Below are 72,089 nucleotides of genomic sequence, written 5' to 3' on the forward strand. Positions count from 1 at the left end.
CTTTTATTAAAAGGGAAAGGGAACCAAGGATTAGTTTGGGAAAACACCAAAAAATATGGTATCATAAGCCAACTTGACTACATGGAATGCATGCATCTGAAGAAGTGGGTTTTTTTACCCACGGCAGCTTATGCCCAAATAAATCTGTTAGTCTTTAAGATGCCACCGGACTCCTCATTATTTTTGTGGATACAGACCAACACGGCTACCCCTCTCATACATCTGGGTTTTCCACAACATTGCATCTTTTTTGATCCCCTGCCTTCTGTCCGGATTGATTTTTGAAATAACAGGCAATGACCCAGATTTTTGCAGAGCAGTTGTTGCAGGTCAGAAAGAGCCCTGATTGGCCTGCTTCCTGATTTGTCCCTCCCTGCATCTGCAGCTGATTGGTCTATTGCCCTGAAGCCATAGCTGATGGATCCTGCCCATCTAGGCCCCAGCTCCTAGCCCGGAGGAGGGGGTCCCATAGGGAGGCACTGACTGATGGCTGGCACTGAATCCTGGGCTTGCACCAGCTGCCCTGCCACCGTGACAGGGAGCGACACTGCCCCCCACTGCAGTGTGTACCCCCAAGTCTCCCCCAAATACCCCTCCCAGTGCACACATCCCTCCTGCACCCCCCCAGGTATCCCATCCAGCACCCCCCAAATGCCCTTCCCAGCAGACAGCCACCCCTCCACCATCCCCAAATACCCACTCCAGGACCCCCAGCTATACCCCCCTCAGCTCTCCCTCCCCTCTCCACCTACCCGCCTTGGAAGTGTCCCCTTTTTGGCAACCTGAAATATGGTAACCCTAGGGTGACCCCCTCAATCAGGGAATGCTAAGCACAGTTCTGCTGCCCTTTACTCATATAATAAGGATAACAATATTTCACCAGCCCTGCATTCAAAACTAAAGTGATTTGTGACCCAACACAAGCCAAAATTGATCCTATTTGGCAACACAGCTCTGTCTGCCGAATACCTAGGCAGAGTAGGTGCATTTCTGCAAATATAATCTGGTCCTGAAGTCTTTTTCCACCAGCTCATCACTAGCTGTCAGGGGCGAGCTCATTCAGACCCTGCTTACAAATTTAAGCAATAGTTTGGTTTGTGTCAAACTGAAAATGGAGCATTTCAGCAGATCAAAAAGTCAACAAAAATTTAATGTCAAAATTTAATATTTATCGTGTCAGCATAAGTGAGAATGACTCTGTAGCCTGGTGATGAGGGAAATCCCCTGAGAGATGGGAGATTCAAGCTCAAATGCTTGCTCCACTGGCTATTTAATTATTTATGCAAAGTGGAACAACTTTAGCAGAAGAAATAGAGAGTGCACTGCTCCGGGATACCCCAGTGGCTAGGGTATGCTCCTGTTACGAGAGAGAGCTAAGTTCAAATCCTTCTTCTACATCAGGGGGATAGAGACTGAATTCAGGTCTTCCACTCCAAGGTGACTGTCCTAATCCTGGGTTAAAAGTCTCCTCCTCCAGCCATAGTGTGAATGGTGCCTCAATCCCCTGGTGATTTCAGCTCCACCCCTCCAAAAAATATTATTTTTGGCCAAAACTGGTTGGCAAATTTGTGTCAAATCCATGCAGGTTGATCAAAACTGCATTTGTCAGCAAATAAACTATTCATCTGGCAAACTTTACCCAGCTCTAGTTGTAAGGTCAATTAAATAATGTTTATACAGTATTTTGAAAATGCAAAGTTTCATATTGTATTATAAGTAATATTGCTAATAAGACAATAATTTATATTGGGAGATTAATTTTTTTCCATAATTGAAATATAAAGTGTAACATATTGTCCTATTTTTCACAGTAATCCTTTTTTTTTTTTTTGCCACTAATCCCAATCTCTACCAGCATAAAAAAATTCCTGATGAGGACACAAGCTGGTTACTGTAATAGATGTTAAGTTCATAGTCCATACGAAAAGAATGCCTATTAAAGAAATCTCAGAAGAGAGTGCTGAACAATTCTGTTTTGTACAAACAAAATATATTCAAACAGACCAGTGTAACGTAAACGATGGTCAGAAAGGCGTCTTCATTTTCAGTATTTTTGATAAGTTATCATGTGTCTTTACCCACAATGCTTAAATACATAGAGGAAAAATACATCTGTAAATCTTGTAAACACTGCTATACATGTATTCATACAATGTACAGTGCCTTTGAAGCTGCATGTAGTACAGCCACAGTGCATATCAGAACCAAAGCATTTCTCCAAAATGTCAAGACGATTGGAATGAAAACTCCTTCTCTACTCCCAAACCTTTGCCTTTACTGATATCAGAGTCTTCTGCTAAACCTATTCTACACTATTTTACCTCCAGGTTCCTGGGTATTATCCACTTCACTTGTCCATCACAGGCCTCAGATTTTTGATGCCTTGCTTTTCATTTAAAAGCTAAAAGTTTGACTCAGTTGCAGCTACTGAGTTGTGCAAAAGCCCTTCTCTGGGATGGATGCTATGGGAACACTCAGTGACATATAAAGTGGCATAAGTTACACATTGAGCGTGAGTTAGGTTTGTCAACCCTCCAGGATTGTCCTGGAATGTCCAGGAATTAAAGATCAATCTTTAATTAAAGATTATGTCATGTGATGAAATCTCCAGGAATACATCCAACCAAAATTGGCGACCCTAGTGTGAGTATAAAGTAGTGTGGGTGTATGTAGAAGGAGACGTGACTAATGGGACAGCAAGCTGGGATTGTCTTCTTTATCTTGAATTTTTCTCTGAGATGCTTTTCTTTCTCTACCCCTTCGACATTTAACTGATACTCATGTTGTACACCCATTAAGTCCAAATTGGTGCAAGTTACATTACTTTATAATTTATTTTGTGTCCAATTTATTCTCAACATGTAACTTATCCCATAATGTATGCTTTAATATGACACTTTCATGGGAGTTGTACTTGCATAAATTATGTCTCTGTTTGGGCCAAATATCTTAATTAACATTGGAGCATAGCTGGAAATTTAAATCAGACAAATGTGTCGGTCTGAGCTGTGTGGTCACAGGAAGTATAAGTAAATCATGTGAAAGACGCTGACATATTTGGCAGCAGAATATTTTTGAAGTGATTACAGCTTAAGAAAATCTAGAGTGAGAGTCCTCATACTGGTGGGAGGACAATGAGGGGAATAGGTAAGTGCCAGACTGGGACTATCTTTTTCTTAAATCTTCTAGTGATTTATGTGGGTGGTTTTACTGTAAGAAAGCAATTGATTTGAGCTTCACCTTACAAAGGTGAAAGGAACAGCAGGGCAGGGTTCTACCTATGAATTCGTATAACTGTGCCTGTGAGAGACAATCAAATGTTGTAGGGTTTTTTTCTCATTTTGCAAAGAATGTTCAGTCTTTAAACTTTTATGTCACAACTTTTTAAAAATATCTGTTTTTGAAAGATGAGCCTTTTGCCAAACTTTATGGTCAACAGCAAAATCATAACATTGACTTCCTCAGGTTAATCCAAAGATCCTTATGTCATAAGCAGTCCAGCTCACTCCATGGCTGGTCTATTGCTAGTTACCATGACATAAATTAATATTAAATTAAAATGTTACTTCTGAGGTAAGTCCCTAAAATGAAAGGAAACTATGTGCATTGCAATTTTAATAATTAGGTGTTATACAGTCTTCTGAGTTTCTCACTTGAATCTCAATTAGATCGTTTGAATCCACACTATCAGTTACTCTTCCTGTCATTTATTGCCCTAATGAGTGGATACCAGCTTTCTTATCCAGTGCTTTCTATCAGGTGTGCTAAAGTTTCTTTAATGGCTTCTTATTCTTTTAATGATGACAAGGCTTAATAGTTAAGCCCTAGGAAATTGACCATAGGAGTGTAATTCATGCCTATAAAATGCAAGAAGAGAATAAAAAAAGATCTCTGAAGGGAGTTTGAGTCCTGCCATTCAATACAAACTCAGTTCAGTACCTTTGTGGGATGGGGCTATGTACAGTCTAATGCATGGTAAGCAAAAGTGGCCCTGCAGCACAGTAGGGCAAGCCGGAGAGCAACAGGAAAGTAAATAAACCTTAGAGAAAAACCCAACAGCAGTAAGAAAGAAATTGCCCAGCAACCTGAAGCAAAAACAGACAGATGAGACCAGCAACTGCATCTCACTGATGATCCTTTTTTGGCTACATAAGTTGTTCCCGTGAATACTAAAGAGTAGTAACTCTGCAATGCAGTAGTGGTTAGCAAGACAGCTACTTCCAGAGGAGAGAAAGCCCAGGCCGTGTGTGGAAGCTTTGTGGCTTGCTCTATTCTGAATGGTCTTCGTGGAAGCCACTTATTAATAGTTAGCATCCTACTCTTGAACTTCAACTTTGCTTCTTATTGTAAAAACTATGGTCACTTAGTGATGAGATGGGGGACAGGAGAGTCCAGTGCTATTAATGAAATTGCTTTATGTGTTTGTAAAGCGGGTGTACAAATGTTTTTTTCTTTGTGTACCTTACAGTTCCCCAAATTTCTTGTAGTCAGTTCCCCATGTAGATAACTCAGGCTGATCCTTAGTTGTAACTATGCACCCTAATTATGGATTGGATTAAAATAATGTCTTAGCCCTATCATACTATTTACAATCCTACTAAAACCTCAGAGACTCTTCTCTACTTTCTGTGTTTGTCTTGAAATTCTTCCAATATTGTCCTGGTCTAAGGATTATCTACCTAGAGATTCTAACATCTGAGCTCTGGCAAGTCCCTGCTATCACCTTACCAATTTTAATTTATTTGATGGTCAGTTAGAAACTTATCTGCATGTTTAAAGAAGCCTATTGTACCAAAAAGTTATACAAAATCTGGAATTAAGGATTCCAGTCATCAAAATATTATGTATGTGAATGTATCTCAGGTTCCATGTGAATCTCAGCAGTAGGGGAACAAGTAAGACTTAGTTACCTGCATAGGAGTTCACTGGGATCAGTTCCAAAGTGTTCTCACTAACTTTATTATACTGCAGTAATCTTCTGCGCTCTGCTAGTCATGGCTGAACTTTGTTGCAGCCCCAGAACTACTACTTTCTTTCTAACATCTGTGCTACCATTAAAGATATCATGGTATAGCCAAGCTCATACCAGTATGGGACAATGGAGCAGGATCTTCTAAGCAGAGCTGGGCTTAGTGAAGGACTGGAGTCAAGGGAAAGGTGGCTTTATGCTACCTTTGAAGCCTGGGGCTGGCTGGGGTCTTGTTCAGCCCTTGTGCATCCAAGAGTGGCCTCAGGGATGCTCTAAGTTTTTACCTGTATGCCTATGTCCCCCAGCCAGACCCCTTCCTTAAACTGGGGATTATGCTGGAATCCCATGGTAGCCATCTAAGTACCATTTAAGAAGGACCAAGTTCTAACTCATTCTGTTCATTATAAAAATGAGACATAAGGAGTATCCAATTAAAATGAGCTGACTCCAGCTATCTCCTGCACTTTGACACTGCCATCAGTTATTGGAAGAGGGTGTTGGGGACCCAAACATAAGCAGCACTGTAGGGATACTAGTGGCCCAGTGGACTAAATGTATGAAGCTCTTCACATATATGTCAGAGTTTTAAATCTGTCCCAGATCAGTAGTGACCAAAACTGTTGGTCTGCTAGCTACAAAGTGCTGGATGTGAAGTGATGTGGTGGCCTCAGTCCAATTTCTAGTGGCCAGAATATCACAGAATCTACCTTAACACTTGGCCCCCTTGTTTGCCATCAGTTGGCACCTTGTAAGCAGAGAGGCCAAGTATTTCAATGAATATGAACTATGAATAAAATGAAAACTAAGAATCTTTTGGTCCTTAGAGGTGGCCCTTTTCTTAAAGTGGGATTGAAACTTACTTGCAGGACAGTAAAAATACCCATGAACTCCTCCCCATGAACAGATGGAGCCAATGAATATATCCAGCTGAATGAAAAGGCAAAGTTAGGAATATGAAATTCACCCATAAACGCAGGGCTAACTATATCACGATGTTTTTAGAGGTGAGAGGCCTCTATAATTGTACATTTCCCTAACGGTTAAAATTCCCATGCCAGTTCTCGAAGGATGGCATGAGGAATATTGAGAACAAACAAACCCCCACCTTATATGGTATTGTATAAACTAATATGCTGAGAAAACTCTCATAAGAAAAGCTCCCAGAGGAACAACAAATTTTAAGATGGTTATGTAGACCTCAAGAAATTGTTTTTAGAAGCATTGTAAACTGGAGAAAAAATGCAAGGAAGATGATGTTCACAGCTAGTAAAAAGACAAAAGATTTGAGAGTTTGCATTACGAGTCCTCAGGGAAATAAGAGTAATAATCAAAAGTGCATACACAGAACAGAATTCAGAATGGCATCCAAGTTCCTGGTCACATTAAAGTCTGAAGTAACTGCTAGACAGGAGAGCTTTAGAGTTTCAGTACAACTATTTTCTGTAGTCAAGAGTTAACCTCTGGGAAAACTAATCATGATACAGACCCAAAGGGGACATTTTCAGAGCTGTTCATGGTAATTTAGCTGCATGGGCCTCATGGAGAGCCATAATAAGTATGTGACTAAATTGTTATACAGTGAAAGTGTAGCCCATATAATATGTTCATGACATTGAAGAAAGAAAATTAAGAAATAGCAAAAATTCCAGAGAGATCTCTGAATGGCCTAAGAACAAAGCCACAAAAACAACTCTCACCCAAAAGGACCGCCTAGAATAGTTGTGCTGCTATTTAAGTTTCTTGTTTCAGCTTCCTTATAGTGAAAAGGAAATGCCAGATTGAATTATGCACTAAGATAAAATCAGCCATAATTAAAACCATTTGAGTTCTATTTATGTTAAAAAAAACCCACAAAACTTATGGGACTAAAAATTCCCAAGAAGTCTGGCACTGCTGCAACCCTTTGGAAGTCCATTAATGTGTTTTATGAGTGTCACTCTGACAAGGTTCCTCCCCCATTCTGAACTCTAGGGTACAGATGTGGGGACCTGCATGAAAACCTCCTAAGCTTACTTTTACCAGCTTAGGTTAAAACTTCCCCAAGGTACAAATTAATTTTATCTTTTGCCCTTAGAATATCCACTGCCACCACCAAACTCTAACTGGGTTTACTGGGAAATGTAGTTTGAACACATCTTTTCCCCCCAAATCCTCCCAACCCTTGCACCCCACTTCCTGGGAAAGGTTTGGTAAAAATCCTCACCAATTTGCATAGGTGACCACAGACCCAAACCCTTGGATCTGAGAACAATGAAAAAGCATTCAGTTTTCTTACAAGAAGACTTTTAATATAAATAGAAGTAAATAGAAGTAAAGGAATCACCTCTGTAAAATCAGGATGGTAGATACCTTACAGGGTAATTAGATTCAAAACATAGAGAACCCCTCTAGGCAAAACCTTAAGTTACAAAAAAGACACACAGACAGGAATAGTCATTCTATTCAGCACAGTTCTTTTCTCAGCCATTTAAAGAAATCATAATCTAACACATACCTAGCTAGATTACTTACTAAAAGTTCTAAGACTCCATTCCTGTTCTATCCCCGGCAAAAACAGCATACCGACAGACACAGACCCTTTGTTTCTCTCCCTCCTCCCAGCTTTTGAAAGTATCTTGTCTCCTCATTGGTCATTTTGGGCAGGTGCCAGCGAGGTTACCTTTAGCTTCTTAACCCTTTACAGGTGAGAGGATTTTTCCTCTGGCCAGGAGGGATTTTTAAGGGGTTTACCCTTCCCTTTATATTTATGACACTCTCATAGCAAATTATTCATCTATATAGCAATGTTAGCTCTTACAGCATTAAGACCCCAATCCTATCAAGACATAAATGAATGTGCTTAACTTCAAAGTTATGAAAAGTCCCATTAAAACTATTGCAGCATTCTGGTCCATGTTCTGAGTGCTCTTTACTATGGGACTGGAGCTGAGCAAACTTGATTCTAGCTATAGCTGTAGACAGAAGACAGAAATTCTGTTTTGCAAAGAACTTAAAGATTTTGAAATTTGGTTTTGCTCTGATTCTAAACAAAATCCAAAAATATGTAAATTCTCAAAGAAAATTCTGGAGAAGATATTGATTGATCAAAATATTCCATTTTGACTTTTTATCGTTTTATATTATATCTAATATCATACAAAAATAAAAATGAAAACGAGAAATCATTTCAAACCAAAAGATCAAAACATTTCATTTTGAAAATGTCAAATGGGACAAAATTGTGTCATTGGCTAAGTTTATGTGGAGGCCTAGTATGAATCGCTTGTTTGAATGTCTGGATAAAGCTTTCCACTAATCCATTTGTGGCTGGATTGTAAGGAGAGGTATCTGTTGGGTAGTATAGTAACTATCAAAAATAATACAGTGAGGCTTCTAAAACAGAACTGTGTGAGTGCCATTAGGAGGGCTCACAAACTCTTTATAGGGATACTACTCTGTTTCTATACACTACAGAATTGCTAAAATATCTCCCCCTCCTCATGCTCCCTTCACATCTCTGTTGAGAAACATAGGACTTGCCAGATTAAATCAGGTGAATACTCATCTACTGCAGGAGCCTGTCTCAAGCACTGGCTGCTTGAGAGGGAGATGCAGGAAACCTGACATAAGAAAAATCTGGACTAACCTGTCCATAGGGAAAGTTTTTTGCTAACTCCTAGTAATTGAAGGTTGGCTTGTGCCCTTGAGGATATATATCCCTTCCTATTTTTTTAATTCCTTACTATTATAATTGTAGATTATCTTGTTATCCATGCCAATTACAATGTATTTTTGAATTTTGACTTGTGCTCTTGCCTTCAATGAAATATTGTGGCAATGAGTTCAACAGGCAAATTGTGCATTGTGTAAAAAAGTATTTCCTTTTAACAGTTTTAAGTTTTGCTTCCTTTGAATTTCTTTGAATTCCCCTTATTCTTGAATTATGAAAGAGGATGAACAGCAGTGCCCAATCTATATATCTTTCCTATATCATTCATAATTTAGTATATCTTTCTTTTACAGGGTTACTGGCTAAGTGGATAGAGGGAAGCAGTAGATGTGATATATCTTGATTTTAGTAAGACTTTTGACAAAGTTCCACACGATAGTGTCATAAGCAAAGTAGGGAAATATAGTCTAGATTAAATTATTATAAAGTAGCTGCAAAACTAGTTAAGAATGGTTCACTGTCAAACTGGAAGGATGCTTCTAATGGGATGCCGCAGATGTCTGTCCTGCATCTGGTACTATTCCGTATTTTCATTAATGACTTGAGTAATGGAATGGAGAATATACTTTAAAAAATTTGCAGATGATACCTAACTGGGAGGGGTTGCAAGCACTTTGGAGGATGGGATAGGACTTCAAAATGACCTTGATAAATTGGAGAGTTGGTCTAAAATCAGCAAGATGAAATTCAGTAAAGACAAGCATAAAGTACTACACTTAGGAAGGAAATATCAAACGGACAGATACACAGTGAAGAATAACTGGAAAGGATGGAAGGTTTATCGTGAATCACAAATTTTATGACCCAATAATGTTATGCAGTTGTGAAAAAAGATGAATATAATTATAGGATGTATTAACAGGAGTATTGTATGTAAGAGATGGGGGGGTAATTGTTATGCTTTGCTTGGCACTGGTAAAGCCTCACATGGGGTATCGTGTTCAGTTCTGGGTGCCATACTTTAGGAAAGATATGGACAAATTTGAGAGACTCCAGAGGAAAGCACCAAAAATGACAGAAAGTTTGAAAAACATGACATATGAGGAAAAGTTTAAAAAAGTGGGCATGTTTAGTGTTGAGAAAAGATAACCATCTTCGAATATGTTAAGACTTGTTATAAAGAGGATGGTGATCAATTCTTCCCCATGTCCAGTGAAGATAAAACAAGACATAATGGGCTTAACCTACAGCAAGAGAGATTTTGGTTAGATATTATGAAAAGCTTTCTAATGGTAAGGGTAATTAAACTGTGGAATAGGCTTCCAGGAGAAGTTGTGGAATCGACGTTTCTGGGGGTTTTTAAGAACAAGTTAGACACACACCTGCCAGGTATGGTCTAGATATACTTGATCTAACCTCAGTGGAGGGGGGTGGACTTGATGACCTCTCGAGGTTCCTTCCAGCCCTACATGTCTAGGATTCTATCGCTTTATCATGTCTGCTCTTCTTTTGCTCCTCCCTAAGAGTTGGACTGTACACACAACTTGCACATTCATAGCAATGGGCCAGCATAGTACAGTCCTAGGAGATGGCGTATAAGAATTCATACAAGACTCTTCACCCCTGAACATTTCTCTCTCTTTTTAACAGGATTAATCCTACAAAGTCCCAACCATCAAGGTTCCATCCTGGAGAGTGATGCTGTAAAAATAGCAGCTATGGTCCTTTTGCGTAGGTCTACGCAACCCCCTTCCTAAGATTCAGAGCATGAGCTCCAGCCTGAGCCACGACTTCAAAGTGGTGGCTACACAGCTATTTTTAGAGCACAAGTGTAACCCACACACTTCCTGGGTGTGGTGTTCTGTCCCATCTAGTGGCACTGAGACCACTTAGAGAGAAAGATAAAATTAGTCTGCTCTACAGCCTTAGTTAACAGGCAGTTGGCTTTCAGTCATGCAGTAGAGGCTCATGCACTAAGCTCCAGAGGTCTCAGGTTCGATCCCACCGACGACTGGGGTCTGTCGACATTACACAAGCATGAGCCCCACTAGCCTGAATCTGTCAACCTGGGTTGGGAGGCTTGCTGCTACAGACTGCGTATACATACCTCTGTGTATTGAGAGTCCTATCTGTTGCCACAAACCCTTTACTTCTGTTAGCACTGCAGTGCAATCACAGCATTGCTAAGAGAGAGGGCAACGGCTTCTATTGCTGCTTCTGCATTGGCAGCAGAATTGTTGCTAAGTGCCCATCAGCTATGTCTGTGCAACTTCGTTAATACCAGTAAAACAAAGGTGCCAATCGTGGCCTTGTTTGTTCTGCATGTGTTGCATAGGTGTCAATGTGAGCCTCATTTGGCCTTCCAAACTTTCTTTCTACCCTTGTGGTGATGTATATAATGACCCAGATTGATCCTTGCAAGCAATGCTGACTTTGCAGCGTTGGCAGTCAGGGAGGAAAAGTCCCCTGTGTTTTTAATTGTAAGGTAAGCATGTTACATATAGAGTCATTGAGAGGATGAATGGAAATGGAACTCTTGCAGTATTTATCCAGTCACCTCTCAGAGCACAACCACACTTCAAGGTAATTTTCACCTGGAACGGAATTGTCATTCTGGTGCCACACAAATGTTTTCTTGTATAAAGTAAAAATATTTTCATACTCACAATGGATGACATTCACCCACAACTGGAGAGCCAACACAAAACCTTTACTCCACATCAATCTTGAAAATAGGGCTTAAGGGTTTCATGGCCTTCTGTTGGCCCTCTGCATAGGGGGAGCATTTCACTCTAGTTTACCAAAAAGTATGCTTTGTGTGGAAAATTTTCTGCCCAGGTTATCTACCAGTTTCTGTTCATATAAATAAATCATCCTGCAACAGCATTAGCAGTTCTAATACCCTATTGATTTCTGTTTCCTGTTTGTGGTGCTGACATATGACTCATTGGTTTTGTACTTATGGTCTTTCAGTACATCTTGGTGTAAATTAGAAATTTTTACTTCAGTTTGGTGACTCACAGCTCACTTTATGAAATGCTTTTGCAAAATCAAATTTTTGAATGTGGAGTGGGAAAAATAAATACCAGGTTGACATCTATAAAATACTTTAAGAACAGAGTCTGACATTTAAAAAAAAAGATTTGTCCACTTTTAAACGAATCCAGTGAATCAAAACAAATATTAAAAGGTTCAGTTTAGTAAGTACTAAAAAGTCAAGAAAGTAATGTTCTTGCTTTCGCAATGGGGAAATTTTAATAGTAGACCTTTATTGGGCACTAAACTGGAATTTTTTTGTTTTTTCTTGCTCTCTCTCTCACTCACTCTCACACACACACATGCACAAAATGATTTGAGTCAAATGAAACATTTCAAACCTTGTTTCAAAATGACATTTAGAAATGAAATGGTTAGTTTCTAAGCAAAAGGTCAATTTGAAATGATATTTCAAGATTGTTCATTTATACTTTTTCAAACATATTTTTTCTCATTTTCTATTTGGCCAAAACTCACCAAATTGCATCCTAGTTAATGAATAGCTTCAATTACCCCAACCAATTTAGTATTCAACTGAAAATATTTCATCAGATTCTAGTTAAAAATCAACAGACGTTTGGGTAAAAAAGTATAAGGCTTGTATGTCACTGATGGCCATATATGTAAATAGTTAGCTATGTGTTCTGAATGTTACTTATTGACAAGGCTTTATAAGTAATTTTTGAAAGTTTTCCAGCTTTAACATCCATACGGTTATTGACTGTCAACAAGCAATCTTCTCCAAAGAGAGAATAGGGGGACGGAACCCGAAAGAATAAGCAGTTGAATCAACTGGTTGTATAGAATGTTATTGTGTATGAAAATATGTCAAGTAAGGTCTTTGATGAAAGCTTGTAATGTTCTGAACTTGATGGTCATCAGGAGATATGTACACAGGTTATGGTTATGAATGTATGTATGTGTATATAGACGTAGAAAATTGTAATTGGAATGGTGGTGCAATGTCAGCATCACCTCACAACAAGATGTGAAGCAATCAGACAGGTAGGGGTACGTCCCAACCCAGTTGTTTATATGACATCAGCTTCAAGTACCCATCCATTCTCTAGCCAGGAAAATACAGTGGTGGACCTTTAGACTTAATGGAAGGGCATAGAGACAACTGGAAATTCCCTCCACACTGAATAACCATGACTCACCATGTCAGGAAAGAAAGAAAAAAAATGTAGAAAGCCTTTTAAAAGCAGGCTTCTGTTTTAGGTTTTTTATCAGAACTGAGTGATGGTTTTGAAGGCAGGGGGCTGACTGTGAATGCTGGATCCCCTCTGAGACAGGGGGCATGCAGGGAAACTATTCAAAGGCAATAGGTAGCTGGTATTAGAAAGGGGAAATGATATAATATAGAACTGTAAAGCCTGAAGTTGCAGCTTTATGTTTAATTTCTGTGTAATTTGCATGTTTGCTTTTCCTTACTATTTCATCATTGAATCTGTGATTTTTCTATTAAATAAACTTGTTCATTTTTAGCCAAGCAAGTCTCTATTGTGCAAACTGTGTTGAGTGTGTATGCCAAAGTGAACTGATAATTGAAAGCAGGCTTAATTCCTCCAGGGGTGAAAAACCAGAGGGGAAAAGTCTGAGTGTCTGGTCGTTAAGAACTCAGGATAGACTATTTCTGGAAACTAGGGACGGGAAGGGCTATTGGTGTCACCCTGCAAGGAGTAACTAGGGTAGGTAGAAGCAAAGGTGAGAGCTGTGCCTTGTGGGCAGGCTACCTGTATCAGGACTCTGAGCCATAGCAGCACAGCATTAAGGCACCAAAGATTATGAGGCAGGGAGTGACAGAACTAGGGAGGCCATTTGTCTGATTTAAAGTCCTATTTTGGGGGACGGGGGGGGAGAGGAGGGACACATGCAGGTGCAGGCCCATGCAGGCTGGCTGACACATGTCAGAGTTGGGCCATGCAGGTGTGGGCAGGGATGTCCGGTATTCTGGGGATGCATCAGTGGCCACCCTAAACAGAACCCCTTACTAGTCTAAGTGATCCCTAGAACATCATAAATAAACCGGGCCAAATCTTGGCCACTGATCACGTGCATAGTTCTCTTAGATATCAGTGCATAGCTGAGGGCAAAATTTGGACCTCCATGGAAGCATTGCCATGTATACACAAACTCTTTGATTCACAAATAAACACAACTTTGGCCATTAGCCCATACAGTAGTGTGAACTATGCTAGGCAGAGAATAATATTTTTTGTAGCTGTGTAATTTTAAGGCTGTTCTCTTTGTACTGCACCTTCTAGAGCAGCATTGGCCCCTAGCCGGACTGCAGAGCACTCCCTGTGAGATATTTCAAGATGGCTGTTGTTTCTAGTGAGTCTTGCACACCACCCTCTCATACATTATATTTGATCTTTTCCTTCTTTTAAATAACACCTTGAAACTGAAAATAAATGTTTGTTCATTGTCTATGAAAATATATTATTTGGAGCTGGTTGAAATATTTGAGGTTGAACAGTTTTCCCATAAAAATTGCAGTTTCTTCGAAATTGACAGCATTTCCCAGGAATGTGTCCATTTTAACAAGAAAAAGTAAATATGAATAGCTTAAACTTTCTCATTTTGATATTTTTGAAACATTTCATTTTGATAAGGTAAAATGTTTCTTTAGGCTTTTATATTATATTAAATATTTTAATATTGTATTGTATTATATTCTTTTCAACATTATTGAAACACTATATTTTTGCTTTATGAAACAAAATATTTTAATGGTTCCAAATAAAAATGTGCTGGATTTTTTTCATTCCGTAGGGAAGTTCCAATTCAGAATGAAAACTGACTTCAGAATGTCAGAATTTCTCACAGAATGGAAAATGTTTTTCACCCAGGTCTAATGTTAGTGATATAAGTTTGTCAGGACCAAGAACTTAACCTAAAACCAGTTGTGAACTAATTAGGGCTGTTGATTAATCCCAGTTAACTCATGCGATTAACACAAAAAAATGAATCTTGATTAAAAAAATTAATCGTGTTTAATCGCACTGTTAGGCAATAGAATACCAATTGAAATTTATTAAATATTTTTGATGTTTTTCTACATTTTGAATTGAACACAGAATACAAAGTGTACAGTGCTTACTTTATATTTTTTATTACAAATATTTGCACTCTAAAAATGATAAAGAGAAGAAATAGTATTTTTCAAGTCACCTCATACAAGTACTGTAGTGCAATCTCTTTATCATGAAAGTGCAGCTTACAAATGTAGATTTTTTTGTTACATAACTGCACTTAAAAACAAAACAAGGTAAAATTTTAGAGCCCGCAAGTCTGCTCAGTCCACCTTCTTGTTCAGCCAATCGTGAAGTCAAACAACTTTGTTCAGATTTACGGGACACAATGCTACCCTCTTCTTATTGACAGTGTCACCTGAAAGTGAGAACAGGTGTTCACATGGCACTTCTGTTGCCAGCGTTGCAAGATATTTACATGCCAGATATGCTAAACATTCATATGAACCTTCATGCTCCAGCTGCCGTTCCAGAAGACATGCTTTTGAGCTGATGATGCTTGTAAAAAAAAATGTGTTAATTACATTTATATCTGAACTCCTTGGGGGAGAATTGTATGTCTTCTGCTCTGTTTTACCCGCATTCTGCCATATATTTCATGTTATAGTAGTCTAAGATGATGATCCAGCACATGGTGCTTGTTTTAAGAACACTTTCATTGCAGATTTGACAAAATGCAAAGAAGGTACTAATGTGAGATTTCTAAAGATAGCTACAGCAATCGACCCAAGGTTTAAGAGTCTGAAGTACCTTCCAAAATCTGAGAGGGAGTAGGTGTGGAGCATGCTTTCAGAAGTCTTAAAAGAGCAACGCTCTGATGCGGAAACTACAGACCCCGAACCACCAAAAACCACCCACTTTCTGCTGGTGGCATCTGACTCAGATGATGAAAATAAATATGTGTCGGACCGCACTGCTTTAGATTGTTATTGAGCAGAACCCTTCATCAGCATGGACGCATGTCCTCTGGAATGGTGGTTGAAGCATGAAGGGACATATGAATCTTTAGGGCATTTGGCACATAAGTATCTTGTGACACCGGCTACAACAGTGCCATGCGAATGCCTGTTCTCACTTTTGGTTGACATTATAAACAAGAAGTGGGCAGCATTACCTCCTGCAAATGTAAACAGACTTGTTTTTCTGAGCAATTGTCTGAACGAGAAGTAGGACTGAGTGGACTTTTAGGCTCTAAAGTTTTACATTGGTTTATTTTTGAATGCAGGGTTGTTGTATTTTACATAATTCTACATTTGTAAATTCAACTTTCATGATAAAGAGATTATACTACAGTACTTGCAATGGGGAAATTGAAAAATATTATTTCTTTGGTTTTTTTACAGTACAAATATTTATAATAAAAATAAATGTAAACTGAGCACTGTGCACTTTTTATTCTGTGTTGTATTGAACTCAATATATTTCAAAATGTAGAAAACATCCAAAATATTTAAACAAACGGTATTCTATTATTGGTTAACAGCATGATTAATCACAATTTTTTTAGTTATGTGATGAATCACAATTACTTTTTTTAATCGCTTGACAGCCCTAGAAATAATATTATCAGTTGGCCAAGTCTATTGAATTGTCCAGCAGCATAACCGAAAACAGTCTAGGAGAATCACAATTATATTTTGGGGGTTGGCTACTGATTATTACCTTTTTATTTCAAAACCTATGAATTCGAGCCTGGTGTGTTATGTGTTTCCCATCTGTTTGGAGCATTTGCTTAAAGTCTAAGTCTTCATTGCACATACAAGCTGATGATAAAGACTGATTAAGTCAATCTGGCAAATAGCACAAAGTTCCTGATCTTTTGGGGGTTTTGTTTTCCTCAGTAGAATTAATTCCATATTTGAGAAGCCATAACATTTTTAGAGGATTTATGGAGATCAGAAGCAGACAACTCTATTTTTTTTAAAAGTACGCATGTCCTGACATCAGAAGAGTTAGCTAATATAAAACATTAAATAATTTACATTGTTCTTAGCTTGAACAGAATCTTAACATTCAGGGGAAATGTTTTGTAATCACATAATGTACCTGTGTGCATTGTAAAGTAAGATATAAGGATACCAAGCTAGTATAGCTGTGTGCCATGTATTTAGCTGTGACACTCTGGTTACCTTTTCCAGACCTAAAGAATAGGTCTGTGAAGCTCAAAAGCTTTGTCTTTTCTGCCAAGAGAAGTTGGTCCAATAAAAATACATTATCTTATCCACCTTGTCTCTCTCATTTGCGTATCTCTCGGCACTTATGCTGTCCCCTTTGCCATGGTATGTGAGTTCCTCTAAAATTAGAAAAGTAAACATGGCAAAGAACATCTGTACTTTTATTTTCATGCACAAAACAATCAGCACCTGGCTTTTGGTTTCATGACTGGAACTAGTTCAAATAAGTGGTTTTAACCTGGAACTAGCAAGAGATGTTTGCAGCTAGCAAGAGATGTTAAGAGTAACAAGAATGGTTTCTTCAGGTATGTTAGCAACAAGAAGAAAGTCAAGGAAAGTGTGGGCCCCTTACTGAATGAGGGAGGCAACCTAGTGACAAAGGATGTGGAAAAAGCTAATGTACTCAATGCTTTTTTTGCCTCTGTCTTCATGAACAAAGTCAGCTTCCAGACTACTGCACTGGGCAGCACAGCATGGGGAGGAGGCAACCAGCCCTCTGTGGAGAAAGAAGTGGTTCGAGACTATTTAGAAAAGCTGGATGTGCACAAGTCCATGGGGCCGGATGCGCTGCATCCGAGAGTGCTAAAGGAGTTGGCGGATGTGATCGTAGAGCCCATTGGCCTATCTTTGAAAACTCATGGATCGGGGGAGGTCCCGGACGACTGGAGAAAGGCTAATGTAGTGCCCATCTTTAAAAAAGGGAAGGAGGAGGATCTGGGGAACTACAGGCCAATCAGCCTCACCTCAATCCCTGGAAAAATCATGGAGCAGTTCCTCAAGGGATCAATTCTGAAGCACTTAGAGGAGAGGAAAGTGATCAGGAACAGTCAGCAGGATTCACCAAGGGCAAGTCATGTCTCACTAATCTAATTGCCTTCTATGACGAGATAACTGGCTCTTTGGATGAGGGGAAAGCAGTGGACGTGTTGTTCCTTGACTTTAGCAAAGTGTTTGACACTGTCTCCCACAGTATTCTTGCCAGCAAGTTAAAGAAGTATGGGCTGGGTGAATGGACTATAAGGTGGATAGAAAGCTGGCTAGATCATTGGGCTCAACGGGTAGCGATCAATGGCTCCATGTCTAGTTGGCTGCCGGTATTAAGCGGAGTGACCCAAGGTTTGGTCCTGGGGCTGGTTTTGTTCAATATCTTTATTAATGATCTGGAGGATGGTGTGGATTTCACCCTCAGCAAGTTTGCAGATGACACTAAACAGGGAGGAGTGGTAGATACGCTGGAGGGTAGGGATAGGATACAGAGGGACCTTGACAAATTAGAGGATTGGTCCAAAAGAAATCTGATGAGGTTCAACAAGGACAAGTGCAGAGTCCTGCACTTAGGACAGAAGAATCCCATGCACCGCTACAGACTAGGGACTGAGCAGCTAGGCAGCAGTTCTGCAGAAAAGGACCTAGGGGTTACAGTGGACAAGAAGCTGGATATGAATCAACAGTGTGCTTTTGTTGCCAAGAAGGCTAACAGCATTTTGGGCTGTATAAGTAGAGGCATTTCCAGCAGATCGAGGGATGTGATCGTTCCCCTCTATTCCACATTGGTGAGGCCTCATCTGGAGTACTGTGTCCAGTTTTGGGCCCTACACTACAAGAAGGATGTGGAAAAATTGGAAAGTGTCCAGCGAAGGGCAACAAAAATGGTTAGGGGACTGGAACACATGACTTATGAGGAGAGGCTGAGGGAACTGGGATTGTTTAATCTGCAGAAGAGAAGAATGAGCAGGGATTTGATAGCTGCTTTCAACTACCTGAAAGGGGGTTCCAAAGAGGATGGATTAAGAATGTTCTCAGTGGTAGCAGATGACAGAACAAGGAGTAATGGTCTCAAGTTGCAGTGGGGGAGGTTTAGGTTGGATATTCAGAAAAACTTTTTCACTAGGAGGGTGGTGAAACACTGGAATGTGTTACCTAGGGAGGTCTCCTTCCTTAGAAGTTTTTAAGGTCAGGCTTGACGAAGCCCTGGCTGGGATGATTTGGTTGAGGACTGGTCCTGCTTTGAGCAGGGGTTTGGACTAGATGACCTCCTGAGGTCCCTTCCAACCCTAATATTCTATGATTCTAAACACAAACATCTGATATATCTTATCTCTACCAGGAGCAAGCTTTGTAATTGTTGGCCAGTTGCTGAGTCACCCATACAAACAAGTCACATGCATGAAATTGATAGTTCCATTGGTACAGTGGAAAGTAGTTGTCCTGTGTTAGCATCCAGTTTAATAAACTGGGCAGTTTAGTGTCTTTGATTCAGGATGTCTGTTTATAGAGTCAGACAGACATTACTGCATCAGTCTGCATTTGGTTTACTTTTGGAAGGTATTTCAACCATAAAGGCTGAAGGTTTTTTTAAAAAAAGAAAGCTTAGATTTTGGAGTATGGTTTTGCAAAAAGGGCAGATCCTACTGCTAATTCTGGATCCACTGAATTGCAGACTGTGTGGCCCCCCAATGATGTTTATTTCTTTAAAGTAATTGCATTAGATACTGGATGCTCATGAAGCTGAAAAGATGTTGTTTCAGCCATACATAGTTCCCTTTTACAGATGGGTAAATTGAAGTCCAGAGAGTTAAAATTACTTGGCAAACTTATTAAGGAATGTCTGTAGCTGAACCAGATTTTGTGGTACAGTGTTTCAACTACAGGTCTATCCTTCCTCCTATAAGAACGGACTCCCAGCTCGAGTAGATATAGTTGCACTAGCTCTCACTGAATGAGCATGCTAAACATAGAATGTAGCTGTGGCAATGCCAGGTGTAGAATGGGTTAGGTTCCATGACTACCTACCTATTTGAGACCCTAAGCATGTACTTGAGGCTGCCAGCCCATCCCATGGCTTACACTGCTGTGGCTGCATTCTGTTTTTAGCATGCCAGCTCCGTGAGCACTAAATTGTGTGTGCTTTCTCAAGCTGATAATCACATCCCTAGCTTGAAGTTTATACATACCATCTGGGAGGTAAAAAAGCTTCAAAAAATCACAAGGGAAAATCTATTATCTTTGTTCACAGGGATGCTGGAGCTAGGAGTGTTGGGTTTATGGCAGCACCCCTTGGCTTGACGTGGTTTCTATTATAGACAGGGTTTACAATTTTGTTCAGTGACTTTCAGCACTCCCTTTATAAAAATTGTTCCAACACCATTGCTTGTTCACACTGGGGAAAATGGATCCTGATAGAAAATGTGAACCACAGCCAGGTAATATGTTTTTAAACATGATTTGTCCTTGTCCACACTAAGTGCTAATTCATGTTTAATATCATATTAGTTAAAATGTTTTAGTTAACACATTCTGATGCATTTCCAGTGCCAGTGCCAAGATAGCCAGTGTGCCTGAAAGGGACAGAGAGGGATCTGAATTAATGACCAAAAATTGTTTGCTGGGGTAATCCTGTAAAAGTGAATGCTAACTTTACAGATTTCATTTTTGTAGACAAGAATCTAATTCACCATTAAAAGTCTAATCACATTAGTTTCCATACAATATATTTGTCAGCCTGCTAACAGAATACTTGAGCCTTACTGACTGTTCTTTCCTCCAAATAGTAAATAACTCAAAGGAAGTTTGACTGCAGCAATAATGTAATCTTACTCTATGAAAATGAGCAAAACAAAACAAAAAACACCTCATCGAAAGTCATCTAATTTAGACAACTTATGCTTCATCTGTTAAGGTGGACTGAAGAGGCAAAACAGAGCACGGTGCATCTCTGAACTTGCTTTGACTCTGTAAAAATGATCTGTTTCATTTTTACTATGAACATTAATAGTTTCAACTGATACTGTATAAATGACACCCGATTCTGCTTTTTGATTATTTTTCCCCTTGCACAAGTGCCATAAGAGCAAATGATGTCCTACTACAGTTTTTATGTGGCCATTTAACACAGTCATAATTTCCTATGATTAAAGTCAGTGAATTGATTTAAAAATAAATAGATTTTTATTATGTGACATCTTTATCTGATAGTAACTGGAAATACCACTATATGTTTTCAAAATGATATAGAAGATGTGTGTGTAAAACCCAGGGCCTGAACTAACTAATGGCACTGGTGATTTATTTAATAGCTACTTTTTCATTGAGAAGATTATTTAATTTTATTCCTTTTAGCCATGTGTCATGGAAAAAAGTTTCATTTTTAATGCAGATGCATTGAGACAAGTTTAAACCTTATGTAAACAATATAGTTCCCGTGGAAGTCTCTGGGCCGAATTCAGCTGGAACTCAAACAGTCGTATAAATTATACCGCAAGCTTAAACTGGTGCACAGTTAAGCCATGAAAAATTCAATATATGTCAGCTGTTACCACACAGTTACACAGATGTGGCCAGTAAATTCTAAGTGGAGAAGAAAAATCTATTGTCATTTTAAATATCAGTACGTGGAACCTATTGGCAAATGCTGACTCTTTAATGATGACCACAGACAGTGGTAGAAAAATGTAACCTGCAGTTATTTGGAATTCATTTGTGAGGATAAACAAGTATACCTTACTCTCTCCCCCTTCTACAATTTCATCTGCTTGGTATGTTAGCAGGACAAGAAACTAATTGGGGGGAGGTCTCAGAGAAAGCAGCGCTCTCCACACATTTCACTTTACACTCTTGTATTAGCCACATTTCTGGCTAATTCCCCTTTCACCCTAAATGCCAAATAAGTGCAAATTATATCTTTTTACCAGTGTTAGGCTTGACACTTCATTTACACTGTCATTAATGTCTCCAGTGACTTTAAATGCATTCCATATGTAAGACAGTGTTCAATGCATGTACTTGCTTAGATAGTTATCGTTTTAAATGCATAACCCTAAATGATGATGTCTGATCTATTAGTACAAAACCCAAAATGAGCTGAGGTGCTGAAAATAATGGTCAGAATAAAGAAGTTGGCACAAGAGAAAACATATATCTATCATAATTAACAGATTAACATATACAATAAATTCTAAGTATAATTAAAGTTAGATTAGAAAGTACAATTCTGCTGCCATCCCATGTTGCAACTTCTAGCGAATATCTTTTGTAGTTAAAGAAGGGGAGTAGGAGCAAGTCAACCTTAGTTCTGTCCACTGACTTGTTGTGTGACTTGAGTAATGAAAGTCATTTAACATAAGAGTCTCAGTTAAATTATCAGTACAATTGGAATGTCTAGCATTACTCTGGATTGGTGAGATTTAACTATCTTTTTTTTCAAATGAACATTTGTGTAGCTCATGTAAACCCCCAATCATGAGTTATTGATACAACAAAAGGCTAAAAACAACTAATAAGACTTTGATTTGTATTTTATTTCATTTATGAAATTTGTATCCATGCACAGAGAGTACTCTATACATATGTCGACACTGCAATTAGACACCCACAGCTGGCCCATGCCAGCTGACTTGGGCTAAGAGGCTGTTTAATTACTGTGTAGACGCCGGGCTTGGGCTGGAGCCCAGGCTCTAGGACCCTGCGAGACAGGAGGGTCCGAGAACCTGGGCTCCAGCCCAAGCCCAAATGTCTACACCACAATTAAACAGCCCCTTAGCTGGAGTCCTGACAGCCTGAGTCAGCAGGCACAGGCCAGCCACGGATGTCTAACTGAGGTGTACACATACTCTGTGTGTGTGTGTGTGTGTGTGTGTGAGAGAGAGAGAGAGAGAGAGAATGTACAGGATTATGGTTATCAAAGTACATCTGGCACATTTACATTCCACTCCAAAACCTGGGCTTGTGCTCAGAAGTGGCACTATACAAAAGTATTAAGTTGGGTGTGATCCATCAGCTAACACATGCAGTCTTAATGGAGCATGTATCCAAAGGTCATTGGAATGTGCAAGGAACTGCACTTCACTAGGTACAATCCTTGCATATTCTTTGTTTTAAACTTGAATACTTGAGTGTTGCATCATCCATGTGTGAACCTTGCATTTGTTGATATGGAGTGAAACTCAAAGATCCCATGACACTCTTTAAAAAGAATAGGATGTAATCTTAGTTTTGTTCTCATGTGTCCTTTCTGTCTTGCAGTAAAACATGTTATAATGCTTTTAGGGATTGTTCACAAAAGTTGATAGTTGTGTATAATAGTTGATTTCTGTGCCTGCAGAGGCACTATGCTACCTCTTCAACTCATTCTTGTTAGCAGTTTGGGAGAACTTCAATACAAATAACACTATTTGAAACAAAATGCCATTCTACTTAAATTATATATGCATGTAACTTATATGTGGTGTAAATGTACAGTATATAGGCTCTGCATTTATTGTAATATCTATTTAACCTTCCTGATAAAACCATTTGTAGGTAAAAGCTTGTGCTATGTAATATATAAGCTAACTGAAATTGTCTTTTTTCCACTAAAATGTAATAAAAATTGGTTTATGAATAGATTAGTGTTATCCTTGTACCAAAATTCTACACTGTAAAATCACTCTGTTTGGATTCACATTTTTTGTTGATTAAATATGTTGCTTTTGAGTGGCTGAAAGGCTGCTATTATGTGTGATGAATGATGTTCCTTTGCAAGTGCGGAAAAAGTTATTGGAAAGCTACACTGTCTTTGATAGACTTAAACAAATGATCTATGTAGAGATGCATAGAAAGCCAAGAAAGAATACACTAGCTTTAAAAAATAGACCATGTCAGCAGAAGGATGTAAAAACAATTGGGCAATAACCAACAAGTACATTAGGGTAATGCAACCATAGACTTATCAAGAAGCCTTGGCAAGCCATTTAGAAAATTTTAACAATGGATTGGAATTCCATGGTAGAATATGCTAACAAGTAAAAGTGGAAAACTACGGTGAAAAAATGAAATCACTCAAGAAGAAGCTTGAAGCCAGTTTAATGGGAGCATGCAAAATGCCTCATTAAACAGATATAAGGATAAATTAAATACCTACTTGAGTATTCAAGTTGATGTGATCACTAATCAACGAAAGGTTTGTCAGCATAGAGTATGCATGAGAAAAGTTTACTGCCAAGAAATCTGAGGAACCTGATAAGGACTAATGAGAACTTCAGAGACAGCACCAGCATTAGCAGAAAGTGGAAAAACACAAGAATGGCTGTTGACGGAACCCAGCATGAAAGGAGGAAATGTATCCCAGCTAAAATATATAAGACGAAACAGCATCTATATAATCAAACACTAAGGTATGTCAATCATGGAAGTTCTATCTTTTAGGGGTACTGAAAATGCACAAATGAATGAGCAGCCGAATCTAAGGAGTAAAAAGTAAAGTACTGCTAGTATTTGTTTCTTGTATAGTGTTAGGAGTGGATTTCAACCTATATGTTGTTTGGCACAGGGCATAGTACTGCTGCTGTTCTGGATGGAGGTAAAAAGTCACATTATTGTACAAAATACAATGAGGATAAAAAATAAAATATGATAAAAAATGCAATGAAAAACTTCAGTAATGAGAAATTTAAGATTAGTGAAGACAAAAGGTCACCTCATGGAGCCAAGACCCATGGCAGTATGCAGGAGAGAGATTCCAGATCCTCTGAATGAGTTGCAATGGATTTGAGAAATAGACATTTAATTTTTTTGAAGTTTATTATCTGATACAGGCTCTCAAATCCCTGAGTCAGATGGACAGTCCTGATGGTTTTTTGCTATTGATTTGCAATGAACAACACATGAAGAATATCTTGAGAAACACACCTACTCCCACTTTATTGATTGATGCAGCAGTTTGCAGAAGCAATCTGTCATGAATAAACATACTCAGAAAATGACCATAACTTAGGGGTAGGGTAATAATCATAGAATCATAGGACTGGAAGGGACCTCAAGAGGTCATGTAGTCCAATCCCCTACACTCATGCCAAGACTAAGGATTATCTAGACCATCCCTGAGATGTGTTTGTCTAACCCACTTGTCTGATCTCGCCCTGTTTCCAGCAATCCATGTCCCCTCTTAGACTGGGCTTGAAGGCAGGGGCTTAGCATGGCACTGACTCAGTGAGGAGGCAGTGGGGCCAGTGGCTGGAGCACGGGTAGCTCCACAGGAAATGACAGTGCATACCATGTCAAAAATTTCTGGGGGTGTTCCCAGCTGTGGTCAGAAGCAAATACTATAAGCACTAGTTCAGCATGGGTCTCAAGCACATGCTATCCATCCAAGAGAAATTACATTTGAAAAAGAGCAAGACAAAAAATGCACTTGAAATTAGAGGTTAGCTTACAGCATTCTCAAGGAATGAGTTTTTCAGTCTTTTTCTTTCTGTTTTTGTCCTCCCTCATCAAAAAAGGAAAGAAAGTTTTCATTCCCTAAATGTACAGTGCACATTAAATGCAGCCCTCGGTGACCAGATTGAAGGATAATTTTAAAAATAGAGATACAAGGTGTATGCAATAAGGAAGCCTAGGTTCCCAACAGACTGAACCCCCACCCCCCAAGATAGGCAATAGGAGACATAACAAATTTGCAGGAGGGGTGAGTCCTACTTCACAACATTCATCAAACACATCCTCAATGTCACAAGATGCTGCTCCTCGTGGGAGTGAATGATACCCAGTGTGATGTTGGCCAATGGCATTAAAACACAGAAGGGCAAGGTCGTAAAAGGTCTTCTTAGAGTCAGTCTGCTGCTTTAAAATTATTGTTATTTACTATTTAAATATGAGCAGTGTCCAGAGACCCTATTGTGCCAAAAAGGAACAATCTGATCTATTTAGCCGACAATAATTAATAATAAATAATGAATACATAATTTGATAATTATTTCTATCCATTTTCAGCCAAAGAATAGAGTCCAACATATGACAAGAGCATCACCTCACCCAAAGGAATTAGAAAGAAAACTAAATAAAATGATTTTTCTTTCTGTCTTGTACCAGGTACCTAGTGCAGATGTGCACATTCCAGAAGGGGATCACAAAGCAGCATTCGGAGGACTTCACTGAAAAGCCCTGGCAGCTGCCAAAGAGCAGTGGAAGGCGAGTGAAGGACTAAGGCAAGTTATAACATCCTAGCTAAAATCTGGCCACTGTGAGGTAGCTGTCTACTTAACCAAGATCTTGTGTGCTGTGAGTTGTGTTTCTTTTTTTTTTTTGTTTCGCATTGATATAGCTGCACTAGTGCAAATTCCAAGTGTAGATATGCTGCACTATTGTAAAAAGTGACTTGCATTGGTGGGCTTATGCCAGGGTAAACCAGACTAGCCAAACTCAAAATGGAGCGTGGGCAAGAGATACAAAATGGAGTAGGAGTTCAAAAGCAATAGCACTGTTCCCTTATTAAAGTACATAATCACTTGTCTCATGCCACCCACTGCTTTCTTTACAATGTTGATAACAAACAAGTCATTTTCATTCATACTGAATTATATCTGTGAAATAGGTATAGTGAAATGTTAAGAACATGGGTTGCTGTAGGAATTCAAGGTGAAAATAAAGGAGCATATGTGAGCCAAAGTGGTGCAATAAGACTGGAAAGACCACAATAGGTATCTCTCCTCCATTTGCTCATGTTCCACATTACACTTTTGCAACTCAGCTAACAAATTCTTTGACTTTCTCTTAATAATGGTACAATGTCCAGGCTACAGCCTCACCAAATATCTTTTGGTGAGCACTGAAATGTAGGTGGCTTTCCAGAGAGTTGGTGAAAATTACAAGACTATTTGACAAAAGTAATGATAAAAAATTGATTGGTGCCTTAGTAACTTGATTTGTTGTGAACTTGTAATAACTTGGTGGACTCAGAATTATTTATCAAACACAATACCTTCTTGAGATTCAAAATCCCAGTGTTTTTCCAAACAGAGAAGCAGTAAGGGGGTGAACAGTTTCTAGAGCAGGTCAAACTATTTGTTACAAATAATTATCCTTACAAATTTAGTCCCTTGTGCTGCTATTAACGCTGCATGGCAGCACTGGGACCCCAGTTTGCTGCTTAGATAGCAATTTGTTCACAAACCATTTATGTCATTCTTATAATATATTTGTTAAGAATATGTTTATGTGAATAGTATGGGCCAATAACTTGCAGACTCTGGGCTGCTTGCAAAATATTGGCTTTAATTATTGGCTATTCATTATTTCTGGTTTTTGCTTGGTCAATTAAGTGGTATTTTTTCTGCTCCATGACTGGATGACTGAAACATTTAAAACACAAAAATATCTAACTGCACATAATGAATAATATTCTGCTGTGGGAATCCTGAATTTATTTAGTTAACATTCATTTTCACGCATTTTCACCATCAGTTGTATAAATGCTCACACCATTGAATTCACTAAGTGTTTTAAATGGCTCATTGTTGGTTTATTTTGTGGGTTGTTTTTTTTATTTTTAAATCGACTCAAATAGTTTTAATGAAGTTTCCTCTCTGCCAGACTTCTGCAGGAATTCTAGGGGAGTTACAATATAAAGTAGTAGATGGATCCAAATAAAGTAACAACACATAATATAGGAACATGTTAATAATTTATTCATTATCCATAACATAAAAGAATTCTCAGAAGTTTATTAAAGAACAATAGCAGCACTACAATTGTTGACTTCTGTTGCTTTTCCTCTCGGGCTTTTTTAAATGTTGATATCTAAACACTTGCATTTGCCTTTCTTCAAGAACTTTGGGGACTATTAAGTCTCCAGACTCACAGAGAAATTCCCAAAGCAGCAATATTTTATTTTCACTGAACTTCTGTCACATCCTGTTGAGAAGGTTAACAGAAACATCAAAGCTGTGATTACTACCTTTCAGGGGAATTACACAAGCAAGGATTTACTTCATTTAGGTTGCTGTTTTCTTGCTAACATTTGGGCATTTGAGTGCTACACTGAGTCATGTTGTCTCAAAGCTAGAAGGAAGAAATTGGATTTCTGGATGAAAGTTTCTCACAGACAGAACATTTGTGGTGACACTTTACCTGAAGAACATGAGTCTAAGGTGAAAGGCTTATCAAGACTTAGGAAGGATTAAAGTGACCAAAGAGTATATCTGATGATAAATATGGAATAATGCAATGGAATGAGGAGAGAAGGGCATGGGGAAAATGGCATTAAAAAGGATTTCAAAATGCCAAATTCTCTTTCTCTCTGTCATGTATTTTAAGTGGGAAGATTCTTTGTCGGCTCTTGTAAGCAACTCTCTAATTTCCATTATAGAGAGGTTGTTAAACAATTCCAACCACCTGCATTCTATATATAACAAAATAAACTCTAATCAATTTCAATAATTTTCTTAGAGACAAATTCAATCCTATTGTAAACTGGTGCTGTAATGTGGTGGTACCAGTTTACAAGTATTAATATTGTCCAAAGACTTGATGCCCTGAAATTTCAGGGAAAATGCAAATGAATATCCTCCCAAAGCTGCAGTCTTCCTAAAGTACTACTTAAATACATCTGGGGCCCAACATTCCCCCAGTGCATATAAAATCATGCACGCAAATGAAATGAGGGGAATAAGCTGAAAAGAGTTTACTTTGTATACACTCCATACTTACAGATGTCAGTAAGTAGCATACTCCAACATGAGCTCCATAGAGAAGATGGCTAGAGAACAACTAGAAAACTGTGGATGTAACTATAATCACTAGGGCTGTCAAGCGATTACAACATTAATTGTGATTAATCGCATGATTAAAATTTAATCACAATTAATTGCACTATTAATCGTGCTGTTAAAGAACAATAAAATACCATTTATTTTAAATATTTTGGATGTTTTCTACATTTTAAAATATATTAATTTCAATTACCACACAGAATACAAGGTGTACAGTGCTCAGTTTATATTTATTTTTGGTTACAAATATTTGCACTGTAAAAAACAAAACAAATAATTTTCAATTCACCTCATATGAGTACTGTAGTGCAATCTCTTTATCATGAAAGTTGAACTTACAAATGTAGCATTATGTAAAAAAAAAGTGCATTCAAAAATAAAACAATGTAAAACTTTAGAGCCTACAAGTCCACTCAGTCCTACTTCTTGGTCAGCCAATCACTCAGACAAACAAGGTTGGTTACAACTTGCAGGCGATAATGCTGCCTGCTTCTTGTTTACAATGTCACCTGAAAGTGAGAACAGGCATTTGCATGGCACTGTTGTAGCTGGCATTGCAAGATATTTACGTGCCAGATGCGCTAAAGATTCCTATGTCCCTTCATGCTTCAACCACCATACCAGTGGACATGCTTTCATGCTGATGATGGGTTCTGCTTGATAATGATCCAAAGCAGTGCAGACTGACGCATGTTCATTTTCATCCTCTGAGTCAGATGCCAGTAGCAGAAGGTTCATTTTCTTTTTTGGTGGTTTGGGTTCTGTAGTTTCCGCATCAGAGTGTTGCTCTTTTAAGACTTCTAAAAGTATGCTCCATATCTCATCTCTCTCAGATTTTGGACAGCACTTCAGATTCTCAAACTTTGGGTCGCGTGCTGTAGCTATTTTTAGAAATCTCACATTGGTAACTTCTTTGTGTTTTGTCAAATCTGCTGTGAAAGTGTTTTTAAAACAAACATGTGCTGGGTCATCAGCCGAGACTGCTATAACATGAAATACATGCAGAATGCGGGTAAAACAGAGCAGGAGACATATAGTTCTCCACCAAGGAGGACAGTCACAAATTTAATTGATGCTTTATTTTTTAAACGAGCATCGTCAGCATGGAAGCATGTCCTCTGGAATGATGGCTGAAGCATGAAAGGGGTATATGAATGTTTAGCATATCTGGCATGTAAATACCTTGCAACGCCAGCTACAATAGTGCCATGCAAACACCTGTTCTAACTTTCAGCTGACATTGGAAATAAGAAGCAGGCAGCAGTGTCTTCTGTCAATGTAAACAAACTTGTTTGTCTTAGTGATTGGCAGAATAAGAAGTAGGACTGAGTGGACTTGTAGGCTCTAAAGTTTTACACTGTTTTGTTTTTGACTGCAGTTATGTAACCAAAAAAATCTGCATTTGTAAGTTACACTTTCATGATAAAGAGATTGCACTACAGTACTTGTATGTGCATATTTAATATTTTATATGAATATTTAATAAATTCAATTGGTATTCTATTGTTATAAGTGTGATTAATCACAATTAATTTTTAATTGCAATGAATTTTTTTGCGTTAATCACATGAGTTAACTGCGATTAATTGACAGCCCTAATAATCACGATTATTGTTAGTATCACCTATTAACTTACACTTAGAGGCTATCATGACACAGTCTGAAATAAATGCAGGAAGAACTAATGGTGTTAATGGTGGCCATATGTGAACTGTAACAGAGTTAACAATAAGAAAAGGAGTACTCGTGGCACCTTAGAGACTAACCAATTTATTTGAGCATGAGCTTTCGTGAGCTACAGCTCACTTCATCAGATGTATACCGTGGAAACTGCAGCAGACTTTATATACACACAGATAATATGAAACAATACCTCCTCCCACCCCACTGTCCTGCTGGTAATAGCTTATCTAAAGTGATCAACAGGTGGGCCATTTCCAGCACAAATCCAGGTTTTCTCACCCTCCACCCCCCCACACAAATTCACTCTCCTGCTGGTGCTAGCCCATCCAAAGTGACAACAAAGGAACAATACATGTTCCAGCGTTCTTCAACACTGGAGTACATTTTAGAGCTTCTCTGAGTTGGCTTAATGTTTCAGCTGGGCCTGCAACACACATATAGCCATGAGGTTCATTCAGCTCTGCCCTGAATGCTTTCTGAATGCCCCGAATGTGTCATGTCCCCATTTATAACAATGCACTTCTTCAATGCAATCACAGTGTTTGGACCAAAGCATGTTGCACTGCACCTAGGATCAACTTGCACAAGATCTGCTTGATATTCAGGTAGATATTTTCCAAGTTATACTGACATATTGAATGTACTTATGCTCTGCTGCATGGCATTGGAACTGGGGAACAATTGCGCCTGTAAGGTTTATCAAAATTAAATATTGATGACTTACAAGGTTTGGAACAGGTTTTTAACCTCTGTCTAATAGGTATCTTAAATCTCTAGTGCATACTGATTGTCTTAATAAATAGTTACCTGTAATTATTTGATATTCATTTCAAGCTCATGACAGTAATCTTTAAAAGTCCGGAATTATCTAGAACATGGATATAAGAGTATACCTCTTATTCTATAAAAAGGCACATGCTCTTGCTGTTTTAAGGTAAGTCTCTCTGAAGCGAGCAATAGAACATTTTCAGTTGAGAGTTTTCACCTTTGCAATTCTTTTTCTTTTGGCAGTGCAAAGGAGTCCAACTATACCAATTCCAGAGTACTATGCAAGATGGATTTATTTATTTTAGTTTAATTTTGATTTTATACAGAAAGAAAAGTTTCTCAGTTCTCCACATTATATATATAATGTAACTGAGGTTCCCCTTTCTTCTTGTATTGTTACCTGCCAGGTGTGAAGGTTTTTTGTTTTTTTTTTTCTTGAAACATGACAAGCAACACAGTGACTGGGGGGAAAGTCACTTCACCCTGAATGAAAAAACAGGAACTAAAATCACCGGGGGGAAATTAATGCAAAACTCTAGAGAGGTAAACAACTCTGGAGAAACATTACCATGCTGGGGAAAATTTTACATATATATATATACCAATTGGAACTATTTAAAGAAGGCAACCCAAACAAAGAAGATGAGAGATGTATAAAGTGACCAGCCTAACACAGAGGAAAGTTCACTCTCACTCAATCCAAGAACTAATATGACATTGCAACTAACAAGGACAGATCCTGTAGAAAGGTTTGAATGACTTAGGACCCTGGTAGGTCTCTATGTGGTAAGCTTGTGTGTAAGCTGTGTATTGCTTTGTGATATGTTTTCTCTGTAATTCATTTGTTCAGATAAAATACCTTGCTTTATGAAGGCTGGCTGGTCGCTGATTAACCCTATGATAGCCCTTAGGCAGCAGGACTACAGGACTCTGCTAAATTCAGACTTGCCGAGATGATCACAGTACTTTGCCATGAGGAATTGCAGCCTAAATGTCTGGTCTTGTAGGAGAGGTATGTGGCTTCCCACTCTGAGAGAGTTGTTGGTTAGAAGTCCAAGTCTGGTTTGGGGAGTCCTCAAGGAGGCCATGAAGAAGTCAAAGGTGTGGGTATCTCAGGAACTGTGACATATAGTTTTATGGAATTTATTATTTTGGCTTGTAATTAATCAGCATCTTGCTATTCCAGCAATAGTTACTTTATACATTAATAAAATAAACTGCTTATTTCTGGTTCCCTGTGTCATAACAGATGCACAATGGTGCTGTGCTATGCTTGATCCCCATTTTATAGCAAAAATGAACACTTTAAATAGTCCCTAAATAAAAGCCCTAACCATAGATCGCCTGCTGAGAAAATGTGATTATTTGTTGGAAACTGTGGGCTTTTCTCTTGGTTAAATACATTGGCATGAATATCCATGCAATGTTGACCTCCACATGACATCACTGCAATGCACTCTGCTGGGATCTAGACAAACCTAAAGTTTGCTCTCAAACTTCACCTAGTGGTCAATGCCTCCGGAGCAGATAACGCTGTTGTTCTGTAGTCTTCACTGCAATTCAAGCTTTTGCTTTTGATCTACAGAACCCTATATGGTTTAGGTCCAATGTGTGCTAGATGTCAGCTGTTGCCTGGTACTGTATCAGATGCTGAGAGAGAGAAGGTGTGTGAGGCTTCTATATTGAAATGTCTTGTGAGTGATGGTAGGCTATTTTCAGAGAAGGGCCCTCAAACCTGGAACTCACTTCCCTAGCTTGTTCAAAGTGAGGAGTTGACTTTCAGAGCATACAGAAAGGCCCATCTATTTACAGAAGCTTTTGCCCAAAGGAATATTCTGACACTCTTTCTATCTGTCTGTTTATTTTTTGTTTTGCAGAGTGAGGATTTTATTGTCCTTCATTTGACATAAAGTCGGCAATGGTCTTCTGCCATTGTCTTGGTCAAGCAGTACTACTACTTCTCTCTTGTTGGCTCATCCCCCCATCCCATCCACCAATACAACGCCTTTGACTCACTCTTAAAACCCTCCATGCACTTCCCCCTCTGCATCATAACTTGCCAACTTTTTCAAAGAGAAAACGGACAGGATGTGATTGTATTCTTGTCTGTGGAATAGCCAAAACAATGGGGAATCCAAGCCTGACTGTGTTTCTTTAGTGTACTGTAATAATAATTTGGTAATTGTTACTTTTTCTTATTTCATGGGGATGTTTTTGATTGTTATGTATATACTTGGAGAATGCAATAAGAACATTTTATAAGTCAACTAAATTATTACAGGTAATATGATAAGCTACAGGTGTGGACAGGACTGTCTGAATTATCTGAATGACAAAATTCATATTTGGATCATGGAATGTGATTTGTAAAGTGTTATCACCTGAATGTCAATCCCTGAACCAGGATGCTAATTTAAGTTCCTTTTAAGCCAATGTCTGCTAACCCTTTTAATACATACTTCAGGCAGCATTAAACAGTGTATTGCCAAATCTGTATTTCAAGCAGGGGATCTAAATTTTCATTAAAAAATTATCTGGCTCAAGTCAATAGTATTTGTGCTCCTAATCCTGCTTCTGATGCTTAAAGTTAGTGGCCTTCAACTTCACTAGAAAACAACTCCTGCTAAATGATCAGTAGTCACTGGTAATGCAGGGAGAGGGAACACTGTAACCACAGCACAGAGTCTTTCCTAAAGGTTGGAAGTTACAGTCTTTTACAACAGGCCTTCCCATCCACTTTCTCCTGCATCATTAACTGGATTTGTTGTAGATTTATATGCTTTTGTTTGTTTGCTTAGCCAGATAAATATTTGCACTAAAAGACATTTTTAAAGCAAGAGTCAGGTTATGAACAAACAGGGAGAGGCAAAATGCAACAATTAATTCAATTAAAACAATCCCAATTGTTTCTCTCTAGGAGCTATTATTTCAGTTCCATTATCAAGGGCAAAGCTGCTCCTACAGTGATTATTTTTGAAGTCTAATTATATATGATTATGTTTGCAGAGCCTAATAACTCAAGGCTTTTATTCCATGACCTGTATTGATTATTGTGCATAATAGTTTCAAAGCCTCTATGGAACATACTGTGTAAGCAACCCTTTTGGAGTGTAATATATTAAAGAGTTCAATAGGTTTTCAACTGTTCATAAATTTAAAACAAAATTATACTCCTCTGTTTAGTAATTAATAATAATGTTCATCCAATCTAGTGAACACAATGCCACTTATTCTGTTGTGTGGTAACTTTATAGAACATGGTCAAGCACATCATCATGTGCAGTATCATCACTTACAGTATTATCCTTATCTTTTCAACTATTAGGACAAAATTGTCCAAATCTTCCCAGACTGCAACAAACTTCTTTATAAGCTTCACCAAATGAAAGAACAGGGTGAAATGTTGTCCAGATTAGTCCTTTTTAAAAAAAAAAAAAGAAAAAAAAAAAAAGATCATTTTGCAAAATTTTTACTTCTCTAACATTTTACAGAATTTTGTCCCCAATAATTTATTCAAATTAAATAATGTAAGTAATATTTGCAAGGTTTTCCCTCCAAATTTGTAAGCGAAGGATAGGTCAGTAAAAGTAAGGTCAGAAGGAGGCAAATGAAGGTAGGTTTGAGCCAATACATTGGACAAACATTTCCCTAGTAGTACCAAGAGTTCTGCAGAATGTAAGCTTTCATTTTGAACCAAATTAACTTTAAACCATTACAAAAGAGAAGATTTAACACTTCTGAAGGTGCTGTCTTACTGAGTCTCCTGGTAGCCTAAATTAATAGCTATAAAGGAGGTCTGGATCATTACTGTTCATCTCACGTTGATTGTCAACAATGTTAAATCTGAATAATTTTTGCAAAAACATTCAGCCACGCTCAGGCTACAACCAGAATGTGGGATTGTGCAGGGAGAATGGGCGTTTAATTTTTCTCTCTCAAATCTTTCTCCTGGTCTTAAATATAGATATAGAAGAGTGGTAGAGTGTCAATGGCTCTCTATGGAAATGAGCCATAACAGGCAAAGTGGGGAAAAGGAAAGAAAGAAAGGTCAATGAAGGTTAATTGGTCTTTAAAACTCCGCTTGCTATAAAGCAAGGAGACAGAGTAGCCGGGGGAAAAAAATGTCAATAGACCCGTTTTAGTACATTTTTCATAAAGGGGCCACCTTTGCTGGAAAAGTGGGGGGGGGGGGGAGGCACCCTGTGAAGATACAAAGGAAGGATAAATGGCATTGGGATATACTCTGCGTGATGATGGATGAACATGAGTTTTCAAATGGACTGAAATAAAATGAAAGAAGGAAAGAGTAGGGAACTAGGGAGTATAGTGAGCTAATCACTAGCTTTATATTTCTAGGGACATAATGTAAATTCAAACCCTGGATTAAATCATAGAATATATTTAGTTGGTATTTGTATGTCTAGGTTACCTGTGTTCTGCTGATGCTTCACCTGGTTAATTTCAATCCACTTCCATTTAGGTATTTGTTTCATATTTCAAAACCATGATCCCAATTGGAGACAACCACCTAGCTCTGCTCGAGAGAGGATGAGGATTAATAAAGCAGTGGTATTGCAGGTCAGGTCTCAAGAGGACTAAAAAAGCAGTGTGGGGAGCCTTGTGCATAATTGCTTAGAAATACGAAATAAAACAACTTCCCTCAATCAACAAATTCTACAAATTGACATGCCTCTCTCAGTAATTATCTTCATATATTTACAATTATGTGCCCAAAATTTGCAAATGTGGGTGTCTAAAACCATACTTAAGACACCTAAATGAGTGGCCTGATGAGGTACTAAGCACCTCCGAAAAGCACAGCACTTACTGAGGTGCCTAATTTTAGGACTCAAGTGTGAAAATGTTCTCCTATATACTTTATACCATATATTGTGTGAAAAGCAAACTTTTTATTTAATTTTGCAGTTAGTCGTGCTAATAAGTATAATCCTAATGAGTAACAATGGCTCTTTCTGAAAGAATTTGAAACTTCGCTACAGTTGCTTAAAAACTTTAGATAATAATCAGAAAGAAGAGTACAGTGTGACCTCATTAGCTGGCCCTTTAGTCATTTGCAAACCTAAATTTTGCAGTGATTTAAGATTTCTATATGGTTATTCTAATAGATCAAACTTAAAACAAATCCGATATTTCTCCTGAGTTGGTCTTTCCTGGGATTTAATCAAATTGCTTTTCATCATTACATTTAATCTCATTTAATTATTCATCATATAATTCACAAAGGATCCACTCATTAGTGAGGATTAGCAAGACAGTGCTAAGATCAAATGCTGTTTCCCCCTTTCACCTAGGGCAACCAATACAGATCTCTCATGATAGTCTAGAAATAAGTAAAAGTCATGGTAAACAGTTCTACAATGTCAGAAGCTCAAGGAAAATAAAGGTCACTCACAGGCAATCCTGTTCATGCTATTTCCAGGAGCATTTAGCAGTGCTGCTCTTACTGCAGGATTTTCTCTTGAAGTTTTCCGTGTCTCATTGTTAGATGAGAAACAGAAGATGGTATATAATAGGAGGGGGGTGGACCCCTTTATCCCATTCCTGAAGGCAACTAAACTCCTGTCCTGGGAAAGGAAACAGTGGGTTGAAATCTGCATCAGTATTTTCTACAGTATTGACAGGGAAACATAAAATTCATCACAACTAGATCAGACTATTGGTGACAATCCGGTTCAAGACACCGCAGAGGAAGAACAGGAGGTTTAAACCCCAAAGAATTAGCAATTGAACCAAGTGACTGTACACAATGTTATTGCACTATAAAAGTGTAGTGACTAAGGTATCATAAAACCTGGTGACACACTAGTCATAAATACCATTGTGCGATGTATGAACGGATGGGGGCGTATAGAGTTCTGTGTGCATACTGGAAATATGTTCTTAGCATATGTTTTTGGCGACAGACTTGATAAACAAGTTTCTCCTAGACAAAAAATGTTGTTTTTCCTGTATCTCCAATGTAAATTGAGCAAGGTAATGCCAGAAATGATGGAAGTTATATTTATATATGAGTCAGCAAAGGGATGGGAAGCAGCAGGAAGAGACCAACATCAGGGCAGAATAACTTTATCTGGGGATACACTTCACAAGAATACATCTCAGAAGTTTACTGGACTATAAAAAGAAGGGGAGAGAACACCTTAGTTATCCATCACTTAGGTGATGCAAAGAATGGCACCCTCTGATTTTGTGAAAGATGAATCCCCCTACTTGAAGAGCTAGAGTAGCTGCTAGCTTGACGTAAGACCGCAACTGTTTTAGGCAAAGATATAGCTTGCTAAAATTAAGTTTTAGGCACTAGAAAGAGTGGTTTTTTTGGTTTATTTATAACCATACCTGTCTCTGTTACTCTTGCTTAGTATCACTTAAATCTCTGTTCTTTATTAATAAACTTGTTTAGTTTTACTATAAACCATCTCAGTGCTGTGTATTAAAGAGTGGGACCTCAGCAAAGCTAACAGACTGTTGTGTGCTCCGTCTCTTTGGAGGCAGTGAACTTAATAATGTCTGTGAATGCCTAGTGAGAGGGACTGGACACTGCAAAGAGATGTCCCTGGGGGAATGTGGGAACTGGGGTTCAGTGATTGCAGGTAACAATGCAAGGTTAATAGTTTTGAGGAATTTGCTGGTGAGGCAGACAGCCTGGTATGGCAGCAAGTTGTCTCATAGTCCGACCTCCAGAAAAACTCTCTCTTGCTAAGGCTGTGGGGTAACACAGTGGCTTACAGTTCTGGGTTCCAAGAGGAGAGTGTCACAGCTTTCTGTCAAGAAATTATTGTAACTTAGTTCTCAGGTATCACCAGTGCACCTGGTATACCCAGGAAAAAATTAAAATTAAAATTTTAGTACTTGCACCTAAGTTATTAAGGTGGACTATTCCTAGGGCCCAAAACATGTATTGGCCATTATCTTGCTTGACTCTGACAAAGAAGCACAAAAGAATGCTCTTTATTCTTCCTCCCAAGTTAGTAAATTAGAAATCAGTGCTGAACTTGTTTAACATGAGGATTAAACCACACCTAGCTATATCCTCCTCATATGTTACACCTGCATTTTATCTGTCCAGTAAATAATTCTGTATCAGGTACGCAAAAGGCCACCACTACAGATGCAATGCCACCTAATAATAACAGGTATAAAAGAGCACTCAAGTTGCAAGTTGTTGCTTTTTTCTTTTAAGGTAAAACATTCATTACTTTACCAATAGCTGCAGCCTTTGCCTATCCTGAAGCTAGAGCACATCTTTGGATAAAAATATCACTTTCAAGTAAACTGTCTCTAAAAACCTTTCGCAGTATTTTCAGGGGTACTGGTAATACTGTCTATAGCAATGCAGTTCCCCCAATATTATTATAATAGTGCCATTGCTGACAGGAAAAATCTGCTTTTCAAAACAATATTTTAATTGTGTTATTTTGAAGCTTTTTGAAAAAAATTCCTCAACCATATTTGCACTTCATGCCTCGTAAGCCATATTTTGTTCTACTATCATAGCAGTCCCTAAGAGCTGGGCATTGGCAGTGCTGTAGAACTGGCTCTTTCAGCTTGTCATCTCCCCTAGAAAGCAACGTTTGCGAGCCAAGACACATATTTTTTCTTTGAAGAATTTTCACACCACAGTAGATCTTACGTTCGCACTGAAGTGGAAGCTGGTAAACTCATTTTCCCATAGCATGTGTAAGACGACATTAGTCTGAGAGCTCTTTCCCCTTTGTTTTCAATAGCGGCAGGATTGGGCTCTAAGTAGCTTTTGGATGTTTCTGTTGGGGGAACTTTCACTGATGCTCAGTGGCCTTATCCAGGAGATCCAGAGTGAACCTTTTATCCCCTTCATCTCCTGATAAGTCTGAACACCGTGGCAGTGGCTGAGCCTGGCACAGACTGCCTCCGCAATGAGTCTTCATGCTCCCTGACTGACAGTCTGGTTTTATTTTGTAAGCTCTTTTAACGGTGTTTGGCTGTCCCTCTTTCACAGTTTGATTATTTTCTGGGGCTGCTTATTCAGTGCTGCTGTTTGTCTTATTGCAAAAACCCGGGAACTGGGCGGGCACAAGCCCACCAACTGCTAAAGGCCTCTCCCCCAGCCTAGCGGGAGGGACCACTGGACCCAGGGACCAACTGATTGTGGGGGACAACTAATGAAAAACAGGGATCGGAGTGAAGGTCAAAAGTTCAAAATGAGGATACCGCTGCTGTTTGTGTCAGATGAAATACACAGACACATTACCTTGCCTGACAAAAACAGTGAGCACAAGGATTTCCTAAAGAGAAGTGTCAATAGGAAGCGTGTAAATTTTCTTATCGCCCCTGACCTCACTATTTAAATTATCACCTTTACACCAGCTTCCAAGTAATACCCTTCACCAAAAACCATATAATGCTGCTTGCCTTCTTTACAAAGGAAAAGTCACCTGGCAGACTGCATAGCAGCTCTCTTAATGCCTGCCATTGTGTTTAACTGATTTAGGGCCTGATCCTCCTCCAACTGAAGCAATGGCAAAACTCCCACTTTCTTCAGTGGTAGAAGGATCAGAACTATAGAGAGGGTAAAGTTGTCCTACTTCCATTATTGTTAATAGAGCTCTACAGACATGCATGGAACTTGACAGATTTTTTTTAAAATGGCATCCCAGTCCCTAGGAAGTTGCAACCCAAATTAGACACAATGCAAGGCATAGCAATAATTATAGCTTAGGAGAAGGGTTATGTCATGAGATATGCTTATTCTTAGTTACACCTTATTTTAGTTCTTTTTTATGTTTTAGTTAATATATATTATAATTTTGGGGCAAATGTTGGGAAGAGAGGGCAGAGTCAGTGAGATATGGCAAATACAAAGGAGTGAGTTTTGAGGAGGGAACTGAAGGGGAATTGAGGTTACACTGCATACAAAGTCAGGGAAGAAGTTCCAGGTATAGAAGGTGACATGAGAAAAGGTGATGAGCTTCTTGTGGGAAAAAGTAATTAGGTGCCAAATGTGTACACACTGCCACTTAGATACATAGCTGGTTATATGTATGCAAAAATTACGGATTTGTTTTCAGACACTAGATATTTTCATGCTCAAGCTGGGCATGTGTATATATATCTCCACACACACAGAGTATTGCACACCTAACTCTGAATATTTGGCCTGAACGTAGGTAGCAGTATAGTTATCATGGTGAGGAGTTTGCATCTGATAAAAACAAATATCAGGAATCAGTTCAGAGATGGGAGGAGTGTGATATGTGCATGGGGTCACAACTGAATCTAAGGATATTTGATATACACTGTAGAGAACAGGGAGTCCAGAGAACTCCAGGCTATAGAAGTCAAGGTGAGATATAGCCCAAACTTTTACTAGTTGGGATAAAGAGGAAGGGACAGATTTTGGAGATATTACAGATGAAGAAACACCAGGATTTAGGTACAGCCTGGATATGGACATGGTAAGAAGAGCAGGAGTCTCATGGGTTGACTGGAAGAATAGTGTAATGATCAATAATGGTAGAGAGGGCAAGAAGAGGAGGATTTAGTGGAGCTGAATTTTGACCATGCTTAATTTTAGTTGGTGTCAGGATATCCAGGAAGAAATGTTAGAAACACAGTTACAGATGTAAGACTGAATGGAAGTGGAGAAATCAGTGGTGAACAGATTGATTTGAAAGATGTCAGTGAAGAGAGTACTGAAGCCATGAGAGCAAGTGAAGTTGCCCAGGAATAGGATGTAGAGGAAGAGGAGGGAGAGGAGAAAACATGAATGGATCCCAAAGGAGACTGAGTGGGATGATCCACCAAGGTGGCACTGAAGGAGTGACCTGTGTGGTGAGAGGGAAACAAAATGGTGCAGAAAACCATAAAAGCCCAGGGAGGAGATGGATAATCACTTAGTCAGTTGAAGTCAACATAAAGATCAGGGAGGAGGGAATGGAGAGGACATCTGTAGGCCTGGCCAGCACCCTATTATTAATGAACCTAATGAGAGCAGTTCTAGTGAATTGGAGTGGACAGGCACAAGAATTATGGATGAAGAATTTGAACAAGAGAGCTTAAATTGGATACAAGGCAACTGTCATCTATACTTAATACAGAAAAGTCTATTAAGAGGATTCTGATTTCAGCAGTCACTCATTTTTAGGAAGTTTTTTTAAAAACTTTTTCATTTTTTAAAACTCTAAAATTTTCAGTAAATTTAGTATAAAAGAATGTAATTTCTCATGCAATAAATCACATTGATGCTTGTGATGGGGTGCCTGCCCACACTGGTCTCTAAGAGGTTAATAGAGCCATAGGGAGGCTGTGCATGAGGCAACCAATCAGAGAAGGGCTGAAGGGAGCAGCCAATCAGGACCAAGCATGCTCATATAAAAAGGGAGCTGCAGGGAAGAAAAGGACAATTCTCTGCTGGGAGCCCAAGGAGGAATTAATGTGTCTCTAGAGGGCTGAGAGAACTGCCAGTACCCTGGGTAGAAAAGTGCTGCTAGCAGAGACAGGGGGAGCGAGAGACAGCTCCTGGCTTGCTTCTGGGGTTTGCAGGCTATGGCCCTGAGGCAAGGGCAAAGAGGATGCTGGGACCATGGGGAAGTGGCTGAACAGTGGACTGCAGGTCCCGTGGAAGCGGGGAGCACAGTGTGTGGCACGGCCGGAGGGCTTTGTCGCTGAAGAGGATGCCACAGTCCTTGGAGAGATGTGGATCCTAGAGCAGAAGTGGTGGTGGTGAGACACCACCTGAAGAGGGCGCTGAGCTAATTCCCAAGACAGCCAGCAGGAGGCGCCACAGTGGTGAGTGAACCCCATTACACTGCTCCTTTACGTTGGTAAATATCAGTTCACAGGAGATGGCAATAAACTGCTCAAGGACTCTGAATGACCACTTCTGATACCACAATACTGTTCCTTCTTCAGCCCAGAGAAATCTTATTAAATGACAAATTGCCTCCTTGCTATCTTTCTCCTGATGTGTCTAGCAAATATTTGTTATTACACTCTACCTTATTATAGTACTTAGATACTTCTTTGGGAACATTGCTAGATGCAGTATTCAAACTAGAGAACCTTATTTGCAATGTGATAAACTTAAGATGACATATTATAATCTATATATTTTCTGGCTCTTTCTAAGCAAGTACTTGCCATGTCAGAGAGGATCACCATGATTATCTTTCAGCATGACTAATTACTTTAAGATTTGGTTGTGTTCATTTACTCACATTTTTGCCATGTCTGCATAGCTGTGCAAGTGTCAGAGATGCTGTGCTCCATTTTTAATTTTACCTTATAGAACAGTCAGGGCAAGTGAGAGACTAGTATTTACCAGTATGTATGTGGCCACCATAAACCATACTATCCAAGAGTAAGAAGACAGGTCCTTGGTTTCAAAGTTTGATAAACTAGGCTACAAATACTTGAGCCATGCTTTTAAGATATGACAAAAAGGTGTGTTTTTTACATTCGCTATCCTCTTGTAAAAACACAGGGGATTAAAGGCACTTTAGATTTTCTACAAGGTAAACTAGGCAAGGTCAACCGTGGGTGGGAACGTAGTGCTGATCTCACTTCACTACCTCTTGGTGAACGCTACCAGTGCGTTAGGTCCACTTAGCATGTTACAGTTATAACTATCATGTTAGTTGTATCACTGTAAAAAAAAAACCAACTCCAAATCCATCACTGTGTTACAGAAGATAAATCCTTAGATGTACTTGAAATACTGATGTTAACTCCTTTGCAATACCTGTAATGAGGTATGCTGGCCCTTTAAGTCCAGAGACGAGAGAAGACCCCACTACAAGACAGTTGGAACAAAAGAGAGCCTAGGAAGTGACTGAACCTGGGGCAGGAACAGAGGAGGTGGTCCCAGGGAGCTAACTGATGGGGAAAAGTCTGGGCCACTGTGTATTTACGGATCCAGGATCAGCAGCCCTGTAGTATAAGATGGGATAAAGCTCTCCTCTCGCCCCTCAACGGGGATGAGCCCAGGGAAAGAGGGCCACATATATGCTGCCTTCTCTCTCATAAAAGGATGATGCTAGCATGAGGTGAGGGGCCCTGCCTGTTGACTCTCCAAGGTGGAGGAGCTGAGTATGAAATAGGGGTCAGCTGGAGAGAAATTGCAACCCAGCTCCAGGAGGATGCTGGGGACTCCTGATCACAGGAGCGACACTGCTTCTACTCTAACCCAGCCTCAAGAGGAAGGTTGCAAACTCCTGATCCAAGGAGAGGAAAGGAGACTGTGTATACTCTAACCTGCCCTGGGGGGAAGGCTGCAACTCTTGATCCAAGGGGGTAAAATGCTTTTATTCTAATCCTGCTCTGAGAGGGTGCTGTGGATTCTTGATGCAAGGGGAAAGTCTGATGCAAGGACTACAGCAGGGGAGTCTACCTGAACCCTCACACTAACCCCAGAGAGCCACAGACTAAAAAGGCTGAAAAGGGAAACTAATGCAGGATGCCTGCAATGCTACCTCAGACCACGAAGGGGTGCCCTGGAGGTGGTAACACTATGTAGTAACACTGTGTAAGGAGTATCAATCAGATTAACCTGGGTACTGTATAACTTTACTGTCACTGGCTGGTATTTAAGAACTGCACAAAGATATAAGATTCCATTTCACTTGAGTAGCTCAGTAGGATAAAGTATGTGTAATTAAATCCTTGCTGTCTAATGGACAGCAGATTAATTCAGTGTATAGTTTGCTTTCTAAAAAAAAAGAAAAAAAGAAAATGACATAATAAATAACCTGCTTTTAAAGGTGTCAAACAATTTGATACCCAAACTGTATTTTTTTTCCTTAACAAAGTGTGACAAAGCTCTGTCCTTGCCTCTGTGGGTCCCGCATTTCCTGGCAGATTTTGCTAGCCTCAGAGGCTCACTGTGCCTCACTTCTCTCTCTAGAGTCAAGGGTCACAGTCTACTGAGCCATTTTCATCATAAGCCAGCGAGGGAGGTGAGGAGAAGTTATCCTTCCTTACAAAGTCTCTGTTGTCTCCCAGTCTCAGTGATTAATCAGGGGGCAAAGTGTGGGGGGGGGGAGCACCCGGGCCCACCCTCTACTCTGGGCTCAAGCCCAGGGACCCTAATAGTATCAGCTATGGTAGCTGACCTTTTAGAAATATGACATGTACAATTCCCTGGGCTCCTTCCCCCACAGCAGCCCTCACTTCCTCAAGCTCCACTTCACCCTTACCTCAGGGCCTCCTTCCTTGTGCCTGATGTGGTGTGTACTACTCAGTCTCTCCAACAGCACAACTTCCTCCCACAGCTCCTGACATGCACACCCACCTGACTAACTGGGAGGTTTTTAACAAGTTTCAGCCAGCCCCTGATTGGCTTCAGGTGTCCCAATCAACCTAGCGTTCTCCCTGCCTTCTGGAAAGTTCTTAATTGGCCCCAGGTGTCCTAATTGACCTGGAGCAGCTGCCATTTCACTTATCCTGGTACCAGGGATTTGTTTAGCCTGGAGCTAATATATCTATCTCCCACTACTTTTCTATAGCCATCTGGCCTTGCCCCGTCATAAAAGCTAACATTGTTAATTTAGACTCATTACAAGCACTATAGTATATCCGCTGTAATCAGCGTGTTCTATACACATGCACACACACATTCAGAGTTCCCTTAAATATAACCTTTTATATATATATATTTTTATATTCTCACAGTAAGTTGTGAGATATTAAGATCTGCACTGTGTGTCAGCACTTAAGGAAATTGATTAAATTTATATATAATGTGATTTGGATTAGTCAAATGGACTATGTGGTTTATTATCAGGAAGCAAAGTAAAGATGTGGAACGTTATGACTTCTGAGAGAGAACACTAAGAACTGAAATGATTTATGCCACTTGGAAAGAATTTAAGTGATAAAATTAATCTGTGTTGGTGAAAGAAGGTAGTTAAAGAGAAAAATGTACTCTGAAATGGAGGTAAAACTTTTGAACATTTTTTAACTCAAACTAGAAAAATTATTTTGCAACCAATATAATAAAAATATGGAATGTTTTATCTGGAAAGGAGAGAGTGGGCCCAGCAGAGATCAAATCTGCTTAAAATACCAAAGGGACACATGATGAATTTAGTATCTCTTAACTATTTTATCCATACTGTATACATAATTCTCCAAACCTTTCTCATGCAGAGTACTCCTTATTGTTTCAAGAAGTCCCTTCACAATTAAGAATTGCAGAACTGGATCTTAGCTGTATATGGTACCAGTAAGGCCTCCATCATGATAGTATCTAAGTATCTCACAGTTTTTAATGGATTTTTTTTAACAACACCCCTGTGGGGTAGGGAAGTACTATCCTTCCCAGTTTACAGATCAGAAGGAAGGTCCTAGTCCATGGCTGAGCAAGGAATTAAACCTGGGTCTCCCATGTTCTAGCCTAGCATCCTAACCACTGTACCATCCTGCCTCTTTCTCCTAAGAGCTCAGTGTTGCCTTCAGTTCCCAAGTACTGTAATGGAAGTGAGAAACTGATCCTGGAAATCAGATCACATCTTCAGTTTTCTTCTCTGTTACTGAAAATGTATTTGTATAATCAGTGTCTCAGACACTATTATGTGGGAGTATAACCTGCCAGTTTACTAAAAGACAGCATATGAAACACCATGTATAGGGGCCTGGATGGATCAGAGATATGTGATATGATATGGAGTCTTTTACCTGTAGAAGTCCATTTAAATTCAGCACAGAACATTAGTAAACAAAAATTAGGAACATTGGAATTGCCATAGTAAGTTAGACCAGTGGTTCATCTAGTCCAGTATCTTGCCTCAGATAGTTTTCAGTACCAACTTCCTCCAAGACCGAACACTCCTGGTAAAACAGTTATGGGATATACCATCTGAGGGCTGTTGGGTTACTGAAATGAAATGGGTTGGGAGTTTCAGTTCACTTCCTACTGGATGACAGTTTAGGTCACGAAACATTATCTAAATCGGACTGTCTAGACATGGAGAATAAACAACTTTCAGCATAACAGATAGTCTCTCCAGAATAGGTTTAAAGTGCATGGGCAGGCAGCAGTGTAGATGAGCTCACATGCAGCCACTGCTATTACAGCACCTCTTCTGGACTTTGGTTTCTGACTATGTCGATGTGGCACTTTTCACAAGTGCTAAAATTCTGTTTACATTGTTCTATGTATGATTATTTATTGCAAGCTATTCATTCTGGTGGTTGGGATATACCATAAATGTACTTAAATGTAGTGCTCCTAAAGTGGCAGTCGTGCCACTGGTTCAACAACTGAAGAATAAAGCAGGAAAAAAAGCATAAATGAATAATTCCGTATCAAATCCATCAAAAGCCAGTTAGGGGCAGGATGCCCCTATATTCATATGGAAGGTTGCAATTTTCAGTAATCCAGATTTGCAGTTCAATCGCTTGAACATCCTATTGGCACTTGAGTTTTCCCTTTTTAATTAATTTGAATTATCGCTGAGTCCTTCTTGAATGTAGCAGTATGTCAATTGATATGGAATGCTGAAATCATATTTGTTCCTAAAACGTTATATTGCAGGATTCAAAATGGATACATTTTCAATATTTGTGTCACTACACATCATTTTATTTATACAAAAATATCTTTATCAGTATTGCTTGTTGAAAAGACATCCTGATGAGGACAAGCTAATTTAGTTAATTAATTAAAATTAATAAGCCTGTGTTAAAATAGCTAAGGCTACCACCATATTTTTGGTGACCCATACAGCAGTGGTAGCTCTGATGCAATCTCGTGGCCACTATTAACTTTACATTATGCCTGAACTGGTAACATTGCCATGACTAAAGCAGCTCCAATCCAGTATTATCCAGAAGTTCTACACAAATTAGAGCAATTAATGTTTAAAACTATTCCTACTCCATAGTCTAATTTACATTAGCATGGAGCTTTTTGCAGTGATAACATGGCATTAGAAAAGTGGGGTAATTGTTTTAAACTGTAAATAGTATTTTCTCTATAGTAGTTTGAGTTTTGTGATTTGAATGAGTCAAAAAACTGAAACCACCAAATTTTGCTTGGTTTCTGATAAAACCCACGAGGGTTACTAAAAGGGTTAATAAAGCAGCCTCTGTTTTAGGCTTGTATCAAAACACAAGACCTCATTCGGTTTCAGGTGGCATTATGAAAGAGGTGTACTCATGTAGGGCTGGATTAACCCATCACTGGGCTCTAGGCAAATGCACACTTCTGGGCCTCTACCTTGCTGGAGAAGGAAGAAGTTTCTTTGCCCTGTGCCTTCCTCTCTCTTCTTGGTTCTGTTGGAAATGGTAAAATGAGTCTCAGTTGTGTGAGAAGAGTATCTCTTATCCACTCATCCACTGGTGTGGATTTGCACAAGAACTGAAAGAATTTCACTCACTTGAGTGAGTGGCATTGTGACCCTGTGCACCAAGTCATGACAGCACCCACTCATATGAGTGAAGTTCTTTCAAATCATGTGTAAAGCCAATGTGGTTTAAAAGAAAAAAAGCACATTTTGGGCCCCTTGATACAGACACAAATCTGGATCCTTGGCATGTGCTAGTTTTCCTATGTGTTTATATGACCCTGTACACATGTACATATATGCCAAACACAATTTGCTCTGATAGTATTTTGGTGAGATGCATTGTGGCCTACACAATAGATGAGCATTCCTGGTGTTCTTTCATGCCCTAAGTTGATGTTCTCAGAATAAATCACTTCAGTGAAATCTATCAAACTTGGACATAGAGAACCAAAGAGTCAAAGGTGTGGATTCTTATTAGCCCTTCAGATACTCCAATACCCACTTTTACCTACACTTCTTTGAAAAAATTGACACACACACACCATGGGTACACCATTTTTAGTGCACTACAATCATAGCTACCATGGGTATGTCTCCTCAAGGTGGATTTAACTCTGGATTTAAACTGGTTTAGTGAGAGCAGAATTTATCCTTGGAAGTACTAGGTTTGTACCTGACTTATTTCTGAGGAACGCCAGTGTCCATACTATGCCTGTTGTGAGTAAACAAGATTTGAGTTTCCAGAGCTGCCAATCCAGCACCTTTCATAAGCACCAATCTAACAGAAAAGATTGTAAAAGCATATTGGAGGTGTGACAGATATGGCAATTTCCTGCAATATCTTTGGGAGATATCACTGAGTTAAGTTTATATATCTTTGGAGTCCATTGTATTAAATGCAAAGGTTATGTATTCTTGTGGGCCTGGATGATCAGAGCACTATACTGAACAATGCGGCAAACAAGAATGTACTGGATTTCTTGGGAAATATTTAGGGGAAGATGAATGTAAATTCCTCTCCACCCCAGCCTCTAGTGATGTAAAAACACAGACCTTTGAAGCTATGCCCTGAAGAGAGGGCTATTGTCTGCTAATTACCTGTCCCCAGGGTCCCAAGCTGAAAGGACCAAAGTGCATAAAGGAGGGACTCAGAGATTCAGGGGTGTGCTTGTTCTGAGCTAACAGCTGTTATGAACTTGTAACTATAGAGTAAACCCTTTGATGGGGTTTCAAGGGCTGTTCACAAGCCAAAGCTCTTGTTGGTGTTGGGGGTGATCTCTGGTAAGCTTATTAGCAGGTGTGTAGGCTCTTTTATTGTTTTAACATTTTCTCTGTAATGCTTTCACCTTAAGAATAGATGTGCTTGCTTAGAAAGGGCTGTGTGGTAGCTTCTAACTGTGGGCAATTATTCTATTTGCTTTCTCTCCAGAGTCTATAAGTATAGACACAGGCCTGATTAGGCAGTCTGACTTGCTAGGGTGCGCACAGTGTAGGCAGGGAACTGTGCAGCCTAGAAAAACCCCAATCAGGAGGGAGAGAGAGGTGACAGGTGGGGAGCCAGAAACCTAAAAGAGTGTGGTACCTTTGCTAGACCACAGAGCGGGAAAACAGGTGCAGTTGCCCTGAACTGTGACATGAGATGCTGCTGAAGGATTAATAGATTCCAAGGCCAGAAGGAACCACTGTTTTCATCTAGTCTGCCATCCTGAAAAGCACGGGCCATCAAACTTTGTCTTAATTCCTAGAGCATAGCTTTTAGAGAAACATTCAGTCTTGATTGAAAAATAGATTCTTCATCATTCACTATCATGACCCTTGGTAAATTGTTCCAATGGTTAATTACGCTCAGTATCAAACATTTACACCTTATTTCCTGTCTGAATTTGTCTAGCTTCAACTTCCAGCCATTGGATGTGTTATACCTTTCTATGCTGGATTGAAGAATCCATTATTAAATATCTTGTTCCCCATAGATATCTACAGAATGTAATCAAGCCACCCCTTAACCTTCTCTTTGTTATGCTAAAAATTGAGCTCCTTGAGTCCATCACTATAAGGCCAATTTTCTAATCCTCTGATCATTCTTGTGGCTTTTCGCTGAACCCTGTTCAATTTATCAACCTCCTTCTTAAATTTTGGACACAAGAACTGGACACAGTATTCCAGCAGCAGTCAGACCGGTGCCAAATACAGAGGTAAAATAACTTCTCCACTTCTACTCAAGATTCCCCTGTTTATGCATCCCAGAATCACATTAGCTCTTTTGGACGCAGTGTCACACTGGCAGCTCATGCTTTTCAGGGTAGAGTCTGCCATCCTGTAGGTATGACCTACATTCTTTGTTCCTAAATGTATACATTTATGCTTGGCCATATTAAAACACACATTGTTTGCTTGTGCCCAGTTTACCAAGTGAACCAGATCACTCTAAATCAGTGACTTGTCCTCTTCATTATTTACCACTCCCCAAATTTTTTTGTCACCTACAAACTTGATCACTGATGATTTTATGTTTTCCTCTTGGTCATTGATAAACATTTTAAATGGTATAGGGCCAACAACCAATCTTTGTGGGACCCCACTGAACACACACACACACACTCAGTGGTGATTCCCAGTTTACAATTACATTTGGAGACCTATCAGTTAGCCAGTTTTTAATCCATTGACTGTATGCAGTGGTAATTTTATATCATTCTATTTTTTTAATCAACATGTCATGCACAAGCAAGTCAAATATCTTACAGAAGTCTAAGTATGTTACATGAACACTATTACCTTTATCAATCAAACATTTAATTTCATCTAAAAATACATCAAGATAGTTTGACAGGATCTATTTTCCATAAGCCCATGTTTATTTGAATGAATTATATTACTCTCCTTTTAATTCTTTTTAAATTGAGTCCTGTATCAACCACTCCATTGTCTTGCCCAGGATCGATGGCAGGTTTGCAGACCTATAGTTACCCAGGTCCTCTCATTTACCCTTTTTAAATATTGGCACAACATTAATTTTGTTCCAGTCTTCTGGAACTTCCCCATTGTTCCAAGACTTATAGAAAATAAACATTAACAGTCCAGTGAGCTCTGTATTCTTCTTGCCACTTGCTTGTACCATAGCTGTGCACTTTTAACATTACTGATTTATCTTTAAAAATGAACTTCGGGCATTGTGTAGAGGGGGAGAAAAGAGGTTTGATAAAAGTGATTACATGTAAGATATTATCTATATTTTAATGCAATATTGTTGCTTTTGCTAAAGAGTAAAGGTATATTATTTATGTAAGACTGTAAAATCAGAGATAATTTCCTTAATTGCTATTGTAGCAGAAGTTGCTGTTAGATTAGTAGTTATGTTTGGGGTAATATACTGAGAAAAAAGTTTATCTTCTTTCATTTTCTGATATTTACCTCTATAGATTAGTTTATTCATTCTCTATCATTCTTCATGCTCATGTGTTCTTGTAGCTATCTCAGTACACACCAGACGTCTGTCTCATCAAGCAGCAAGAAATTCTACAATGTTGAAAATTGTTGAAAATTCTCATTTCACGTAAATGACTTAGAAGAACCATGTTCCCCAAATTTTCCATAAAGTGACAGGGAGAAATAGCCTTTCACAAACTTACATCCTTTCGGAATGGTCTCCATAATTTGTAAAGACCAGGTAATTTTTCTTAGTAAATAATGGATCTTGCTGGCACAGCTTTGTCACCTTGATTTATGTAGGTGCAGAAAACAGGCCCTCTCACTGTTGAGGGTTAATCACAATCCAAGTATTTATTTCCTTGTCAAAATGTATGCCTGCTTTTTAGGCATCTGAGGTATTACCTGGTAATATTTCACAAATTATAAATTGGTTCTTCGGCTCTAAGCTGAGATGTTTTCATTTCTCTGGCTTACAGCACCTTCAGTTCACACACGAGAGAAAATAGGAGTTGATCTGAGATGGAAAGAAGACAGGTCAGGCATTAGGGCCATTAAACCAGGGTGGTAGAAAAGGGATTTAGCCATTAGGGGGTAGGGGTAAGGGTAGCGATAGGGTTGGGGGTGGAGGTGGGGCAGAAAGCCAACTGCTATGTACATTACAGCTCCTTCCCTATTTACATAAGTATAATTAGAAGTGGGGGTGACCTTTTTTTACTACTGTGGCCTTGAAGTAAGGACTTAGTCTTAAAATGGCCTTTGTCAAGTTTCCTTCCCCACTCTGAACTCTAGGGTACAGATGTGGGGACCTGCATGAAAACCTCCTAAGCTTACTTTTACCAGCTTAGGTTAAAACTTCCCCAAGGTACAAACTATTTTACCCTTAGACTTCCACTGCCACCACCAAACTTTATCTGGGTTCCTGAAAAAACATAGTTTGGACACATCTTTCCCCCCAAAATCCTCCCAACCCTTGCACCCCACTTCCTGGGGAAGATTTGGTAAAAATCCTCACCAATTTGCATAGGTGACCACAGATCCAAACCCTTGGATCTTAGAACAATGGAGAAGCATTCAGTTTTCTTACAAGAAGACTTTTAATAGTAGTAAAAAGGAATCACCTCTGTAAAATCAGGATGGTAGATACCTTACAGGGTAATTAGATTCAAAACATAGAGAATCCCTCTAGGCAAAACCTTAAGTTACAAAAAAGACACACAGACAGGAATATTCGTTCTATTCAGCACAGCTATTTTCTCAGCCATTTAAAGAAATCATAATCTAACACATACCTAGCTAGATTACTTACTAAATTCTAAGACTCCATTCCTGTTCTGTCCCCGGCAAAAGCATCAGACAGACAGACACAGACCCTTTGTTTTTCTCCCTCCTCCTAGCTTTTGAAAGTATCTTGTCTCCTCATTGGTTATTTTGGTCAGGTGCCAGCAAGGTTACCTTTAGCTTCTTAATGCTTTACAGGTGAGAGGATTTTTCCTCTGGCCAGGAGGGATTTTAAAGGGGTTTACCCTTCCCTTTATATTTATGACAACTTTTCTTAATATTTATGTTATTGCATTCTAGAAACACAATTTTGGGAACATAACTAAGCTTGTCAGGCCCCTGATGGCCAGAATGCTAGACTAACAATCCTCATAAGGTTCATGGTAGGGGATGGAGGAGCAGAAGGGGATAAAAGGTCGTCCCTGATAAACCTTGCCCTTCCTTTGTCCTGGGCGATTGTCCTTGCCTGCAGACTTCAAGAACCCCACAGGAAATGTGAGCATGCTGGCCTCATCTCCCAAGCCTCCTGATCTTTAGCCCTTCCCCTGAAGACCATCTGGTGTCTACAGGATCAAGGTTCACTTCCTACAGACCTTAGGAGTTGTGCTGGTGTATGGAGGATGAGATTGAGATTTTAGAGAACAGGGCTTTTGGCAGGGTGCAGCAGGGCAAGGAGGCACTCCTCCACCTAATAGATGAATGCATTTAAATTAATGTTAATTTTCTCTCACACTTCCTTCTCCAGCTAAGGTATCTGGGAGAAAGTTAGAAGACATTTGTAACAGGTGACCACCACTACAGTTAATATGTCTCAATTTACAAGCATCTCATCTGATTATCTTCAATTTTGCTGAAAAAGTCTCCTTTTTTTCTTTGACTTGCATTTTTAACTCTGTCTCTGCAAGAAAAGGGGCTAGAGATTTACTCCCTTTTTAAAAAAATGCACACTTAAATCTCCACCAATCATTTGGCACTCCATATTAAGCTTGTCAGAGCTGAACAGCCATGATGTCATTCCTATTTAACAAGTAAATATTTTCTCAGATTTGATTGCAAAAAATCAGTCTTTTGGTCCTGTGCATTAGATCTTACCTATGGGACTCCAATAAAAGTAGTTTTTATCTTTTCTTTTCTTCCTCTTTTTCTTTTCTTCATTATGGAAAAAAAAATTGAACTTCACAGAATTCATCTAATTTTAGAGAATGTCATAACTAATTCATTATTCATCAAATTAAATTTAGATTTAGAAGAGGGGAAAGAAATACTGACTTCAGACTGAGGCTACTGATTTCAAGGCCAATTTATGTAGATTTTGCACATGGAGCAGAATTAAGCTTATAATGGAAACACAATGGAAACCCTAAATAAGGAGGGGCTAGTTCTACTCCATTATAATGAAAAAGGAAAAGGCTATAAAATTTACATAATCTATGAATATGGAAGTGATGTGGATGCATAATCACAAACTATGTTTATGCAAAATATCATTGAAATTAGACTTTAGTTTACTGTATATTTAGGCTTGGCAGAATTAGTTTTTTTTTTGTTTCAACCAATTTCAACCAATAATATCAATGTTAATTTTTAAGCATTTTTAAGTTTGTAGCAATTTAGATTTTCACAGTTGTGGGCAATTCTGGGGATTCAGACAATTGTTTAATGATAGTAGATGTTGAAATTTGAAAAGTTAAAATTTTATAAACCATTAAAACACAAATTGTCAATATCACATTATAAAAGTACCCTTAAATCAATGATTCTTACCTGTTTCTATCACTCCTTTGTTAGTCCATTTCTAAAAAGCCTAATTCAGAAGTCTAAATCATTAGATTTTGTTTCTAATAAGTTCTCAAGCAGAATTCTATTTCTGTGCCCATCTATAAATTTATATTAGTAACAATGGAAATGTTTTTTCGTCGGTTTGCGTGTGTACGGTGAAATCAACATTTACTGACATTCACCAATAAAATTATAATTCTTCCATTTCTACATATAATGTTTCTTCAACAAAATGCAGAATTATCCTTGAAGTTGACAAAAATTTTCTCCAAGAATGTTGTATCTATTAAAATTTTCATGAGTCAGGTTAGACTCTTGCAGCTGTTCTCAAACTGTGTGTCAGGACCCCAAATTTGGGCTGGCTTAGATTTGCTGGGGCTCAAGGCCAGAGCCAAATCCTAAGCCCCACTGCCAGGGGCTGAAGCTAAAACCCAATCCCCACCACTCTGGGCCAAAGCCCAAGGGCTTCAACCCTGGGCTGTGGGGCTCAGGTTATAGGCTCCCCGCTGGGGCTGAAGCCCTTGGGCTTTGGCTTTGACTTCCCCGCCCAGGGCAGTGGGGCTCAGGCTTTGGCTATGCACCCCAACCCAGGGCGGCAGGGATCAGGCTTTGGTTCAGGCTTTGGTCCCCCATCCTGGTGTAGTTTAGTAATTTTTGTTGTCAGAAGGGGGTCGCAGAGCAATGAAGTTTGAGAACCCCTGGGTTAGAGTGATTAGTTGTGTGCAAAAAATAAAAAAGAATAATACCCTAATGCTTGGTAATATTGTTATTTCTTACTCTTTTAAATTCAGGGATTGCTTTCAGAGATTTTGCACTTCTAAACAATTGGGCTATCAAGTGCATACTTCATTTTGTTGCATTGTTACCATCAGATTTTTGAAAGAGAAATTAAGAGATTTCTGACTATATCTTATTGATGTAAAGTGGCCTGTAAATAAATCGTTCTCATAATATATCCTGGATTTGCTTGAAAATTTTCATGCATTTATTCATCCATTGTTCTGTGTGTGTGATGTGGGGGTGTCACATTTCTTTGCTGTGTGTTTGATATACCCTTGAAGAGATTATTTTCATTTTTAATGTCATTTTTTGGAGTATTTTTCAGTCCTTAGGTAGCTTATTCCTTGTCTTTATCAAAGAGAATCATGATCATGAACACTTTTGTTCTGCTAATTGTAAAGATATTTTTTGGATGCTGTTTTAATGCTCATGTCTCATGGGCACATATTTCAATGACAAAATGTGTATATTTCCCAGTTATAGCATGGAATTCATGGGGCTCCATGGGAGCTCTGGCATAGGCACAATGAGTATGTCTGCACTGCAATGTAAGCCCAGGGACTAACGTCAGCTGACCCTGGGTTAGAGAACCCAGGGCTTGACCTACACTGATTGTTAACCCTACATAAAGAATTTTCTAACCCAGGCTTGAGCCTGGGGCTCTGGTGTCCACACTGCAGCATGAAAATCCAAGTCAAACCAACTCACAGACTCCCTAGCGCCCTCTTGAAACATAGCTGCTCCCCGCTTTGACCATGGTGCATCATGGGAGAACTTGATTGTCAACCCTGCACATTACAGAGAGTTTGAACAGCCCACCAACACATCCTGCCAAGCTGTCATTTTGGTCTGTGCACTGCCAGCTACTGGAACCACCAACAGGCTTGCACTTTTACTTCTGTTTCAGGAAATGGGCAGAGTTTCCATGAGACGCTAGTGGACATTTCTGTGGCATTTTCTGTTCCCTCAAAGGCACCTGACAGAACGTATGATGGAGCAGGAGGAGGAGTGGGACAGGGCAGATTGGCCCACAATGGTATGGAGGGGTTTAATCCTTCCCTCCTAGCAGAGGAAGCCACATCCCTGAGGCTCTGCCGGGCATACTCCACCTGGAAGTCAGGTATAAAAGCCTGCAGGGCTGCTCAGTCAGGGCAGACTGCCAGAGGGGAAGGAGGCTCATTGCTCTTTCCAGCAGAAGAGAGTCTTGCACCCCAGGGCTGGCCCACAAAATTTTGTCACCTGAGGCAGGGAGTCAAATGACACCCCTTTACCTCCTCACTTGGGCCAAAACTTTGGAACTCTGGTCCTCGTGCCCCCCCCCCCCCCCACACACACATACACAGTCTGGCACCTGAGGTGGCCGCCTCAGTTTGCCTCATGGTAAGGCCAGCCCTGTTGCACCCTGAGACACAGAGGCCAGACACACCCAGCCGCACTGCAGAAGGGAAGCTGAGGACACTGCGGACCTGACTGAATCTGAGAATATGGTAGGAAGTGAACCAGGGAGTTCTTAAGTGCTGAGACCGTTCAGACCGGCGTGTTTCGGGAGGATCCCCGCCAGACCACTGGTGAGGAGAACTCACCACTCACAGGGCCCTGGATTGGGACCTGGTGGAGTGGGCAGGCCCAGGTTCCCCTACCTGGGCCACCCTCCTTTGAGAGGGGCTGGTCCCACAGAGTGAGTTATATGGACTTCAGCTGCTAGGCCGCATTACCCCACTAGGGGAGAGGAATTAGGTGGACGCTGGCCATTGGGCTGCACTGTCCTAGGAGCTCATTGTATAGACTCTGGCCACTAGGCCATGATACCCCAATCGGCAAGGGCAAGTAGATGGACTCAAGCCATTGGGCCACACTGTGCAAACTACAGAAGGGTTTAGAACATGGACTTGGGCTTAGAGAGGCTGTGCTACCTCCTGCCCCATGACCTCAGGGGCTGACAAGGTACTAGCACCACCTCAAGGAGAAAGAGGAAGAAGAGGAGGAGGACACCGACATGGCAGACTCAAGATGACTGATGCTGCCCATGACACTGTACAGCCACTGATGCCCCCTATGTAGACCAGCACTTCTGGATCAGGGCCACAAGCACATTCTGATAGAACCACATTGTCTTGTACACCTGGGATGACCAGGAGTGGGACCATAACTTTTGCATGAAGAAAACTACAATTCAGCTTGCCTGGACCCTCCAGTGTAAAGGCACACACATGAGGGCAGCCTTACCTGTCCAGAAGTAGGTTACTATAACTGTCTTCAAGCTAGCTACCCCAGTCTGCTGCCAACCAGTTTGGTGCTGGAAAATCAACTGTGGGGAAAGTGGTGGTGGCAGTTTATGAGGCGATCAGGTGTAGGGTTTTCCCCAAAGTGATGGGCATAAAAGATGTAACTGCTGGCTTTGGGAGAATGGGTTTCCAAACTGCGCTGGGGCCATTGAGGGGACTCATGTGACCATAGTTTGCCCTCCTCAAGGAGCACATGAGTACATAAACCCATAGGTGCTGGAACTAAGGTTGCTGGAGATGCGGCTGCATCCCCTGGTTTGAAGTGGTTTCCATCATATACAGGCTTTACAGTTTGGTTCAATGGCTCTCAGCACCTTCACTATAAAAAAAAAAATCCAGCATCCCTGCATAAACCACAAGGGGTGCTACTCCATGGTTATGCAGGTCCTTGTCAATCACAGAGGTTGATTTATGAATGTCAGCGTGGGCTGTGCTGGAAAAATTCATGATTCCAGGTTTTTTCTAGTTGTGAGTCTACGTTCCTGGACAGAGTGGGACACTATTCCCACCACATGGCATAGTCATAAATGGAGTTACAGTCCCCACTGTTATCCTGGGGGACCCCACATACCCAGTTTTGCCTTGGCTTATGCAACCATACCCTGATATCAGAGGCCTTGGCAAAAGAAAGTTTAATTACACCCTCAGCAGGTGTAGAATGGTTGCTGAAAGTGCTTTTGGCATATTGAAATCCTGTTGGAGATGTCTGCAGTCTCGTTTGGATTCCAGTGTCTTCAATGCTGTTTGCATTACTGTGGCCTGCTGTGCTCTTCACAATCTTTGTGAAGCCAGAGATGAGCCATTTCCCCCTGAATGGACCTATGTCAGCGAGAGGCCACTGAATCGGTACCCTCAGCCAGAACGTGCGCCTTCCATAGCTAGAGCTGGATGCATCCAGCCGATAGAAGTCAGGGGTGCTTTGTGCTCCCACATTAGGGACTTGCATGGCCCAGTGGAAGAATGGGGATTTTACCTTTATGAATGTTCTTGTGCAGGGAGGAGGTGCTGATTGTTTGTGGGAGTAGGGGGTTCAGTGCCTGTAGAGCAGTGTGGGGGGGTATTGTTATGAATAGCAAGACCACTTATTGGGTGTAGGGGGGCATGATTCACAATATGGACTAATGTAAGGAAGTGATTAAAGTATGGATTGATGTAGATAACTGTATTGATGAACAGTGTTTGCTTACTAACTCCTATTATCCCTGATCATGTGTTTACCTTTGTTTGTAATATACATTATATGATGAGATGCAGTGATAGAAAGAAACTTTTGTGATAAAATAAAAAGATTTATTTATAAATTTACTAGAAAAGTACAACACTGCATTTACCACACCAAAACATCAGTAACAGAACCTTAAAAAAAGTTCATGAACAAATGTAAACACTGAAAGCATGTACAAGATAGAAACTCCCTATCATTGTATGTCCCCTCTTCCCTGACAGTCTCCTTTCCCCGTTTGCTGCATGCTGGGGGATGGGAGTGGTGGCATCCACAGGGGAGGGAGTCATTATGGAAGACTGCTCAGGGCAAAGTTACCCTGTCCAGCCACTCATGGGGCCTAACTGCATGGGTCACCCAGCCATGGAGTTTTCCAAGCTGTGCCTGGAGTACATCACAGGGGACTCGGGCCATGGTGAACGTGATGCAGTAGGAACTGGTACTCTTGTAGCCATTAGTGTTATCAGCCACACAGACAGTTCTTTCTGCTGAGATCTGTCCTCCTCCCTTAGCAGCTGTTCCTGTTCCAGGAACTGTGAAGTAAATGCCTGCTCCTGTGCTGAAATCCTGTCCTCAAGCTGGGTGGCCAGCCTGAGCCTTTCCTCTCGCCTTGTGGCATGCCTTCCCTCTAGCCGCAAGTCCCTCTGTTTTTGGTACTGGACCTGCTTGTTGGCCCTGTCCAGAATTTCAGCTATAACTTTCATTACGGAAAGGCTTCCTATTGAAATCCATGAAGGTATATTGACCCAGGCTTCTGCTGCAGTGTGGGCAAGCTGTGGAGGTACTGCAGCCAGTAGAGGTTGAGGGACCTCAAATAGGACAAGACACAGAGGGTTGTTGTCTCAAGTAGCTAAGTGCAGGAGCACAGAAAAAATCCTTATGGAATTTCAAGAACATTAAATGTTAGTTTTCCAAATTGGACTTCAATATATTATGAGAAGAATGTTTCAGACTAGAGAAGCTCCCTGGACGCAGCTGGGTTAATCACAGCAAAAGAAATGCAGAGACAATGGCAAGTTAAAAATTCAAAGCTGTTCTGTTTTCTAACAATTTGCAGAACTACTTGGGTTTGGGAAGGGGCATGTCAGTGGCTGTGCTAAAAAGCTTTTTCTATCATCTCAGGCCTCCCACATTTTGGAGGACATAACAGTTCTTGTGGAGCCCAACTGGCAAAGGGAGATGTTATTCAAAGCTGTTGCTGGGAAACCTGTGGTATATGCCGCCAAAGTATTCGAACATATAATGACAGAACAGCACATGTATGAGAGGAGTGGTCTGGCCAGCTACCGAGGTGGCCTTGGAAAATATGCCCTTCTCTGAAATGTGACTACCTACTTTGAGTTTCTGCTTCAGGAAAAGTTTGCAGCTATCAGCACCAAGGATTGGTTTAGTATTCATGAGGGAATCGACAGGATCAGTGTTAACTTCCACATGTCTTAGCCTGTTATGGCTGCATGCAAACACACACACAGCTTCACAGCCATCCTCCTTCCTGCCCCCATCCCTCTGCCACATTTCTGAACAAAATTTCAAACTTAGCCAAATTTGGCACAAATGACTTTGTCACCTATAGACTACATGGAACTGAAATGGACTAGGTTTTTAAATGGAACTTATTTACATCTCCCTCCTCCCCGCACACACACACACTCTCACATCTCACTGTTTCCAGGTGACCTGTTACACCATTGAGTGATTACAGAGCAGCGTACTTACAGGCATGGCAATGTAAGGTTATTGTTTTTAAGAAACAGGAGTGACCTAGCACAAATCTGTGCCTTTCCAGTAAAAATTCACTCTAAAGTGTTTGGATTTCCCAGTTGCCATTTTGAACTCCACATGGTGTGGGGTGGGGATCCAAGCCTCTGGTGTCATGCAGTCCGCCATTAGAAGAGACACGCTAGCCAGGGCTTGCGGTAACTTTTTGCTTTGGTTCATAGAATGGAAATCCCTCCCACTTCTATATTAACAAATATTACATTGGAACCAGAAAATTACCAGGCTCCCAGGACAGCTTCTGCCCCTTCCATGTCTGTTGCAGTTTCCATGGTGGGCTGTTCCTCGGGAGCGGTGCCATCAAACAGCTCCTTCACGTGGGTCCCAGGATGTGCTGCTGCTCCTGCTGCAAAGCCTCCTCTGTGGCCAGTTTTAGCAAAAGTCACTGCACTGTCCTCACTCAGCACCCACTGCTGACTCCCATCAGTCCCCATGCTGGATTCTGGGGTGAGCAGGGCACCATCCCGCCCGATTAGGTCACTGTGCACCAGCATTGGCGCCATGCTTGGCACAGTGCCCTGCACCTTGTCAAACTCCTTGTAAAATGGGCATGATGTTGGCGAGTTGCCTCAAATGTGGTTCTAGTTCCCGGTTTTTCTGTACTCAGTCTTGAGCCACTTAATCCATTCCCTGTACTGATCCCCTGTCCCGTAAAATGCCAGCGTCTTCGCTATTTGCTGATATGTGTTGTTGTTCCTGGTACTCTTACAAAAGTCCACTGTTTTGCTGGCCTTGCACCAGAGACTTACCAAAATCTGGCTGTGTTCCTATGACCACGCTTTGCAAAACACTTTTTCTTTGCATTCTCCATTGCAAACACAGAAGGCTCTCTGATGCAGCTGGTGTTCAGAACACAATGGAAGGGTTAATCACTGACTCAACAAGCGGCTGCAATACACCAAGGAGGGTTGTTTCCATTTCCCTGGAGTCAAATGGAGATCATGGGATACAGAGGACAAAGGAAGTTGATCCAATGGGATTGTGAGATACTTTTGGCAGACACCCAGGGGTGCTGAGCATACACTGCAAAGCAATAGGGCTCGAACCCTGCATCCTGGCTTGATTTAGGGCTTGTCTACTCTTAAAAAACTGCAGCTGCATTGCTATTGTGCTTCAGTGAAGATACCGCCTACACCGACAGGAGGACTTCTCCTGTCAGCATAGGTACATCACTCCCCGAGAGGTGCTGGCTTGGTCGATGGGAGAATTCTCTCATTGACCTAGCACTATCTACACTCAGGGTTAGGTCAGTTTAACTGTGTCACTGAGTACTGGAAAACCAGTTTTCACACTCCTGAGCAACGTAGTTATACTGAACTAATTTCCTAGTGTAGCCCATGCCTTAGGCTCAAACTCTCCCCCTTCCACAAGGTCCTAGGACTGTAGGTCCAAGCCTGAGTCTGAGAGATTTGTGTGCAGACAGAAGGAGATTTGGGTTCAAGCCTGAGTCTGAGCCCAGATTTACATTTCAGTGTAGACATACCTTGTGGCACATCATGATACTTCATTGCTGGCCAATTCTCTTATATTAGGTGGTAATGGCTGACTCTTTGTTTTGTTTTGTTTTCCCTACTTCCTGTAGCTAATGAAACTTCACTACTTGCAACTCTCTCCAAGGTTCTGTTGTACCTTTCCTTCCCCAGATTTCTATTGTATACACGCTCAGCACAGACTTCACTCCTGTTCTGAATGATCCCCTGGTTTGCATTGTTTGTACATGTTAACGGTGAACTACATAATGACTATCGGTACACTGGAGTGTTAAAATCTTTCAAAATCAGTTTTCAAAGCCCTTTAATTTCTGTTTCCTGTATCTGCTCTTGTTCAGGAGTGAATAATATTTGGGGTGGGGGATGGATTTTTTTGGTATCTTGGGGCTTGATTTACCACTGGTCTTCTATTGAAGGCAATGGAGTTAAACTGACATAAAATTGGAGTATACGCGATGAATTTGGTCCTTATTGTGGTTGTATGTATCAAACCATTTTATGGATTATGAGGCTTGTTGGTCAGAAATTTGGGAAGCAATCATAGTTTTGACTTGTCAGCGTTCACATTTCATATCTGGCAAGGATTGAGGTGTCAGATGCACTAACATTTTCCTGACGTCACAAAAAACTTCTGCCTTCATTAACAGCTCAGTTAGCCACAATTCTTTGTGACTGAAAGTAAAGATTTCCCTGGAATACCAGCACTGCTGTAGTAGTGTGCTTCTGAACCTGGCCAAAGCATCTGGAAGCCATACTAGAGCAATGCAAGAGAGAGAGACTTTATTGTTTTCTATCTGCACTGAATTATTTACTCAACCAAAGGATCGTGAGTATAAACTTTCTGAAAATACTGAGAATCAGAGTTATTAACCTTACATAAAGTATTCAGTGTTAAGTCCAGTCTGAGCTGAGCAGCTTGAGTTTATATTTGTTCGGCAGAATGTAATTATGGAGCCTGTTGATATTATGCTGCTACTGCTGCTGTTACACATTCCTTGGGAAAGTCGAAAGCAATGCTGCAGAGCGTTTCTGCAGGCCAGTCAGCATCACTAGTCATCCGTCTACACATACACACGCTTGCATTGGAGTGAAATCACCTTGCAGCATTCATATTTAAAGATGGGAATATTTATTTTATGTGGAAAAAAGATCTGAATTCCTTTCATAAGCTTGCATCTCATTTAAAAAAAATATAGCTCCCTATGTTGTAGTTTAGTTCACCCTTTTAAAGGGAAGGACACTGTAGGTACCGTTCATTTATTTCAAACACTCACCTTTCTTCTTTCCTCATTGTCTTTCTCTGTTTAGTACTACTAAAAGGAAAGGCAGGAACGTTTCACTCTAGAGTTGGAGGGATTTTGATGACAAACACATCACCTTTTGCGAACTGTCAATCAAGTAACGCTCTCTTTTGCACACACTCACACATCGAGTCAGCTCCTTTCTTCACTCCATGGTATTTGTTCTATAAAAAGATGCATTTTCTTTATGAGAATGGCTCAAGTGGTGTTAAAGTAACACATTCCTGAGTGCTATGCTGTATAGTATGACTTATTTTTTTTCTGAGGGCAGCTTGATTCAAGGCCTTATTACAAGAAAATATCTTACCAGAACTTTGGAAGCTGGTAGGAAGAAATCATTCCATAGGTAGTTCTAAAACAGATCCACCTTTATACCTAGCTTCAGGTTTGCACAGCATAGGGCCAGGTGGCCAAACTGTGGCTCCTGAGCTGTATGCAGCTCTTTTGCAGTTAAAGTACAGCTCCCCTAGCTCTCCAAACCCACCATTGTCCACCTACCAGACTGGGGGCAAAGCTCAGGGCTTCTGCCATGTGACAGGATGGGGGGATAGGGACTTCTCCCAGAGACAACTGCTGCCTGTAAGAGTTGGGGGGGAGGCATAATTTAAAGGTTTGGCCCTCCCAACAGCTTGAGTCACATGCCCCCAGGAACATCCCCCCTCTTTCCCTCAGCGGCCCCTCCCTTCAGCTCCCTGCAGTGGCAAATAGCTGGGTGCTGCGGGAGGGGTCTGTGCTTTAGCTCCTTGGGGAAAGGCAGCAGCAGAAGCAGCTGAAGCCCTGAGCCCAGGCAGGCATCTCCCATGGGGCTGAAGCTCCAAACCCTCCTCCCTTCAGAGCTGAAGCCCCAACCCCCAGCAGGTATGCCCTGGCTCTTGAACTTCTGAAGATTGTCATGTGCGGCTCAGAGGGTGAATACGTTTGGTCACTCCTGGCATAGGATATAATAATAATTACACTCAGTGCTGCCTCAGATCCAGGGACTCAAAGCACTTTGCCTACGTTAAGGAATTTAGCCTCAGAACATCTGAAAGTGTAGACTGGACAAGGCACGAATGCATTTTGAAATGCAGGGGAACTGGAATGCAGAAAGTTTGAGGCTCCCTTGTGTAACAGTTCCTGACTTGTATTGACCCAACTGCACTAAACATCTATAGAAACAACAGGCAATTACTTGGCAGCTGTTTGTACCTGCTTTGCGGTGCAGCAGGGATGTACTCATGTTTCACTATGGATCCAGGCTCAAGCTCACATCGGATGGGGAAAGGGAGCCAGAGAAGCCCTATGGTTCCCCTGGATCCAGCAATCTGACCAGATAGCCTACACAGGGTATGGCTTAATTGATCCCAGTGGCTGCAGGAAAAAGTCTGGTAAAGGTAAAAGTGGAAGAGACAATTCTATCCAGCAGGTCTGTGAGAGGTCAGAAGGGGATGTGGAGAATTACACACTCAGGTGCCAGGCTACGTCTAAGGCAGTTACAGTCACCATCAGACATGGAGAGAGGGGAGAAAGCAATGGTCTGTTAGGGAAACAGCACAGGCATGGGAATCTGCTCTGCCTCTTCCAAGAATTTAGGAGCACCAGTCCCAAGGGAAAATAGTTATTAGGGGCCTGATTTTCCAAGGTGCTGACCCATATATCTCATTGACTTCAGTGGTCGTTATGAGTAATCAGCACTCCTAAAAATCGGGCCCAAGGATAATTCCCCCATAACTCCTCAACATATACCAGCAGTAAATCGTGGGAGAGCTGAATGATGCTGCAGAATGCCCAGTCTGTCTTTGGTGCTGATGGCTCACTCCTGTCAACCCCCCTCATGGAGAGGAGTGGCAATGACACCAGCAAGGGTTGTAATTTTTTGACAGGTCTCCCTGGTGCAAAACACCTCATCACAGACACAGCTGCACAGTACTGAGAAATATATCATGAGATGTTGAGCAGTGGGGTCCCAACCTTTCTGAGTGGGAGCCCTCCCACCACATTTAGCAGTTCTGCACCTGGGCACTTCACTGTCAGGTGTTGTTGCTGCACCTTACTCCTGTTTGTGTGTGAGAGTGTGCCTGTGTGCATGTGCACATTCTCTCTCCATCTCCCTCCTTTTTGGTCTGGTTTTCTTTTCTTTTTTCTTTTTGCTGAATATATTTACAGTTTTGCTCTCTATTTATTTTTTTTCTCCTCACTAACTTTCTTCTAATTTCCCCACCCTTTTTCTGCCTCTTTCTTTCCTTCTCTGTGAAGCACCCAGTTCTGATTTCCTCTGAGTTCTTTCCCTTTGTTCGCTCTCCTCCAGTTCTCTCTCTCTACCCTGATCCCCACATTTCCTCTTCTCCCCACTCATTCAGATCCTTCTCCATTCTATCTCCTTCCTTCTCTTTCCTTTTCTCAGTTTCCTCTCCCTTCATGTCCAGTTAACACAAACTTTTTGCCAGGGACAATTCTCCAAATAATCAAACATTCTGTGTTCCACCCCGCCCCCCATACACACACAGCTGACATAACACATCAGATTGCTCACAGAATTGTCTAATGTATTTTTACCTTAGAAGACAAAAGAGGAAAGCAGAAAAAAAACCCACCCAAAACATACATGAATATCCCCATAACGTGCCACTGACCCACAGACCATTGGCCAATTAGAAAAATAATCCTTGTAAATAGCATGGCTTCCCAGAGCTTCCTATGAAAATGTGCCATCCCATCAGTATTTAGACAGTAAGGTGCTATGCTTGTGTTTTGCTGATCACTTCTATAACTGATTGCCCCCTTTTCCCCTGGTGACTTTGTCTACAGTGAACTCAGACTTCTTTGCCTGTTGACTGTCTTTTTCCAGTGCACACCAAGACACCTACAGGTATTTCCTGTGTTGAGACTGGGATTTCTCTGGCACTAGTAGTCTCTACTCTATTCTATATGAAAATGGTTTGTGAAAACATGATCTCAACACAACTACAGGCGGAAATAAGATTGCTGTTCTAAACCTCTTGCTGAGAGAATAACAAAAGTTTTGCCACTGCTATCACAGAATAGAGACAATTACTATGACACTGTTTCTGTATGACCATAAACATCTGTAAACCACAAGTCTCAATGTTGACTAATTGGTCAATTAACTGCATTAAGTATTAATCAAACAAAATCAGCCTAATAGATTTTTCCAGTAGTATATACTATGTCAGAGAAGCTACTCTTCCTGTTGCCTAGATATAGCGTGTTCAATAACCCTCACTGATGTAGTCTAAGTACAATGATGAACTATTTCTATTCATCCTTGTTGCCCTTTCAGACTGTTGCTATACGTAGTACCTTATTTTCCTCCTAAGGAAAAAGATACCAGAATGATGAGTGAGATACATACATCGATAGATAGAATATCATTTTTCTCTGAACTAGGAGAAAGAGCACAGTTTGGGTTCTGATAAAACTATAAATCTCTGTGCTCTGAATTTTCAGTCCAAGATGACCTCCTTTGCCTGCAACTTGAAGGATCAGATTGCCACTGTCACTCCTGCTCCTGCAGTTACCCAGTCCAAAATCCATAGGTGGCATTGCAAGTAAAGATTCTCAAAACTAGGGAGATCATACACTCACAGGGAGATTGTCCTATTGCTCAGTGTAATCCCAAAGGTTTCCACCCCCATCAGCCAGAACATCCAGAAAAGGACAATCCAGCTTTAGAAATGCTGGCTCACTAGTTGCCAGAGATTTTGCTTTTGGGGAATAATAACACTGCAGTTAGTTAATTAGTTTTGGGGGAAGTCAGAGGTTTTGTGGATACTGGCAGGTAAGTTTTGCATATCTCCTCTGAAGCTGTTCCACCTAAACAAGAAAATTGTTAATCACAATTCACTTTACATTTTATAAAAACATAGCCTCGGGCATTTAGCCAGAACAGTGGGATGTTTCAGCAACTCCTTATGCAATTCACTGCCAGGATCATTGTCACAGGCAAACAAGGGTCTGATGAACCATATGGGAATTTCCCCCTCAGTGCAGTTATGTTTCTAAATCTTGTGTTTGATACTAAATGAATCCATAATCTGTTAACTGCTAAGAATGCTAGCTCCTACTCACTAGTTGATATCTCTGCCTCCCACCATATAAATCCCAATGTTGTTTCTATCACATAATTCTTCCACTTTTGCTTTGCCTGTACTGAATGTAAGTGGTCTGATTTTTTTTTTCATGCCAATTATTGACCCATCAGCTGATTCAGTAGCACTGGACAGGTGATATAAGACTTTATAGAAGAATCACTGCTAGACTCAACTCCTGGATGGCATGGATGTTTTAACGTATACTCTTTCCCCTATGTTCTGAGTGGTGTCAGCATTCTGTGGAGCATTTCATTTGCAATTTCATTTGTAGGGAGGTATTGTCATCTTGGAATCATCTATCCAAATTCTTCTCAGTCTAGCTACTTTTCATGTCATGCTTTTCTTCAATACTGATACTGGAGAGTCTCAGGCAATTTCTTGTGTATTGTTTATTGAATTTTCATTAGAAACCAGACCAACAGAATAAAATCATCAGGACAAACTCAAAAGTAATGACTACGAAGAATAACTGGTTTCAGAGTAACAGCCGTGTTAGTCTGTATTCACAAAAAGAAAAGGAGTACTTGTGGCACCTTAGAGTCTAACCAATTTATTTGAGCATAAGCTTTCGTGAGCTACAGCTCACTTCATACATATAGAAAAACACAAACATGATTACATTTTTATTTATGCAAGAAAAAGGTTTCTTTCCAGTAAAAGTTCAACTGTATGAGATCAGAAATAATAGGTTTAATGTTCAATATGGTCCATCAACCAAATTTGCTACAGTGCCTATATCGGCAACAAATAAGTTGCACAATACAAAAAAACAGAATAAATATCAGCGCTGCAGAAATACAGCAAAAAAGTAGTGCTCACAAATATTCTTGTGAAACAAACCAGGCCATTTGCTTTGCTAGTAGCCATAAACTTTTTAATTTGCTAATTTGCATACATTCAAGTTTATTCACAGGAAAATGTGTGGAGAGCAGAAGCCATAAGAATAATGCCACGAATGAACTGTGAGATTGTTTTTACTGGAATGCTTTTATGGATATTTGTAAAGCAGTGTTTATTATTCACACTTTAGATTAATCAAATAATTATGAATATTCATGGTTATCTGCAAACAGCTATATTTTTTAAAGCTTTGGTCATATGATCAGAGAATACAAAAAACAAAACCCCCAAACCTCATGACTTAGGGGACAACTCAAATAACAAATAGTAAATACGCATAGTGATCAGTTTTTGAATAAACCATAGTTAAAATTTGTTTGCACAAACTATTCATTGAACAAGTGCAATTACACAGAAAAAAAAATCAAACTTCACCTAGTTGCAAAAAACTTGTAAGAAAAGAAAAGATTAAACTTCTTCATTAAAATATCTTTAATAAATACTTTGGTCATCTTGAGTACATGCATAGGGATTATAAATACCTTTCTGCTTTAATCATCATTCCAAATTATGTGTTGTAGTGGTCACATTGTGTATATGATGGGTTTCCCATTGAAGCCAGTGCGAGCCTCAAATGCACACTTAGACGTAGAATTTGGTTCATTCTTGATAATTTTGTTTACTCATTTCCTCTTAATATTATACATGCACATTTAAGGATGTAGCTATGGATGTCTACAGCCTCCAGCTTTTATGTGCACATCAGGCATTTGTGTGCCTACCCCAGGTGCACAGAAAAATGCACATCTTTGAAAAGTTGGGCTGCAATGCATTGTCATAAATTTAAGGTCATGAGCTTGATTCAGCCTTGGGTTTATGCTGGCTAGTGTAACCTAAGGAACAGGGCTCCAGACGGTGGGAAGCATTCCGACATCTGGGGATGTCAAGGTACAAGAGTACAAGGGTCTTGTAATCCAAATACCACTGTGCTGTGGAACGGGGTATGCTGGCTGCAGAGGTACCTCCTACCTAGGCACCATACAGGCAAGATGGTAATACAAACACCACTTGACTTTCCCAGTGGTAAATTTATTTTACTGCTGGCTCAGTGAAGTTCAATTTGTGGAACCACAAGGGTGAATCTGTGTTGTTGAGAGTGAACTAGATGTTTTAGAAAGATGGTCATGCTGCATCCTAATTTTAAAGAAACCATTTTTTTCCTTTTGAAGCTAATAGAAAAGGGTCATTATCTGTGAATGGTAAAAAAAAACCTTTTCATGCAATATGAGGTACAAACAGGGTAGTGTACAGGGTATTATCTGGCATTATATTTCAAAGTATCCTTCTTTCATAAAAAGACTGCAGCATTCAATACTGTCTTACAAAACGGACTGGGTAATGGTAACATATCTATATATAAAATTCAGTAAACACACTGACGACTCAAGACAGGAGTTGAAATAGTCAGAAGAAATGAGAATTACATACAATACTGAACACAATAAATCAACAATATGGAAATTGTCCAACACAAAAATAAACTCCCTTTCAAATGCACTGAATGTAAGTAAACTGTATAGTATATAACAAATTGGATCACACTGAAAGCCAACATAAAAAAAAAATCTTGTAAATTCATATGTATGAGGTGACTCATTCCTCATAATTCATGGAAATGATGACATCCTTGATTTTTAAGTATCAGCTGAAAGGAACAGCAAGAGTCAAAAACATGGAATTCAGTGAGGGGTTAGTCCAAGTATGATTTTTGTTTAAATGGTCTTTCTGCCATATGGGAGGAAACATCCTGCACAATAGAGAGGAAGGCAATTTTGAGGAGTGGAAAGATGATGTAAATTAAAGTCAGATGAGGGATACTTCAAGCAATCTTGATGTGTTAATTATACCAACTTTTCTCCTTTAATAGCAGTAGAGTGTTAGTATGTCTAAGAGAACATTACTTACATATCTTCTGTGAATATTGCATGTAATCCTCACTTCACCATTATGAAGTAGGTAAGCTGATTATACTGAGGGGCAGATGAAGGCAGAGAGGGTAAGTGTTCTGTTTAAGATTACAAAGGGAGCTGGCTACACAACCAGGATCAGAATTTAGGAGCACATGCTATTAGACTTGTGTTTAAACCACTGGTCTTTATATACGAGTTTCTACAGGCACCCTGATATTTAGAAGTCAACCCATAATGGGTTATCCGCAAGGATTTCTTTGACTAAATCCTACTCATTGCCTTGGTAAGTACCACAATTGTTTATGTATTTATTTGGTTTACAGACCATTAGTGATATACTGCACAACAAAGAAATTAACTCCTTTACCATCTGTAGTGTGAGTTTAACTTCACTATCTTGCCTCCCAGATATAACATTTTGCTTTAAAATCTGCTAATTAAAAGTGCTATATGTGAGTCAGGTATTACTATTATTCACTTCTGGCTAAATCCACAAAGGGAATTTAGGCTCAGTATTGCAGTGCCTACCCTTAGGGGCTCTGCTGCCTAACAGAATCCATACCCCCGAGTTAGGCTCACAGGCTCCCTATACAGTGCATGGGGAGAGTTAGGTGCCTGAGAATGGGATCCACAAAAGCCAGCACCCTGACTAGGGAGATTCCTAAAACAGACAATAGGAAATAGTACGGTGTGGCCTAAACCTTGCCCCTCAAAGGCATTTCTGCACCTAAATCTGGATCAGAGGTAGGCACTTATTTCTGCTTTGGATTCAGAGCCATAAACTCTCTCTTGAATTAGGCATCTAAATAGCCACTGAAACAGGGACTTGAACCTCCCACATCACAGGTAGGTGCCCTAACCATTGGGCTATAAGGTTATTTATACAAAGTGGAACAGTTTCAACAGGAGAAATGCAGAGTGCTCTACCATAGACTATCCCACAGGCCACAAGTTAGGGCACTTCTCTCAGAGAAAGGGGAGACATGGGTTGAAATTTTTGCTCTAAATCAGGCAGAGGGGGAGCTTGAACCTGGGTGAATGCTCTAACCACTGGACTATAGGTTATGGTGGGGAGAGGAGGAAGGAACCAGCCTTTTCTCTTGTTGTTTTTTGTGCATGGCTTGATCTGTGAAGTGGCCTCTGAGAATGCTTATAAGACAGGACCCTGCAGGCAAGATGGGAAGGGAGAATGACTATTCTGATGATCCCACCAGGACGTAGGCAACTGGTATCAGGACTGAGGTGGCTGTGTGCATGCCCGGGGCAGATTTTTAGGTGTCTAAAGACTGTAGGTACCTGCAGAGATAAGTTGCAGCTGAGAGGATCTAAGTTTTGGACTAAAGTGCCTAACTCCATTTGTGGATCCTAAAGGATTGTTACAACATGGTGTCATATTTAAGAAAAAATTGATACCACCAAACACACTCTTGGAATGGTAATTTCTTGGTAACTGTTCAAGCACACCATACTCTGTGTCTAAATAGATAAACATTTGTAAAATCTGTAGCAGGACACAAGCAGTCATACATGGCATAAAGACTTAGGAATGATCATATCTCAAAGTGGCTTGTACAGCCGCAGGTCTTCTATCAGAAAATGAGAGCCATCTAGTACGTACCAATTTATAGAACCTATTGGACTCCCTTCCCACTTCTGGTGGCTCACTTCCATTGTGGGCGTTTTGTCAGAAGATAAATGCTAGAGGAGTAATCTGAGCAAGGATGTTCTAAATTGCATGATTTGAGGTTTTTCTCTAATAAATTCCATTGTTAAGTAAAGTTGTTAGGAGATTGGGCCTTATTCTTGATAATACAGTTTAGGACAAGAGGCATTTTATCCTTTCCATGAATATTGTCGCCTTGTATTCTTTGAGCCACAGGTGAAAGCCCAGGATTTGGAAAATTGTATTGGTAGCAAAACCTTATCCTAATAAACAGAGCACATAGACTCACATAGATTAATGTCCTCCCGGATATGGCTAAGGGTGAAAAGTAGAACTGATTGATTTTTCCACCGACACTATTTTCAGAAAATTGGGTTATCAATTACTGAAATGATCTGGAAAAAGGGTAAACTGTGAGGTGGCAAAATTTGCAGATGATGCAAAACTACTCAAGATAGTTAAGTCCAAAGCAGACTGCAAAAAGTTACAAAGGGATCTCACAAAACTGGGTGACTGAGCAACCAAATGGCAGATGAAATTTAATGTTGATAAATGCAAAGTAATGCACACTGGAAAACATAATCCCAACTATACATATAAAATGATGGGGTCCAAATTAGCTGTTGCCACTGAAGAAAGAGATCTTGAAGTCATTGTAGATAGTTCTCTGAAAACATCCACTCAATGTGCTGCAGCAGTCAAAAGAGGTAACAGAATGTTGGGAATCATTATGAAAGGGATAGATAAAAAGACAGAAAATATCATGTTGCCTTTATATAAATCCATGCTATGCCCACATCTTGAAAACTATGTGCAGATCTGGTCACCCCATCTCAAAAAGATATATTGGAACTGGAAAAGGTACAGAAATGGGCAACAAAAACAGTTAGAGGTATGGAACAGCTTCCATATGAGAAGAGATTAATAAGACTGAGACTTTTCAGCTTGGAAAAGAGAGGACTTAGGGGGGATATGATAGAGGTCTATAAAATCCTGACTGGTGTGGAGAAAGTAAACTTGGAAGTGTTATTTACTCCTTCTCATAACACAAGAACTAGGG

This window comes from Caretta caretta, chromosome 2, assembly GCF_965140235.1.
Source record: "Caretta caretta isolate rCarCar2 chromosome 2, rCarCar1.hap1, whole genome shotgun sequence".
Lineage (NCBI taxonomy): Eukaryota > Metazoa > Chordata > Testudines > Cheloniidae > Caretta > Caretta caretta.